The 72089-nt window shown below is 36.2% G+C and overlaps 1 long non-coding RNA gene and 1 pseudogene across 4 annotated transcripts; one reads left to right on the forward strand and one right to left on the reverse strand.

Annotated features, from left to right (window-relative positions):
• Nucleotides 1-14962: 14962 nt before the first annotated feature.
• On the forward strand, nucleotides 14963-15060 carry LOC132280352 (small nucleolar RNA R71; annotated as a pseudogene).
• A 9716-nt stretch (nucleotides 15061-24776) lies between these two features.
• Nucleotides 24777-56734, reverse strand: LOC132278632 (uncharacterized). 4 transcript variants are annotated; one of them, XR_009471096.1, is made up of 6 exons: nucleotides 56448-56733; nucleotides 56249-56363; nucleotides 55116-55246; nucleotides 54766-54893; nucleotides 54542-54659; nucleotides 48540-49683 (listed from the first exon to the last, which is right to left on the reverse strand). It is a non-coding gene; the product is annotated as an uncharacterized LOC132278632 (long non-coding RNA). The 4 variants fall into 4 exon arrangements; XR_009471094.1 differs by lacking the exon at nucleotides 48540-49683 and adding an exon at nucleotides 24777-24984 and having other exon boundaries at nucleotides 54542-54893; nucleotides 56448-56734; XR_009471093.1 differs by having other exon boundaries at nucleotides 54542-54893; nucleotides 56448-56734.
• Nucleotides 56735-72089: the final 15355 nt, after the last annotated feature.

The following is a 72089-nucleotide window of genomic DNA, read 5'->3' on the forward strand; positions in this document are numbered from 1 at the left end:
ATTGTCCACCTATCTAAGAAAGTAAGGCAATTACACTACAACTAAGCTAGTGACATGAAAATTAAACTAAGGAGGTGGCACAATCCATCAAGAAATAAGTATGGACCATCAAATAAACCACAAGAGTAATCCATTTAAGCACCATGCCTTGACCATCACTATATTCATAATATCAACACACATAGACATGCATCAATGTGACAAAATCTAGAGGTAAACACATGAATATTCATTCTAGCATACATAGACATATGGATAAAATTAAATGATCAATTAGAAGTATAAAACTACACAAATTATTATAGAAACAAGATTTATATATATAAGATGTCAAGACAAGAAATACAACACAAATCCCTATTAATTACAAAATATTAAAGTCTAGGAGGCATGCTTAGGGCTATCTCTTGCCCTAAGAAAATGGTTTAGCCACTCATTGATGTTGTCATCCAACCCTCAAGGGCTATCTTCATGGTAGAATTCATCCTCCTCTTCTTATGTTCTTGGTAGAAACCCTATATGAGTGGAAGAGCTTTCCCAAATTATATGTTACTCTCTCTAATCTCTAGCCAAGTCTCTTTTTCTAACACCCCTCTTTTACTCAAAATAGCCAAAATCCTTATATAGGTAGCTCAAATGTCACACCTAATGGTCAGACCTCATGTACTAGGACTTCTAAATGATTGCACCACGAGCACACCTTTAATTTGGGTTGAACTCTATTTTTCACCCAATTTGAGGTAGTTCGATCAATCACATGGTTGCTCAGATCGATCGAACCATGGCGGTTCACTTTTTAGATAAGGACAAGGCTGAGATATTTTTGGAAAAATGACAAAAGTGGTAGGTGAAGATAAGATCAAAAGGGTTTGATCAATCGGAGTAAAGGTTGGATCAATCAAATAGGAAATTTTTCTAAGGATAATGACAAAGGGCTCGATCCATCATGTCAGGGTTGGAATGATCACAGTGTGATCGATCGTAGAATGGTTTAATCGATCAGAGAAGGTTTTTTCAGCACTTTGTTTCCACTTTGCTCTTTTCTTCCACTAGGCTTGAGATTGCTTCTTTTAATGCTCTAATTCAGCTGAATTGACTTATTTTGAGGATAAGTACCTGAAAAAGGAAATAACATAAAATTAGACTAAAACAGAAAAATAAGATAGAATAAGGTCCTAGAACATTCAAGATTAAGGGGTTTAAATGCACATTTTTTAGCGCTTATCATACGCGACTTGACGAAATGTGAAAATGAATCTCGTACGAGGATCTAAGCCCAAAAGAGACACTTTGCAATTAACTTTCATTGATTACACAAAGGCCCCTACGCAAAAGGATAACAGCATAAGTTATCCAAATGAAAATATCCTTCAAAAGATACTTTCTTAAAAACCCCCAAAACAAAATATCTTCAAAAGATATTTAGGAAAAACACCCCAAGAAATGAAAATATTTCTGAAGAAACTTCGCATCCACACCCCTGCGGGAAAAAGAAACAATCAGCAAGTTTTTCTACAAAAGTAAAGCTACACATTTCGAGAAAACCAAATAGAATGAGAGCACGTGAGTCAGAAAACAAATCTGAACACGAAAAGTGAGGTTATATGAAAAAAAATATCAACGGAAATAGAAAATCCATAAAAATGGGAAAAATGAAAGGAATGAAAATGACCGGGTCATTACAACCTACCCTCTTTAAAGAGATTTTGTCGCCGAAATCAGGAACATCCCCAGAAGAACCGAACAAGGACCGAACACACGGTCACACCAAGGAATAGATCATAAATGTGATACCCCCAGATTTCTAGATGCGGGTTGGCCAGGCCCACGCCCGAATACCCGAGGATATCAAAAACAAATCGGTAATAATCAAACACAGAGTACAAAATAGATAAATAAGAATAAATAAATTTCTGAAAGAAAACTAAAATAATAATCCATTAATTGAAACCTCACAATAAAATTTCATTAAATAATAAATTATTCTGATACAATTAATCCTCCAATAATACAACTTAGGAATCCATACTATGTGGACCCCTAGAAAAACTCAAACCAAAAATCAATAGTAAACAACTATCTACAACTATATACTGAATCATAAAGGGAACTCCTATGTAGATAATCCAGAAGAATGGAGTAGACTGATCCCTGCTCAGTACGAACAACCTCTATTCCTGACGAACACCTGAAAAATAATAGTGGGTCAGGCCCACAAACAACTTCTACTCTACTACTACAATCCAAGTAGAGATCCGATACATGAATACATCCTAGTCAATCTAATAATAACCAATAGTCCATATATATATATAGATACACACTATAGGATGCTCACTGGACTATAGGTCTGTCTCAACCTGAATAGAAGACAATATGTAAATCACGCATAAAGTAGGCATGAGTACATAGACCTACCAAGGCACCCAGATGTCTACTATATCCAGTTATCCATCATAGGCAATATACGCACCCTAACTATGATCCTGAGACTCAAGCTCATATCATGGCTCATAACTATATATATATATAATCCATCCAAATCTGGAACAAAAAATAAACATCCAGTATGTCATCCAACTGATTCAGTTGACCTGATATGAATATATGTAGGATTTAACATTTTAGTTAATACATTCCATTATACATGAATAGGTAAGACTTAACATTTTTAGTTAATCCGTCCCTAATATGCCACCATCCTATACTGGTGCATATAATACATATGATCCATAAATGATGCAACAATTATAATATCCACATCAAATACATCAAGAAATAAACATAATAGATATCAGATATATACATGATCATATTATGCAGCCAATATATGATTAAAATTGTGATAACCCCTCGGATCCGAGACATGAGTTGATCAGGCCCAGGCCCAAACTCGAGGGAATATCAAACAATTAATATTTTAAAACGAACACGGAATACAAAGTGATTAAAAGAAATAATATAATGAGCTGAAAGAAATCTAAAATATAAAATCCTTTAAAAATTAAATTCTTAAAATCCAAATTAACAAAGATTTAATAATCCAACTCCAAAACCTCCAAGGGTACAACTCGGGAATCCACCTCTAGTGGAACCCTAATAGTAATCCAAACAGTAATAAAAATAACTAATAAGACATCCAGAAGTAAGCTACGAAGAGAAGTCCTACATTATCGATAGAGTGAATAGAAACCTTGGCTCAGCACGAACACGTCTAAGTCTGGAACTGTCGTGTACCTAAAAAGTAGAAGTGGGTCAAGCCCACGCGCAAGTTCTATACCACTACAATCCAAACAGAGGCCCGATATGCATGTACATCCTAACCAATCCAACAATAACTAAATAATCCGTAGATATATATATATATATATATAATCACACTAAAGGACTCTCACTAGCCTATAGGCCGGTCTCAACCTGAATAGAGGTAACATGCTAAAACGCACACGAAGTGGGCATATGTACCTAACCTAAACAGGGTACACCTCCAACCATCGTAGCCAGCTATGAATCCCCATGCATATACGCTCCCTAGCCAATGACTCTGAGACTCAGGCTCATGTCGTGGCACTATAAAAAGTGTCACTCAACCATTTAGTGGTCTGACACAATATACAGGTAGGACTTAACTTTTGTAGTTAATCCATCCTTTAATCCAGAGTAGGTAAGACTTAGCATTTTTTAGCTAATCCCCCTAGTATGTCACCATCCCATACCAGTGCATACAATCCATCCATCCAGTGTTAACAATATAAATTATAGTGAATATCAACATATCTAATATAAGCATTTCAAGATTGTATAAATAGCATTCTTATTCAATACATCCAGTATATAATTCTCTACAATTTAAAATGCAGAGAAATAAATATAATCATTCTGTAACTCATAATAAGCATAATTGTAACAATAACGGTATATACATGCTTACTTGTAATTACTCCACAACATTCTATAAGTTGATATAAACAGTTCTTGGTAAATATCAACTAGTTTCTTATTAAGCATTAACTGAATTTATATTAGTTAACAGGCTTAATCTCATACCACTGTTATATGACTTTGAAGTTAAAATCCTATTTCAATTGCTAATTTAAAATTAATCAACTTGAACCGTCTGCAAAATTTCAACCACGTAAACTTCCTTAAAAGTGTCTTACTGTCACTTATAAATATATAATCATTCTGTAATCTAATATGCTTAATTTAAATTACAGAAACATGATTAAACAATATTTTCATTACCAGATAAATTGCAACTCATAGGGTTATGCACTTAAAATCCTCCGCCTCCAAAAACAGTCCACAAGTTCACTTAAAACTATAACGGTTTAAATCTACTGATTTCTTTGTAATTTATTATGTATTATCACACCCTCAAAATTTTTAATAGGACTTAGATGCTACTGAAACATCCCTGCATAGCTCATAATAGCATCTGGAAACACCAAATTCTGAAACCCGTAGCCAAAACCATCACTGAAAAGGCGAAATACTGAAAACTGTTGAAGGAGCTGGCTCCCTAAACATTGGAGCCGCCTCCAATTGTGGTGGAGCCACCTCCACCCATGGTGGAGCTGCCTCCACTGATCCTTGAGCCGGCTCCACACATGGTGGAGCCTGCTCTGCGTTTTTGGTGAACCTGTTCCTCCCCTGTTCGTCGTCTCCTTCCACTCCGGCACTATTCGGCTACTTTGTTCCTCCAAACCAACTTCCCTACTAGTTAAAACTAAGTCCCAAGGTGCTCTAAATTTATTTAAATTCATTACTTGTCAATCAAATACATCCAGAACAAGAACAAGCAAAAACAGTTTCAAAACGAGCAGATTATACATACAGCAACACATGCAGTTTTAAAACTAAATAACGTGGAAACTAAATTAAACCAAATTAATTTAAGTCTATTTCATCCTGGGATTGAATTAAAGATGTAAAGAATACAAGCCAAAGAGATAGAGTTAGATATAAAACTTGCCTTACACCGACGGTTCTTCCCAAGTTCTCCGGTAAAACTCTTTGTTTCCTCTATGCCTCCACAGAAAAACCTACGGTTTTGTTTTTTTTTTCTTTTAAACTCTAAACCACCGTATAAACCTATTTATAACCTTAAACATTAAACCCTAATCCATGTATAATTCGGCCTATAGGCAAACCTAGGTTATACAATGTCGGCTGCTTATGAAAACTATAAACCCCATAAAACTAAAGTCACGTTGCAAACTAACTAAATTCAATTAAATTTAATTTAACTTAAAGCAATTAATTTATTAAATCACATTAATTCCTTATTAATTCAAATTAACATAATTAAAGAAGTAAATTAAAACAATAAAAAATGACCACTAAGTAAAACAATTAATTAAATAAAGTAAATCAATTAAAGTAAAACAAGTAAACAAATGCAACTAAAAACAATTAAAACAAGTAAATCAAACCAAATAAATAAACAAAAGCAATTTTAAACAATAAATTAAATACTAGGATTATCCTTTTGAAATTAGGGGTTATTACAAAAATCATATAACCTCCAATTAAATTGCTAGAATAGTTTTAAGCAATTAAATCCTCCACGCAATCCAATAATTGATAAAATAAGCAAAATAAAACATCAATTAACTCCAGAACCAAGCATAATAAAATCAGACAATAAACTGAACATATTATACTACTAATGCACAATAAAAATCATATAACGTCCATTTAACTTTGCTAAATTAACATTAAGAAATTAAATCATCTGTTTCCAATATGCAAATTATTTAAATTTCATATTGTTCAAGTCCATGGCATATTATTATAAATTATGCATCCTGAGAATTTAACATGTCCATCGTAGTCATCTATAACTCTTAAATTGACCTACACAGCCCTGAAATACCCCAAAACCAAATATAGTAGCCAAAACCCACGCATAGGTGAAGTCCCAGGAGTAGAGCTACCTCTACTTTGAGTAGAGCCGACTCTACTCAGAGTAGAGTTGCCTCTACTCCGAGTAGAGTGACGGTGGCCGTTCCTATACGCCAAAATAATGTAGTGAATGTGCAGTTGAAGAAAAGCCTTTTAGGTCAAGTTTAAATTTATAAAAACCACTACCAACACTACTACTAACATAGCAAGAGTGAGTAGGGATCGTCCCAACGGATTGAGGGTCGTACTAGGTTGATAAATCAAAATTTGGGTTAGTAGGTCGAGTGATCAAAATAGTGGTTGGTTGGTTGAATTACACTAGATGCAAATTAAACTAAAGTAAACAATAATGCAATAAGGAGAATAAAAGAGAGAGAGATCTTGAGGTTTAGAGATCACTACCAAGCTTAGCTTTTTTACACCTTTAATGAATGATTAATGAGGGAAAGAATATGTATTGCAACAAAGTGTGTGTGTGTGGTTGTTCCAACAAGTATGGATGACAAATTAAACATATATTGTCTAAACAACATGGTGGATAACACAATATATCAAATTAAGCCATTAATCATTTCTTTAAGCACACAATCCAAATACGTCACAAGGTTAGAGATATATGTTACTTGCTTTCATAAGTATGGAACATCAATAACAAGCATGGATTCTCCTCCCATTTAACAACTACACTACAACTAAGCTAATGACGTGAAATTAAACTAATTAAACTAAGGGAGAGGTACAATCCATCAAGAAATAAGTATGAACCATCAAATAAACCATAAGAACATGACATTAAGCACTATGTCTTGACAATCCCTAGATCTATAGCATCAATACACATAGACATGCATCAATAACATAAGAAATAGAGACAAACACATGAATATCTATTCTAACATACATAGACATATGGATAGAATGAAATGATCAATTGAAAGCATTAAACCACATAAATCATTGAATAAATAAGATCTATATACATAAAAGTGTCAAGATATGAATCACAATACAAATCCCCTCAAAAATACATAAATCAAGAAGTAGAAAGCATGCTTAGGGCTAACTCTAGCCCCAAGAGGATGTCTAGCCACTCATGGATGATGTCTACCAACCCTCAAGGGCAAGTTCCATGGAAGAAATCTGCTCCTTGGTTGATGAAGAGTCTCCAATGGTGTCTCTACCCTCCTCTTCTCCTTTGCTTCCTCACCAAGTATTATCTTTTCTAAGAATGTGTATATGTGTAAAAGTGGCTTATATTCCTTATATAGGTAGGTAAAAAATCACCCCAAATGAGCTGGGCTTGTACACTAATAATCCTCTAATGATTGGATATGAGACAACTTTTAATGAGTTGGAATTTAGATTTTTCTCGGGATTTGGGAAGTTTGATCGATCGAACTTGGCTGAGATCTATCGAATTGAAGTTGGATCGATCCTCAATGGCGGCACCTTTTTGGATAAAAACAAATCTGAGATATTTTGAAGATATTTTTGGGTAAAGGACAAAAGTGGTTGGTAGGGTGGTACAGCTGGATAAGATCTGACATATGGTTAAGGACAAGAAGGTTCGATCGATCAGAGAGTGATGTTGGATCGATTGAACTTTTGGGATCCCTGATGGTAAAATCATGGCCTGGATTTATCTTGGAGTGCTGAGATCGATGAAAGTTGGATCGATAGAAATTTTCTTGAGATCGATCGAAGTTACTGAAATTTCACCTTTTGCTTCCTTTTGCTCTACTTCACTCCTTTATTTGATTCATCCCAGAATTGCTTCATTTCTGCTTTTATTTGGCTGAGTTAGCTTATTTTGGGGATAAGTACCTGAAAATGGAAATAACACGAAATCAATACAAAACGGGAAAATAAGATAGATAAAGGTTCTAGAATACCTAAGCTTAAGGGGTTTAAATACGCACTTTTCAGCGCTCATCTTACCCCCAAACTTAAATATTGCTAATCCTTAGCAATGAACTAGAAATTAAAGGAATGAAACGAACAACTATACAACTATGAACTAGAAAGGAATAAATGGATAACGCCACTTCGTAGGGAACACGATTACATTTAGTATATGCAACAAGCCTTTTAAACCCCTAGGTTACCCTAGTGGATGAGTAAACTCTCGTGAGGGTTTCCAGAAATGATACCCATAAACATTAAGCTTAGTCTTTCAAAAGAGGTACCAATATTGCAAACCAGTATTGGGAGAAAACTACCTCAAGTATGCAATGTTTCAAACATTTCTAAGCAATTTCCTAAAATCTCAACATCAAGCAAGCAAGTATGGTCCTCCACACGTCAAGAAATTGGTCATGCAAATCAAAACAACTCTAGAATCCTTTTTGAGTGGACTGACATCAAATGTGTTGCTATCTAAGCCAACTAAAGAAATAATCACATCCTTACCCTCAAACTAGCACACAAATCTAGTACTAATCATCAAGACAAAAAGTGAACCTTTTATTAAAGCTTTATTGTTCTAGGTGCGCTTATTCTTTTAACTCGAATTTTTTTTATACATATATATATATATATATATATATATATATATATATATATATATATAGGATCAAAGATGGAAGCATGGTGCAATGTGTTGATCTATTAAGCTTTCTAGCGATCCATGAGGTCAAGCGTTAGGTCAATGACTCCTAAACCAGACGATTTTAGGGCACTAGGTGTTCAAACACCCATACGGACTTACAAGCTTAAATCAACTAAGTTATAAATCAAAACAACTTCCATCTAATCATTTACCACTTCTCACCTTTTGGGAGAAGTCTTCACTTTTTTTTATTACTTTTGCAACTTCTTTTTTTTTCTTTTTTCTTTTTTTCTTTTTTTTTTTTTTTTTTTTCCAATCATTAATCTAGAGTTTGGGCCCTCCACCTTTCGGCGCGAGAAGTTCAGTGCTTGATGAGGCTAGAATCCCAGCTATTTAGTGAAAAGGGGTTGTTATCCACCTTTATTAAGAATGAAAGCTTTCAATGCACTACTAGCCCAATTGGGATATAACCAATTCAATAATCAACAAAGCATGTACCCCACAAATGAGTGCTAGTGCGTGCCTGTGCTAGTGAAGAATCCTAGAGTGAATCTCAAAATAATCACAAAATCAAGATGATTTGGACCACAAATATAAGTAAGACATCAATCTTTCGAAAAATTTACTCCTAAATGGCATTCACAAGGCATACAAGGAGTATTGGACTCTCAAGTCAAGCAATTTTTAAATTTTAAGCAATATAGTCCTCAAAAGATCAAAATCATAGCTAGCATGGACCAATCATAGAAAATCTCTCAAATGCACAAGTCATGCTCAAAATTTTGAATTTAAAAACAAACATTGCAAAGCACCATTACCTCTAAACTTAAATGACACAATGTCCTCAATGTGCAAAGAGAACAAAAGGAAAGAGTATACCAGTGTAATTAAGGTAAAGAATGGCTGGGACAGAAGTATCCAAAGTGGGTGGCATAGCCCCTCCAAACTTGGGATTAACTGTGGTCCTAAAATTTGGCACTTAGATAAACTCATCAGATAACAAAAGGGATAATAATAGTGCACAGTGGACATGCAAGTGTAAATGGGATAGCAGCGGAAAAATAAAGAGAGGTATAAGGGTAGTCCTGAAAATTTTGGGCAGTACTCTCTCTCACTGAAGTCACTGGGATACACCTGATGGAGTCAAACAGATAGTTATAAGAATATAAAAATATGACATCCATACAGAAAACATATATAAATAAAAAAATAAAAAAAAATAAAGTACAGTACATCTAGTATCAAAGCCGACAGACACGGCTGCAAATATAACAGTATGAAAAATATGCAGATATGACAGATATATGGAAAGATCAAGTGGAGGAGGTAGGACGAGCAAATCGCACTCTGCGGATGTCTCTGGATAGATCTCTAAATGCGGTTATGACATCAGTGCGGAAAGGAAGCAATATCAGCTCTAATGGAGACAACATCCTCTCGGAGAGAGACCGTGTCGGCGCGAATAGATACTACAACATCCTCCAAAGCCTAGAGTCACTCTCTAAAGCCGGGTGTCTGTGCTGGAACCTCAGGTGTGGCTGGATCGGGAGAATGATAATCCTGAGCCTGCTCCTCATCATGAATGGGTGACCCAACTGGAGAGTGCTGCTCTGCGTCCTCTGCAGGCTGCTCCAAATTGATGTCCATATGTACAGCAGCCGGATCGACTGGTATATCGTCCGCTGTCGGGTCTGCTGCTGCTGTTGCCTGCTCCTCTACCTTTAAATCCTCAGTTGCCTCTACAGCATCGTCCCTCAGGCTTTTGATAAGAGCATTGTAGCTCTTATCCCAGTCCTTCTTCTTAAAGGAACAGGCCCCAGACTCAGTTTGCTCTCGTGGCTGGAAGGGATAGCACTGGTCTCGTAGAATCTGGGTAATAAGATGTCCCAATGGAAAATACTTAGCCTTTTTGGGCTTGGCCTTGCTGATGTGGTCGACATACAGCTTCATCATAACGCTCCAGATGAGCGCTGGAATAGATAGCTAATGCCCTGTATAGAATTCGTACAGAGCTGTCAAATAGTCACCGTGCCTCTGTGTCTTATGGCTAGCCATAAAGATGTTACAGAACAGGATAGAGTCGAAGAACCACAGGTCATTTGGAAGATAGGTTCGGGTGGCGTAGGTCTCGCCACCGGCATAGTGACCTGTGAGTAAAACAGCCATATCTGCATATGTGGGCTTGTAGAGAGTGGGATATGTGTCCTGTAGCTCTAGAGGGTAGGCGTGTGGACATTGGCAAGATTTGGACAATGTGTCCACAGTAATGCGGATCGAGTAGCCATCAATGGTGGTCCGTAGCTCCGCTAGGTTACTCGGGGCAAGCCGGAGGTTCTGGTAGAACATCCGGACCAACCTCGGGTACACTGGGTATGAGATAGGGGCTAGTATGGTTGAGATGCCCTGTCTGAAGATATCGTCATATGCTGACCGGGTAAGCAAAGATCGGGAAAAAAAGTCTGTGTCAAAGACTGACTTATGCGCCACTCGAAGGCGTGAGTATCTACGTAATGGCTGGTCTAACTCATGGGCTAGCTGAGCTGGCTGTGGTGGAGATGGTATATGCTTAGCCTCAGCGTCATCGTGTGAAGGAGATGCTCCGTCTAAAGACTGTAGGTGGCTGTCAACTGGAGACTAAAGTGGAATGGGCTCCTGGGTATGAGATGGACCCGCCTCGTCATCCAAACTCGGCCAGCCCCTGCGGTGATAGTGTCCGCAGGCTACAGTCTTGACCCTAGCCATGGTCTGCAAAATAAAAGCAAAACTTGCAAAGGAAGTCAGTGTCAATAAAGAATTAAAGCACAGTTCATAGAATCATATATGTTAAATAGGATAGACAAAATAGATAGGGAACATGAATCTATTTAAGTGATAAGGAATAAGTGACATGATGTGAAACATGCGAGACAATATAAGTATGGAATGCATCCAATGTGGAAAACACACGCATTGGGCATGTATAAGATGGCATGAAACATAAGAGATGGTGTGTGAAACAAATCTGTAAAGTTCGATCGATCACAAAAATGTGAGATCGATTCAAGTTTGATCGATCAAGAATGAGTGAGAACGATCTGTTACAGATCGATCAAATAAAAAGTTCGATCGATCGAACTGTAAAGTGAATTCGAAAAGTCACAGATCTGTGACGTGGATGGCACAAGGCCTTCACGAAAAAGGTCGTGGGCCCATCAAAGCATCAATCCTAATCACTTTATAAGGCCTATACTCCCAAAAATCGAAACAAATCTCAAAATATATACAACCATATATACATATACATATATATATACACATATATACAAAGAGCTTCAAACTTCATCAATGGAAGTTTTCAGCACCAAAATAACTTAGATCTAGCATTTAAAACATGTATTGAACAAATTGAAGCTTAAAATCACAAGATGGAGGTTCGGATCTTACCCAAAACTAGAGAAAAGATGAGGTACGAAGAGGTGTCGAGATCCGAGATCCAAGAGGAGAGAGAGAGATTCAGGATGCTCGCCGAAGTCTCGCCGGAGATGGGGAAGAGTTGGGATGCAGCGGCGAAGGGGAAATGAGGGTCTGAGATTGATTCAAGTTGAATCGATTGAATGACCCTGAATCGATTTTAAAAACATTTCCTTGCCAGCTTGATCGATCGAACTGAATCTCAGATCGATTGAACTGACATCGATCTCTCTTCTTAAGTAACAAAGTATTTTTATGATTTTTGTGATTGATTTTTTTTTTTAAATATATTTTTGGAAAATAAAAATAAAAATAAAATATATATATTTTTTGGAATTTAAAACAAAGTCAAAATAAAGTCAAAATTAAAAATTAAAGAACAAAGATCGATCTTTCCAAGATCCAAGATCGATCACAGAATACCTTCGATCGATCGATCGATGAGACAGAGAGGCTTTTGGATGTAGGTGGATGCAGGTTCAAAATTTTTCTAAGTGTTGGAACTGCAGAACGATCCAAGATGAAGTTGGATCGATCCAAGAAGTTTAGATTGATTTAGGAACAAGTTAGAATGATGGGATAGAGAGCTAAAATATGTAGGTTTTGTTCGAACCATTAGACAGAGAATGATTTGGATGCAGGTTTGATGCAGGTGGGAAGTTCGATCAATCGAACTCATTTTGTGATCGATCAAACTTATGCAAAATGCTCAATTTTAACATAAAAGTGCATACAATCCTAATCAAAGTTCCTAGCAATGCATATGAACCCAAAGCCAATATCTAGACTTCGTAAGAAATGAAATTAAAGATAGAAATGAGGGAGGAATAGGGTTTTGACACCCTATGAAATGTCTTGTTAGTCTTTAACGTCTCTAGCAAGACATTAAACTCTTTTAGCCCAGATCAAACATTTTGTAGTGCATCCCCTCCTCAATGGGGGTGGTAAGTGCTTTGAACTCCACCCAACAAATGGTTCTTTAAGGAACTTGTTGGATTAAGCTCAAAAGACATTTTCGGTCCTTGGTCAAGACAATCTTTAGGCTTCTATGCCCTTTCAAAACAAGATTTTGAGACAACTTTCTTTGGTTTCAAGGTTGAAGATGGACTTTTTGAAACTTTGGTCTCACACAAAAACTCAATTCCTTCATATTTGAGGTCATGACATTTCTCTACAACATTAATCTCTTCATACTTGTCAAATGAATTGGGGGTTGGATTAAAAATATTCAACTTTACCTTCATGTGGCCAAATGAGATTTTCATTATCCCCATCCTATAATTAATGTTGGCATTCACGGTTGCCAAGAAAGGACGGCCAAGGATAACGGGAATTTGGCTCTTAAGATTTGGGACCGGTTCCGTGTCAATGACAACGAAATCAACGGGAAAGAAGAATTTATCAATCTTAATCAAGACATCCTCAATGATACCCCTAGGCTTTTTGATTGATCGGTCGGTAAGTTGTAAAACTACTGACGTTAGTTTCAAGTCTCCTAAGCCTAATTTGACATATACCGAGTATGGAAGAAGATTAACACTTGCTCTATGTCAAGAAGAGCCCGATTAATGATATGATCACCAATAATACATGAAGTGGTAGGTGAACTAGGATCCTTAAACTTTGGAAGAGTGTTATGCTGCAAAATTGAGCTTACTTGCTTGGTTAAGACCACTTTTCTAGGTACTTGGCTTTCATTCTTCCTCTTTTGGGTGCACAAGTCTTTTAAGAACTTGGCATAAGCCGGAATTTGCTTGATTGTATCCAAAAGTGGAAGATTGACTTTCACTTGCCTAAACACGTCCATGATTTCATTTACTTTGGCCTTTTGCTTGTCATTTGAAATGAATCATTTTAAGGCATCCAGAAATGGAGCTTTTGGTTCAAAAACCTTTTGGGAAATTTCCTTTAAATTCTCTTCAACACAATAAGTTTTCAAATCATTTTGCAAATCTTTCTTTTCAAAATCACTTTTCAAATCACTTTTCAACACATCCTCGTTTATATGGTCATGCACATGCAATGAAGGAGGAATATGATATGAAACGGGACGGGTGTCAACTTGTGGTTGCACCGGTTCACTCTTTTCATTGGACATACCCACTTGGTTGTCCACAACCTTTCCACTTCTCAAGGTAGTCACCGCATTGACATGCTCTATTGTGTGACCTTCTAATGAGGAATGAGTCTCCACAACACATTGTTGCTTTTGTGGGGCATTCAAAGGCATTTTCCCTTTCTCTCTAGTATTCAAAGTACTAGCTATTTGCCCTACTTAGATTTCTAGCTTAGCAATAGATTGAGAGTGAGAATGAAGTAATTGTGTGTTTGCCTCTAAAGTGCTCAAAGCGGTCAAAAATTTCTCTTCAAAAGCGGGACTTCTAATATTTCTTTGGGAATATGATTGATTGGGAAAATGAGAATTTGAAAATTGGTTTCCTTGCTATTGGTATGATGATCTAAAACCTTAGGAACCTTGGCCTTGTAGTGGAGGTGGAATGTACTTTCCTTGAAAACCACCTTGGGAAGGGTTTGAGCCCTCCCCTTGGCTTTTACAAGAGAAATTCGGGTGATTCCTCCAACTAAGATTGTAATGATTGCCATAAGGATTGTTCCCTTGATTAGCAAAAACAACATTTGCTTGTTCATGATGCTCACTTTGCACATGTCCATGAGGATAGTTGGAAGTAGAATGTAAAACACTTGAACAAGTCATACATGTCTCATTAGATGCATGATGAGAATGGTTAGGGAAGGAAGATACTTGATTCGCCGAGTTTTGGTTGATCAAATCTTTGAGATAATAATTTCATTTCGGCGGCAATTTCATTGGAGTGGTCGACTTGATGTAAGCCAACACTCTTCCTACCACTAGAGTTTCTACCATTCTTTGAAGATAAAGTATGATGCAAAGAATTTTCACTCATGCTCTCATAAAGACACCACACGTCATCCTCATGTCTATCAATGTAAGAGCCACCCATGGAAGCATCAACCATACCCTTGTAATTATCCGATAAGCTCGCAAAGAAATATTGAACTAATTGCCATTTTGTCATGTCATGATGTGGACACTTCCTAAGTAATTCATTAAAGCGTTCCCATGCCTCATGAAATGTTTCTCCATCCCATGTGAAAATTCCCTAATTGAAGTTCTCATGGCATTGGTCTTAGAAACCGGATAGTACTTCTTCAAGAAATCTTGTTGCATTTTTGCGCAAGAAGTTATTGAAAAAGGCCTAAGATTGTTAAACCAATATTTTGCCTTATCTTTAAGGGTGAATAGAAAAAGTTTAAGCCTTAAGACCTTTTTTGGCATGTCCGTATATTTCACGGTGGAATATACTTCAAGAAACTCATCCAAATGCTTATAAGGTTCTTCACTTGGAAGTCCATGATAGTTAGGAAGCATTTGAATGGTTTGTGGTTTAATTTTATAGTGGTGTGCTCCAAATGGTGGCAATTGAATGCATGTGGGTGCATTATATTCATTAGGCACGTAGTGATCTCTTAAAGTAAGGGGAGGATTAGCAATTGGAGGTGCAACATGGGCACCTTGATTGCCTTGAATGATGGGAGGTGGTGGAGCATAGATTGGCCTTGGCATTCCCAATGGAACTTGGCCTTGTTGTTGTGGTGGATGAACATATGGCCTTGGCATGCCTAATGGGACTTGCATGTTATCATAATGCACATTGGGGTGGAGGATACCTTGTTGGTTTATGTGACCAAGGTCCTCTATATGGTCCTCATTGTGTCCTTCCATTGATGAAATGGATTGACTAGAACTACCTCTTCCTCTAGGGTTTCAAACAATGGATTCTAAATGAAAATTTAAAGGGACGAGAGTGGGTCTCAATGACCTATGACCATGCATGCACAATGCAACACAACAAGCAATAACAACAATCAACAACCTTCCTCCACATTTAATGTTCTTGTACTCCCATGCTTTAACAATATGTAAGAAAATAAATTGCCTCCACGCGGGCTCACGATTTATCTAAGAATTGAATTACAAGCCTCCACGCGGGACGACGATTTAACTAAGAGTTTGAGTAAGAAAAAGCTTACAAAGGTCCTTTAGCACTTCAACTCCAAATTTTTAGCTTAGCTTAGCTTATTTTTTTTATTATTTTAGCCTTTTTCCTTGCTTGTTTAGCTCCTTTGCTTGGAATACTCCTTTGCTCACCTTCTTAGCCCAATGTTCCTAGTCAAACAAGAACAAACACAATAAGTAACAAAAATTGAAAACAAAGTAAAGACACGATCAAAAGAGTACCAATTCCTAATTGATTCCACAAATACGACGTTGCCAATCAATCAATCAATCCCCGGCAAAGGTTCCAAAATTTGATGGTGGCCGTTCCTATACGCCAAAATAATGTAGTGAATGTGCAGTTCAAGAAAAGCCTTTTAGGTCAAGTTTAAATTTATAAAAACCTATCAACACTGCTATTAACGTAGCAAGAGTGAGTAGGGATCGTCCCAAGGGATTGAGGGTCGTACTAGGTTGAGGAATCAAAATTAGGGTTAGTAGGTCGAGTGATCAAAATAGTGGTTAGTTGGTTGAATTACACTAGATGCAAATTAAACTAAAGTAAACAATAATGCAATAAGGAGAATAAAAGAGAGAGAGATCTTGGGGTTTAGAGATCACCACCAAGTATAGCTTTTCTACACCTTTAATGAATGATTAATGAGGGGAAGAATATGTATTGCAACAAAGTGTGTGTGTGTGGTTGTTCCAACAAGTATGGATGACAAATTAAGCACATATTATTTAAACAACATAGTGGATAGCACAACCTATCAAATTAAGCCATTAATCATTTCTTTAAGCTCACAATCCAAACACATCACAAGGTTAGAGATATATGTTACTTGCTTTTATAAGTATGGAACATCAATAACAAGCATGGATTGTCCTCCCATTTAACAACTACACTACAACTAAGCTAATAACATGAAATTAAACTAATTAAACTAAGGGAGAGGTACAATCCATCAAGAAATGAGTATGAACCATCAAATAAACTACAAGAACATGACATTAAGCACTATGTCTTGACAATCTCTAGATCTATAGCATCAATACACATAGACATGCATCAATAACATAAGAAATAAAGACAAACATATGAACATCTATTCTAGCATACATAGACATATGGATAGAATGAAATGATCAATTGGAAGCATTAAACCACATAAATTATTGAATAAACAAGATCTATATACATAAAAGTATCAAGACATGAAACACAATACAAATCCCCTCAAAAATATATAAATCAAGAAGTAGAAAGCATGCTTAGGGCTAACTCTAGCCCCAAGAGGATGTCTAGCCACTCATGGATGATGTTTTCCAACCCTCAAGGGCAAGTTCCATGGAAGAAATCTGCTCCTTGGTTGATGAAGAGTCTCCAATGGTGTCTCTAGCCTCATCTTCCCCTTTACTTCCTCTCTAAGTATTATCTTTTCTAAGAATGTGTATATGTGTAAAAGTAGCTCATATTTCTTATATAGGTAGGTCAAAAATCACACTAAATGAGCTGGGCTCGTACACCAATAATCCTTTAATGATTATATATGAGACAACTTTTAATGAGCTGGAATTTGGATTTTTCTCAGGATTTGGGAAGTTCGATCGATCGAACTTGAGGTAAGATCGATCGAACATGGCTGAGATCTATCGAATTGAAGTTGGATCAATCCTCAATGGCGGCGCCTTTTTGGATAAAAACAAATCTGAGATATTTTGAAGATATTTTTGGGAAAAGGACAAAAGTGGTTGATAGGGTGGTACAGCTGGATAAGATCTGCCATGTGGATAAGGACAAGAAGGTTCGATCGATCAAAGAGTGATGTTGGATCGATCGAACTTTTGGGATCCCTGAAGGTGACATCATGGCCTGAATCTATCTTGGATTGCTAAGATCGATGAAAGTTGGATCGATCGAACTTTTCTTGAGATCCATCGAAGTTGCTGAAATTTCACCTTTTACTTCCTTTTGCTCACTTCGCTCCTTTCTTTGATTCATCCCAGAATTGCTTCATTTCTGCTCTTATTTGACTGAGTTAGCTTATTTTGGGGATAAGTACCTGAAAATAGAAATAACACGAAATCAATATAAAATGGGAAAATAAGATAGATAAAGGTTCTAGAATACCTAAGCTTAAGGGGTTTAAATACGCACTTTTCAGCGCTCATCATAGAGCCACCTCTACTCCTACTACCCTCCGTCTTCTTCGTCTCCAGCGACCTTCGTCCCTTCTGTTCTCCTCCATTAAGGGTTCTAAAGGTCTAAACTAAGTCCTAGACATCCCCAATTAATTATATGAAGGTAATATGCATCTTAAACACGAATTAAAACAAGGTTTCACACAACAATTATCAAGATCAAGCAAGAACATGTATGACACATACAAATCTGTTTTAATTCAATTCAAGCATGCATACAAAGTTAATTTATTATCTGATTACTCCTAGAATTAACCTAGGTATGCATAGAACACGAATTAAAACCCATATCCTTCTTCTCCGGCCAATTCATCAACTTCGGCAGCCTTTGGTTGCCGTCGTTCTCCTCTGTTGAACTGGATAACCGCCATGAACAACCTCCTTCCTTTCTTCCTAAGGTCAAACCAAATCGTTGGCCGAACTTCGCTCTTTCTCTCCTCACATTTTCCTTCTCTAAAGGTTCTCTGTAAAACTTCTCTATATGATATAACTCACGTAATATAATTTATAGCCTCCCACAGACCTATACTGTTGTATATATGCACAACATAAAACCCTAATCCTAGTTTAACCGTAAGTCTACTAAGGAAAAAAATAAGGAGAATGAAAATATATTAAAAAGTTTATAATATATACTAGCTATTTATGTGATATATATATATATATATATATATATATATATAATATAATATAATATAATATAACTTACAATTATATTCATAATACTGACTATATTTATTAATATTAAGTATTTAAAATACTAGTAAATATAATATCCAAATATACATATATACCTATATATATATGTATCACAATCCATGGGTAAATATTCGTACCCATTAACCTCCTATCCAAGTAATCCATGTGACCCATTGGGTTGGTCTATTACTATTATCCAAATCCATCCTTTAAAATTTAAATAAAATAAAAAATTTAATCTAACAAATAATTACACTTAAACAAACGCAACATTTAAGTAATCAAACCAATTAAACAAACACATCATAAATAATTTTATTCAAACAAAACATTTAAGCATACACAATTTAATTTAAACAACTAAGTCAATTAAACATATAACAAATAGCCAAATAATCAATTAATCAAATAAACATGCAATTAAAACAATTAAATAAATACTGAGACTATCCTTTTAAAATTAGGGGTATTACATTTTTCCCCCTAACAAAAGGAATTCCGTCCTCGGAATTCGCCCTTACTTTCTTCCATTATTTCTGGAAACTGTAAGCGAATGACATCCTCCTGTTCCTAAGTAGATTCAACCTCATTATAATGGCTCCACTTAACTCCTATGTATTAAATAGTATACATGGTTCCTATATTTAAGAAACACAATAATCGTACTACAAATTGATTGTATCTAATAACAACTCAATCTTACCCGATATTGATTCAAGGGTAATAATCCATATTCTCCAAGTTTCATAGAATATATGCATAAAACTCCTATGCACCCAGCGCTAACAATATGGTAATGCGAATTGATAGGCTACTGCCTCAGTTGATAAACACAATCCTCAAAAAGTTAAATTGAATAAATAAAACTGACTGTCCTCCAAATATTGACGTGCTTCTTATATAGAAGACATCACGAGCAATCTACTTCGTGATAAAAAAACTCTAGTAATAAGAGTTCAACTATTTACAAAAATTTGTTGCTACCTCCAAACCATGCACAAACCATTACAAAGGAGAGTATTTCTCTCTGATGTATTTTTAAATAAAGTCAAGGTTGGATTGTACAACTTTTGCTTCCATTTCAAACCAACAGGTGAGAGGTCTGCACTATATAAAAAACCTCAAACGTTGTTACACTAACCTCCTTGTGCCCATAATATGACAGACAAAAACTCTAAAAAGTGAAGTAAACACTTCTAATTATTCATAAAAAACCTAGGATATATATCCCAAGCATATCCTCCATGATCAAACATAATTTTTCTATCAAACCCCTTTTAGAGATATGAAGCAAAGTTGCTGCTCCAATATCTTCAGAAAATTCCCTCGAAATAGCACCTTTCATCCATGATAATGGATATCCACATGCTATAACATATTCCATTATCAGTGTAATGTAAAATTGATATTGAAGCTTAAAAGTAAACAGTACTCGAAGAATGTCCATAAGAGGACTTGTTCAATCCACCACTCTTAGTCCATATGGAATAAAAATTCCAAATCAATGTCGATAATTTCTACTCACCATTCACTCCAGATTAGTCTTACTCCCATTTTGATATAGGAAGTGGCAAAAATCTCCAATGATATCCGATTATCAATTTTACACCTTTCTAATAGGTGATACTCTTAGAGACAGTTACGTACATGTCCCTATCCGTACCTGTTCACCAAAACTGACATTTGATATTTTGATGTAACTTATACATATCTGAGTGCACCATGAAAAATTTACAAAATTTTTATCTTAGTCACTCTAACCTTCATAATATCATTTACAGAACCAACGAATCCTCCTCCAATACCTTAAGCTCTAACTGAGTAAGGTAACACCTCCACTAAGGTCGGTTCCGATATTTGAAGTTGACCTCTTTAACTTCTTTGATAATAGCAAGTGTCATTATTATACATGCTATAAGTTCAACTAATTTTTCAACAACTACCCAAAGGTTTAATTACCATATCGGTTGTTAAGAGCATCCACTTCCATATTTACTTCCACTAGACGAAACTGAATGCAAAGTGTGAATCACCACTTCTATCCATCTAAGCCGTCTCGTAATCTGTTCTATTTGTATGAACTGATATCCTACCAGTTCAAAATAGACAAAATTAAGCTAATTTAATTCATCAGTCAACCAATATCCCAACCAGAATCCTGACACTTGTGTAAAATCAGCAATCTCTCAACTAAATCCGTAGAAAATACTCTGTCATTTCCACTTCAGTATAGGAAATGGCTGGAAGGATCTAGTGATCTCTGATGGTCCATCTCGATTATCTAATAAATATTAGACTTGGAGACAAAATCACTATGTCCTTCCTCTTGCCTATCCTCCAAACATCTGTTTCATACCGTGAAGCATCATTTTTCCACCAGGATAAATAAAGAACTAAAAGTTGTAAACCTCAGTCCTTACATCCTCCTTCCAATTTGTCTACAAAAAGTACCGTTAGTCTGATACCACCAGCTTTCGTCTACACCCCTTGTTTAAATTGGAGCATTTTCAAAAGCTAACTCTGTAACTAAATCCATGCACCACTGATCTGTGCCAAACTTACCGATAATGAAAGTCAACCGGTAATCATATTCATTAAAAGTCAACTAGCTATAACCTTTCCACACACACCGCGCACCTCTTCATTATTATATAAGTGATCGATTTTTTCATCTTGTCTTTGACACATCCAGCTTCTTGTACACAAGTAAGTAAGTGTCAATCAGACTTCTTGTCAAACTTCAAAAGAATATGGGACCTTTCCATCCTCCAAATAAGTCATCAATTTCCTAGCAACAGCTAATTGTTGTGAATTTGTGACCTAAAAAAAAAAAAATTCATATTATTTATGCAAGTGAAAAGACTTGGTTTCCTCCTCCATGTGCAACATCGGCAACTCCTTTAAATGACACACCCTTGTGAATAAATTTTTGATTAAGAATAGACTGATGAAGATTTATTCAATTAGCTATCCTTACTTGGCATCATTCCAATAGGTACCTAAAGCAGTACTGTAACGACCCACTCCACCACATGGTATGATATTGTCCGCTTTGGGCTTGAACCCGCACGGTTTTTGTTTTTGGGCTTTTACCCCAAAAGGCCTTATACCAATTGGAGATGACACACTTACATATAAGCACTTCACCTTTCCTCTACCCAGGCGATGTGGGACTGTGCACCCGTAGCTTACCAGTGTGGTAGCCTGACAGTGTTTCTCGCACCCGCCCACAGCACACCCGCCCACAGGGTCATCACAATCCACCCCCCTTGGAGGCCCGACGTCCCCGTAGGCACACTTTCGGCTGGGTCAGGCTCTGATACCATTTGTAATGACCCACTCCACTACATGGTATGACATTGTCCGCTTTGGGCCTGAGCCCGCACGGTTTTGCTCTTGGGCTTCATCCCAAAAGGCCTCATACCAATTATTGTGATGACCCTGTGGGCGGGTGTGCTGTGAGCGGGTGCGAGAGACACTGTCAGGCTACCACACTAGTAAGCTATGGGTGCACAGTCCCACATCGCCTGGGTAGAGGAAAGGTGAAGTGCTTATATGTAAGTGTGTCATCTCCAATTGGTATGAGGCCTTTTGGGGTAAAAGCCCAAGAACAAAAACCGTGCAGGCTCAGGCCCAAAGTGGATAATATCATACCATGTGGTAGAGTGGGTCGTTACAAATGGTATCACAGCCTGACCCAGCCGGAAGTGTGCCGACGGGGACGTCGGGTCTCCAAGGGGGGTGGATTGTGATGACCCTGTGGGCGGGCGTGCTGTGGGCGGGTGCGAGAGACACTGTCAGGCTACCACACTGGTAAGCTACGGGTGTATAGTCCCACATTGCCTGGGTAGAGGAAAGGTGAAGTGCTTATATGTAAGTGTGTCATCTCCAATTGGTATGAGGCCTTTTGGGGTAAAAGCCTAAGAACAAAAACCGTGCGGGCTCAAGCCCAAAGCGGACAATATCATACCATGTGGTGGAGTGAGTCGTTACAAATGGTATCAGAGCCTGACCCAGCCGGAAGTGTGCCGACGAGGACGTCGGGCCTCCAAGGGGGGTGGATTGTGATGACCTTGTGGGCGGGTGTGCTGTGGGCAGGTGCGAGAGACACTGTCAGGCTACCACACTGGCGAGCTACAGGTGCACAAGTCCCACATCGCCTGGGTAGAGGAAATGTGAAGTACTTATATGTAAGTGTGTTATCTCCATTTGGTATGAGGCCTTTTGGGGTGAAGCCCAAGAGCAAAACCGTGCGGGCTCAGGCCCAAAGCTGACAATATCATACCATGTGGTGGAGTGGGTCGTTACAAGTACGAAATCTTTCTTTTGACTTGGTGACAACTTTTAGAATTTCCAAGAAGATATCCTGCAACTCAGACACCGTTGATAAACCATTGTGGTGTTATAGTAGTCTTTATTTACCACAACCTCACGAATACCGAAATATTAACAATCACCATTTTCATGGCATTGTAATAAGATACAAATCCAGACCTAGTGTAAAGTACATCAAACTAATCGTACTAAATTATTTTACTCGTAGTGATGGTTTAATCATCCCATCCCAAATAACATACCATAATGACACATGTTCAGGTCCAATAAATTGGCTAGAAAATGTATATCTACCAAATCCTATTACCACATGCTCACAATCCAAGCATAACTAGCGCTATTACTCCGTGTTATTAAAAACAGTAGTTGGCTGATCACACACTTGTGCCCCCAACTAAACCACATACCAAATCCTGAATAACTAATGAAAAAAAAAAAAAAAAAAAAAAAACAACTATGACATACACAATAAAAAAAAATATAATCATACTTAAGACATCATTCTTTCTAGAAAATAAAGTCTCTTTTGAAATCAACTTGCAAAATTATTTCACAAAATTTCCTTTTATAGGTTCATAGGTACTCATCCAACCTTGAAACACATCATTTTTAAACATAACTTAAAAGCAACATATGTTTACCTAAGCAAATACCAAGGGCTTAACCCTCATCCTCCCTACACACGGAATGTAAACTATTTAACTTGGCTTTATAAAGCGAATTAGAATGTCATAACATAGTACCAATACTTTCCTGAATGTGATATAAAATCATTGTTTTGTTCTGATAAGAACTCCATCCGATCCCCAAACTCCTAAAAGGTACTTCTTATATATCTCTTTTAGAGATGATAATAAAGTTTAATTATATATAGATTGATCAACACCAATTCTACTAATATCATTCGCTATTCCACTATCAAATATGATCACCCTTGTGCAATCATTCATTTTCAAGTACCCTCTTCCTTGGATATGTTAAAATCTCCTCCATTAGGATGCTCTTCGGGCTCCTCCTCTTAGCTTGTCTCATTTATGAGAACAACTGAAGTCGTGTTGGCCCCGATATGTAGTGACCTATCACGTACACCTAAATCCTTCCTTGGCTTATACCTTTAAAGTAATGCCAACCCGGAACTAAACCTTCAATCTTAAATTCTGCCTTCTGGAAAAGAAATCGATAATGTACTCCATTACTTCTTTGGGCTATGGACCCTATCCTCCTCCTAGTGTGAACCATTCTGTAACTATGGAATATAATTGACATCAGCTCCTCTTAACGAATCGTAAATAGTGTACAATGAATCCTAATATGGGCTCTAAGTTTTAAAAGACGCAACGCGGAATTCATATAACAAAAGACACTCCTAAGGACACTTGAACCTGGAGTGCTTTGATACCAACTATGATACTCCTAGATTTCCGAATGCGGGTTGGTAAGGCCCACGCCTGAATACCCAAGGATATCAAAAATAAATCGGTAATAATCGAACACAGAGTACAAAATAGATAAATAAGAATAAATAAATTTCTGAAAGAAAACTAAAATTATAATCCATTAATTGAAACCTTAGAATAAAATTCCATTAAATAATAAATTATTCTGATACAATTAATCCTCCAATAATACAACTTGGGAATCCATATTGTGTGGACCCCTAGAAAAACTCAAACCAATAAAATAGCAAACAACTATCTACAACCAGATACTGAATCATAAAGGAAACTCCTATGTAGATAATCCAGAAGAATGAAGTAGACTGATCCCTACTCAGCACGAACCACCAATTCCTGACGAACACCTGAAAAATAATGATGGGTCAGACCCACAAACAAGTTATACTCTACTACAATCTAAGCAGAGATCTGATATATATATACATCCTAGTCAATCCAACAATAACTAATAGTCTGTATATATATATATAGATACATACTATAGGACAATCACTAGACTATAAGACTGTCTCAACCTGAATGTAACTTTACATCCATGCCCCTATGGGCACCGGGAGCAACCAGAGTACTTTTTTACAAAAGTAAAGATGCGTATTTTGGTGTGTACTTGTTAAGGCCCAAATTGGATGCAAAAGTGTGTAGTGTGGCCAAGTTTAAATTTAGAAAATACCACTACCACTTCTAACTAAAATATAGCTAGAGTGAATAGGGATCGTCCCAAGGGAAAGGAAGTGTGTTTATGATGGAAATTAATGTTGAATTTGTAGGTCGAGAGATCAAAGATAGTTGGTTATTGTTTAATTAAACTACAATGCAATTAAAACTAATGCAAGTAAAAAACAATCTAGAAAATAAAGAAAAGATATAGGAGAGAGGTCTTGGAGCTTAGAGTCACCACTAAGTTTCATTTCATCAAACACTAATAATTGTATATTAATGAGAAAATTTAAATTGTAACTTGTGTGTGTGTGACATCAATTGAAACTAAGCATGGATGGCAAATAAGTATAGATTGTCTAGCCAATTTTGATGAAAAGCACAACCTATCAAATGAGACCAATATCTATTTAATTAAACCACAATTAATGCACACACAAATATCTAGAGACATGCACTATTTACATTCACAAGTATCGAACATCAAGAAATAAGAACGGATTGTTCACCTACCTAAAAAATTAAAGCAATTACACTACAACTAGGCTATAAAGATGAAATTAAACTAATTAAACTAGAGATGCGATACAATCCATCAAGAAACAAGTGTGAACCATCAAATAAATCACAAGAGTGTTCCATTAAGCACCATGCCTTAACCATCACTAGATTAACATCATTAACACACATAGACATGCATCAACTTCATTAAATCTAGAGACAAAAATATGAACATCAATTCTAGCATACATAGACATATGACTAGAGCCAAATGATCAATTGAAAGCATTAATCCATACAAATCAAGTAGAAATTACAAGATCTATATTTATTTATGGTCAAAACATCTATTACAACTAAAATTCCCAAAAATACACAAGAGCTAGGTTTGAGAAGCAAGCCTAGAGGCTATTTCTAGCCCTAATAGAAGGATTTAGCCATTCATTGTAGTGGACATGAAACCCTCAAGGGCTAACTTGGAGGTTGGTATCATCATCTTCATCCTTGCTTTCCTTTCCAAACCCTAGTTGTAGAGAGAGAAAAATTATTTCTATATTTGGTAATATCTCTATAATGGTCTCTTACAATTATTTTCAATAAATCAATTACACACTCCTTTGAGTAAGGACCTAGTCAGAATTATAGCCTCTGATTAGAGGAAATTCGCAGCTACACAAGCTAGGTAGAAATCAGCGCGCTCGGGAATTAGACAACTCATTGTCAGTCGGCATTTTGATCGATCAAAACTTTTCGATCGATTAGACACTTAGCTTCGATCGATCGAAGTTGACGTGGCTTGAAAATATCTTCTAGACTTTATCCAATTGGCTGAGCTGGCACCGCCTCATTTTGATTGATTTTAGACCTCTTCAATCGATCGGGACTCCCTTTTGATCGATTGAAGTTCCCCTGGTGTATGTTTCTTGGCTTCTTTCCAACTTTGTTCCTTAGCTCCAAAATTGACGTAATGGCTCTTGTTAGCCTGTTTGAACTTTATTAACCTGAAATAGGCAAAAACATAAATAAGTATCTAAAACATGAAAGTAAGATAGATGAATGGACTAAAATACCCTAGCTTAGGTGCTAAAATGCATCACATTTAAGCACTTATCGCACCCCCAAACTTAGATATTGCTAATCCTGATGAGCGCTGAAAAGTGTGCATTTAAACCCCTTAAGCTTGAGTATTCTAGGATTTTTATCTATCTTATTTTCCCGTCTTAGACTAATTTCATGTTATTGCCTTTTTCAGGCGCTTATCCCCAAAATAAGTCAATTCAGCCAAATTAGAGTATAAAAGAAGCAATCTCAAGCTGAATAGAAGAATGGAGCAAAGTGGAAACAAAGTGGTGGAAATCAGCAAGCTTCAATTGATCAGACATCTTTTCAATCGATCTCACAGTGATCGATCCAGCCCTGCTAAGATGGATCAAACCCCTTGTCCTTATCCTTAAGAAGTTCCATCTTCGATCGATCCAACTTTCTTCAGATCGATCGAACTTCCTTGATCTTATCCCCACCTACCACCTTTGTCTTTTTCCCAAAATATCCCAAAAATATCTCAGATTTGTCTTATTCTAAAAAGGCGCCACTAAAGATTGATCGATCTAGCCTTACTTCGATGGATCAAGCCACAGTTCGATCGATCTCATCTGAATTCAGTCGATCGAACCTCCTCAAGTCTGAAATAAAACAGAGTCTAGCTTATTAAAAGATGGCTTGTGGTGTAATCATTGGAAGGGACCCTAGCGCACGAGACTTGACCATTGGGTGTGACACTTGTGCTACCTATATAAAGATTTTGAGCCATTTTTACATATATCTCATCATTAACTCACATATCATATACTATCTCAGAGAGGAGGTTAGAGATTAGAAAGACATACACTATTTGGGAGTTCTTCCATTCTTCTAGGGTTTTCATCAAGAAAAAGATCATTCCTACCATGGAGATGGCCCTTGAAGGTTGGATAACTACATCAATGAGTGGCTAAACATCTTCTTGGGGCTAGAGTTAGCCCTAAGCCTACCTTCTAGACCTTGATGTTTTGTATTTTGAGGGGATTTGCGTTGTAATCTTGTCTTAACATTTGATTCATATATATGAATCTTGTTTTTACAATGATTTGTGTTGATTAATACTTCCAATTGATTATTTCATTCTAATCATATGTCTATGTATACTAGAGCAGATGTTCATGTTTTTATCTCTTGGTTTTATGATATTGATGGAGGTCTATATGCATTGATGCTATGAATCTAGAGATTTTCAAGGCATAGTGCTTAAATAGAATAGTCTTGTGGTTTGTTTGATGGTTCATACTCATTTTTTGATGGATTGTGCCTCTACCTTAGTTTAATTAGTTTAATTTTCATGTCCTTAGCTTAGAAGTAGTGCAGTTGCTTTACTTTCTTAGATGTGAGGACAATCCATGTTTATTGTTTGATGTTCCATACTTATGAATCCAAGTAGTATAATTCTCTAACTTGTTAGTGTGTTGATTATGAGCTTAAAGGAAGGGATAATGGCTTAGTTTGATATATTATGCTATTCACTAGGTTGTCTAGACATTATATGCTTAATTAGCCATCCATGCTTGTTGATTCAATCAATCACACCTCTTTGTATTGCAACACATGTTTCCCTTCATTCATTACACATTGAGTGTCTAGAATGGTGATGTTTAGTGGTGACCTTTAGATCCCAAGACCTCTCTCTTTTGTTTTCCACCCTTTATTTACTTTAGTTGTTTAGTATTCAATTTATTTACATTCTAGTTTAATTAACCAATTAAAACACCTTTTGATCACTCGACCTACTAATCCGACCTTGTTTCCATATTAACATTGCCCCTAATCCCTTGGGATGATCCCTACTCACCCTAGCTATATTAGTAGTTAAAGTTAGTAGTGACACTTTATAAATTTAAACTTGGCCACACTTTCAATACAATTTGGGGTGTTACGACCTTGAACCACACCAAGTTTTGGCGCCGTTGCCGGGGTTTGATTTGGCAACACCGTGTTTTGTAAACAATTAGGAATTAGTACTCTTTTGATCGTGTTTTTACTTTATTTTCTTTTTAATTACTTATTGTATTTGTTCTTAACTGGCTAGGTGAATTGAGCAAAGGAAGTCAAGTAAAGGAGAATTGAAAAGTAAGGAGCTAAGCTAAGCATAAAAAGGCTAAAATCTAAAAATTTGCAAAGCTAAGCGAAAAATTAAAAAATGAATTGAAGTTGCTTAAGGACCCTTTGTGAGCTTTTTCTTAACTCAATCTCTAGTTAAATCATCGGCCTGCGTGGTTGCAAGTTCTTAAATTCTTAGATAAATTGAGAGCCTGCGTGGAGACAATTTTACTTTTATTTGCATATTGTTCAAGTGGGAGTATGGGAGTATGGGATCAATGTATGTGGAGGATGTTCGTTGATTGATTTTTTGTAGGGGCGAAGTGATTGCTATTTGATTGACTACTTGTTATTTGTTTTGTCAGTACATGCATGGTCGAGGTCATTAAATCTTACCCTTGTCCCACTCGATCTCTATCTTGAATCGGTTGTTCATAATCCTATGGGAAGAGCAACATGACGAGCATGTGGAGGACCTTGGTCACATAGACCAACAAGGCATCCTCCACCCTAATGTGCATCATGACAACATCCAAGTACCATTAGGCATGCCTAGACCATTCATTCCACCATAACAATAAGGCCAAATTCCATTGGGAATGCTTCGGCCAATTTTTGCTCCATAACTTCCCATGGTTCAAGTTAATCACGGTGTTCGTTTAACACCACCGGTTGGGAATCCTCCCATTGCTTTGCGTGATCATTATGTCCAAATGAATACAAATCACTGATATGCATTCAATTGCCCCTATTTAGAGCACATCACTATGAGATTAAACCGCAAACCATTCAAATGCTTCCTAACTATCATGGACTTCCAAATGAAGAACCTTATAAGCATTTGGATGAGTTTCTTGAAGTATGTTTCACCGTGAAATACACGGACATGCTAGAAGAAGTGTTAAGACTCAAACTTTTTCTTTTTACCCTTAAGGACAAAGCAAAATATTGGTTCAACAATCTTAGGCCTTTTTCAATAACTTCTTGAGCAGAATTGCAACAAGAGTTCTTGAAGAAGTACTACCCGGTATCAAAAACCAATGCTATGAGAACTTCCATTCATGAATTTTCTCAAGGGGAAGGGGAACTATTTCATGAGGCATGGGAAAGATTTAATGATTTGCTTAGGAAGTGTCCACATCATAACATTCCTAAATGGCAATTAGTCCAATACTTCTTTGAAAGTTTGCCAAATAATTAAAAAGGAATGGTAGATGCATCAATGGGTGGTTCTTACCTTGATAAATATGAAAATGATGTTTGGCAATTGTATGAAAGTATGAGTGAAAATTCCATCCATAGATCTTTGTCTTCTAGAAATAGTAGAATTCTAGGTGGAAGGAAGAACGACGGCTTATATCAAGTTGACAATTCAAATGACATAGCCGCCGAAGTGAAATCCTTAACTCAAAGGTTTGATCAATTTTTAGTTAACCACAATTCGGCAAATCAAGTGTCTTCCTCCCCTAATCATGTTCATCATGCATCTAATGAATCTTGTATGACTTGTTCTAATGTCTTACATACTACTTCCAATTGTCCACATTGACATACGCAAAGTGAGCGTCATGAACAAGTTAATGTTGTATATGTTAACCAAAGGAATAATCCTTATGGCACACATTACAATCCTGGGTGGAGGAACCATCCAAACTTCTCTTGGAAAAGCCAAGGGGAAGGCTCAAACCCTCCCCAAGGTGGTTTTCAAGGCAAGTATGTTCTGCCTCCAATACAAAGCCAAGTTTCCCAAGGTTATAGATCTACGTTTCAATCATCACATGGAAACCAATTTTCTATCTCTCATTTCCCTAATCAATCATCTTATTCTCAAGGAAATTCTAGAAATCCCGCTTTTGAGGAGAAAGTGTTGACCACTTTGGGTACTCTAGAGGCAAACACTTAACTACTTCATTCCCATTCTCAATCCATTGCTAAGCTAGAAACCCAAGTCGGGCAAATAGCTAGTACCTTGAATGCTAGAGAGAAAGGGAAAACGCCTCTAAATGCCCCACCAAAGCAACAATTTGTTGTAGAAACCAATGAAGGTCACACAATTGAACATGTCAATGCAGTGACGACCTTGAGAAGTGGGAAAATTGTAGACAATTGAATTGGTGTTTCAATGAAGAGAGTGAACCAATGCAACCAAATGTTAAGACCTGCCCGTTTCACATTTTATTCTTCCTTCGTTGCATATACATGATCATCTTGTTGAGAAAGTGGTGAAAAATGATTTGAACAATGATTTGAAGAATTTTTGTGTTAAAAATGTTGTGACAAATGATTTTGAAAAAGTTTTTGAACCAAAGGCTCTATTTTCGAATGCCTTGAAAGGATCCATTTCTCTTGATAAACAAATGACCAAAGTGAATGAAATCATCGAAGTGTTTAGGCAAGTGAAGATCAATCTTCCGCTTTGGATGCAATCAAACAAATTTCGGCTTATGCCAAGTTCTGAAAAGACCTTTGCACCCAAAAGAGGAAGAACAAAAGCTAAGCACCAAAGAAAGTGATCTTGACCGAGCAAGTGAGCTCTATTTTGTAACACAACACTCTCCCAAAATTTAAGAACCCCAGTTCATCGACTACTTCTTGCTCATTGGTGACCATGTCATTAATCGGGCTCTTTTAGATTTAGGAGCAAGTGTTAACCTTCTTCCATACTCTGTATATGTTAAATTGGGCTTAGGAGACTTGAAACCGATGTCGGTAGTTTTGTCACTTGCCGACCGATCCATCAAAAAGCCCCGGGGTGTTATTGAGGATGTTTTGATTAAGATTGACAAGTTCTTCTTCCCCGTTGATTTTGTTGTCATTGACACGGAACCGGTTCTGAATCCCAATAGCCAAATTCCCATTAACCTTGGCCGTCCTTTCTTGGCAACCGCAAATGCCAATATTAATTGTAGGATGTAGATAATGAAAATCTCATTTGGCCACATGAAAGTGAAGTTGAACATTTTTAACCCGACCTCGAATTCAATGGATAAACATAAAGAAGTTTGTGTTGAAAATGAACTCGATAAAGTTGAGTCTTTGCCTGATGTTGAACATTCCCATGGTTTGCTTACCAAAAAGAGTTCAAAGAAAAATGTGTGCAAAGCTAGTGTTGAAAGGGCATGGAAGCCCAAGAATTGCATGGACAAAGGACCGTCAATCTCCTTTGATTCAAATCCTACAAGTTCTTTAGGGAGATTTGGGGGGTAGGATTCAAAATGCCATTCACCCCGTCAAGGAGGGGATGCACAATAAGATTTTTGATCTGGGCTAAAATAGCCCAACGTCTTGCTAGATACGTTAAACATTAGTGCTTCATAGGGTTTACAACCCTATTCCTCCCCCATTTCTATTTTACTTTTCGTTTCTTGCATCGTCTAGATATATTCTGGGTTCATACACATTGCTAGGGACTTTGGTTGAGAATGCATGCACTGTCATTTTCAAATCAAGCATTTTGTGTTTGTTCAATTGATCTGAGAAGAAGTTAGATCGATTGAACCTCATCTATGCATCCACTCCTCAATCTGTCCCATTGAGCGTAATTTTCCTGCATATTTCAGTTCTTTGTGTATCGTGCGAACTTCATTTCTGATCAATCTGAGTGTTCCAAGATCGATCGATATTTTCCTCAGATCGATCGATATTCCATACTTAGAAAAGTTTTTAAACCCATGAAAAATCACCTTTCTTTGCATCGATTGAACTTATCTACAAGTTTTCACCTGTTGGATCGATCAAGATTTGATCGATCTAAGTTCGATCGATTTTAGTATCTCCTGTTGACTTTGAATTTTTTTTTTTTTTTTTTGGAATTTTTTTTTTAATTTAATTATTTTTATATAAAAAAATCCAAAAACATTTTGTCTTAATTTCCAAAAACTCCAAAAATATTTTTAATTTTGAAATTTGTTTTATTTTCAAAAATTCAAAAATTTTCAAAAATACTATGTCGTTTTATGGATTCGATCGATCTGAGTTCCTTTATGATCGATCTGAGTTCGATCGATCTTATTTCTTAGTGATCGATTGAACATGTAGGAAACAGTTTTTAAAAATATAACCTAAAGGTCATTTGGATCGATTTTAAGATCGATCCAAGACCCCATCTCGCTCCCCTCACTATTCATCATCTCTCCCACCTTCGGCGAGTCTCCGGTGACCTTTTACAAGCTTTCAATCTCTTATTCGCTTCAGATTTCATCCTTCCCCTCGCGGTCTCCACTTCTCTCATTCGATTTGGTAAGTTTGGGTTTTATTTTCAATTTTGAGATTCAATCTCATGTTTTAGATGTTCCCATGTTAAATCTATGACCTTCCATAATTGATTGTATCCATTTTTGAGTTGATGAAGCTTGTATATATATATGTATATATGTTTGCATATATTTTTTGTTCCGATTTCAATCTCGGGGGTCACGTGCCATTGTGACCAATATCGATTTGCTGAAGTGTAGAGGGACCCACGAGCTTACTCAGGTGCCTTCGTGTTGTCCACGTCACAGATCTGTGACTTTTCGTATTTTTGCAGAGTTTGATCTATCACATTTTTCTCTGATTGATCAGAGAAAGATCGATCTCACATGTCCAGATCAATCCAACTTCGATCGATCTTATCTTTTTCCTGATCGATTGAATTTCATCACTTTATATTTTCATATCTATTCACCCTCTATAGTGTTCATGCTAGTTTATTTATGCCTAGTGGCTGTGTTTTCCACATTTGATGCATTTCATACTTATATTGCTCAACATGCTTCACTTATTTGAGCATTCACTGTCCATGCCTGGCTGCATTACCACTTGCATAGATTCATGTAACTTATTCTGAGTTGTCTATCTTACCTGAAAAACATGTTTCTACTTGTGTGCTTTAGATTCTATATTTCATATATTATTCTTGTTACTGACTACAGTTGCGAGTGTTTCTTTTCTTTTGCAGGCCATGGCTCGAGTCAAGACTATTGCTAACCGGCAGTATGCCGAATGTGACAGCGGGTAGATGAGCCAGAGGAGCATGAGGAGCCAGCTCCAGCTCAGTTTGAGCACTCTTCTTCTTCTGCTTCTGTATCTTCTTCTTCATCGGCCGATGAGGCTGATCATGTACCACCTCCTTCACCACCACCGGCACTGCCCGGCCAGGTCCGAGATAAACCTAGCAGGAGATATTCACGCATTCAGGTGGTGCACAAGTCTATCTTCGACATTGCTTTCTTTTTTTGGTCGATTCTAACCAAGGCAACCTTTGATGATATTGACCGCCGCGGCATTTCAGCCATTTTTGCTCCAGTTACCTACCCGGTTTACCAGAAGCTCGTCCGATTGTTCTACCAGAACCTCCTGCCGGCCCAGAGTAACCTGTCGGAGCTGCGGACTACTATTGATGGCCATCTCATCCGTATTACTGTTGAGTCGTTGGCCACATCTTCTCGATGCCCACATGTCTGCCCTCCCAGCCTTCATTATCCTATTCTCCGGAGGCCATCTGACGCAGATATGGCCATTGCTCTGACTGGCCATTTCAGTGATGGTGAGACATTCTCCATCCAGACTTATCTACCCGATAATTTATGGTTCTTCGATTCGGTTCTGTACTGAAACATATTTATGGCAGGCCATAAGATCTAGAGGCCCTCAGATTTTCTTGCAGCCCTCTACGCCTTCTACACTGGCCATTGGTTTTCTATTCCTGCACTCTATTGGAGTGTTATGATGAAGCTGTATGCGAGTTACATCAGCAATGCCAAGCCTAGGCGAGCTAATTTCCTCCCCTTCAGACTCTTATTACCCAAATCCTCCACGACCAGCATTATCCTTTTCATGCGGCGGAGCATACTGAGTTAGGGGCTTGCCACTATGGCAAGAAGGATTGGAACAAGAGCTACAATACTCTTATAAAGAGCTTAGAGCAGGAGGCTATCTTAGCAGTAGAGGAGGCTGCAGAGGCAGAGCTAGCAGAGATGGCGGAACAGGCAGCGACAGATGATCCAGCAGACCCATCGGTGGCTACGAACCCACATATGGATATCGACTTAGAGCGAGAGCCTCCAGCAGAGTCACCACATCACTCTCCAGCAGGGTCACCATTACACTCTCAGGAGCAGAGTCAAGATGTACACTCTAGTTCAGATGCCTAGCCTAGGAGAGCATATCCAGACCTTGAAGGATGCAGTTGTCTCTCTCCGAGCAGATGTGACTACTCTCCGCTCCGACATACTGACTACGCTATAGGGTGTTTCCAGAGATATCCGAGGATTACGCCCCGCTCACCCGACCTCATCTGCTTAATCTATATCTCTATCTCTCTACCCTTATTTTATATATATCTGTGATATTTGACTATTATTTTGACATTGATACTATTATTTTTACAGCTAGTCTGTTGGCTTAGACACTGTGTTGTACCATTACTGTTTATATTTTCTATATTGTATACATGATATTTTTGGACGTCAGGTTATTATATTGATATATTTATCTGTGATTGACTCTATTATCAGGTACCTTCCAGTGACTTCAGTGAGAGAGTGCTGCCCAAAATTTTTTAGGACCATCCTTATTCCTCTCTCCTTAGTTCATTTATTATCCCATTTACACTTACATGTCTACTGTGTACTATTATTATCCCCTTTGTTATCTGATCAGCTTTTCTCCCAGTGCCATCTTTTCAAGACCACAGTCAATCCTAAGTTTGGGGGGGTTGTACCACCCACTTTGGATACTTGTGTCTCGGCTATTCTTTATCTTAGTTGCATTGGTATACTCTTTTCTTTGTTCTCTTTGTATATTAAGGACACTATTCTGTTTAAGTTTGGAGGTAATGGGTGTTATTTGCAATGTTTGCTTTCAATTCAAAATTTTGAGCATGACTTGTGTGTTTGAGGGATTTTCTATGATTGGTCCATGACTAGCTATGATTTTGATCTTTTGAGGACTACATTGCTTAAAATTTAAAAATTGCTTGACTTGAGAGTCTAATACTCCTTGTATACCTTGTGGATGCCATTTAGGAGTAAATTTTTTGAAAGATTGATATCATGCTTGCACTTGTGGTCCACATCATCCTGATTTCATGATTGTTTTGAGATTCACTCTATGATTCTACACTAGCACAGTCGCACACTAGCATTCATTTGTGGGGTACATGCTTTGTTGATTATTGAATTGGTTATATCCCAATTGGGCTAGTAGTGCATTGAAAACTTTCATTTTGACAAAAGTGGATAATAATCCCTTTTCATTAAGTAGCCGGGATTCTAGCCTCATCAAGCATTGAATTTCTCGCGCCAAAAGGTGAAGGGTCCAAACTCTAGGTTAACAATTGAAAAAAAAAAAAAAAAAAAAAAAAAAAAAAAAAAAAAAAAGAAGAGAAAGTTGCAAAAGTAATAAAAAAGTGAGGACTTCTCCCAAAAGGTGAGAAGTAGGAAATGATTAGATGGAGGTTGTTTTGATTTGTAGCCTAGTTGATTTGAGCTTGTAAGTCCTTAGAGGTGTTTTAACACCTAATGCCCTAAAGCTGTCTGGTTTGGGAGTTATTGACCTAACGCTCGACCTCATAGATCGCTAGAAAGCTTAATAGATCACTACATTGCACGATGCTTCCATCTTTGATCCTTAGGGATAGATAAAAAATTAAAAATTAAAAAAAAAAATCGAGTGAAAAGAATAAGCGCACCTAGATCAAATAAGCTTTAATAAAAGGTCCACTCTTTGTCTTGATGATCGGTACTAGATTTGTGTGCTAGCTGGAGGGTAAGGATGTGATCATTTCTTTAGTTAGCTTAGATAGCAACATACTTGATGCCGGTCCACTCAAAAAGAATTCTAGAGTTGTTTTGATTTGCATGATCATTTTCTTGATGTGTGGAGGACCATATTTGTTCGCTTGGTGTTGAAATTTTAGGAGATTGCTTAGAAATGGTTAAAAAATTGCATACTTAAGGTAGTTTTCTCCCAATGCTTATTTGCAATATTGGTGCCTCTTTAGTGAGAAAGAGCTTAATGTTTGTGGGTATCATTTCTAGAAACCCTCACGAGACTTCACTCATCAACTAGGGGTAACCTAGGGGTTTAAAAGCGTTATTGCATGTGCTAAATGCAATCGTGTTCCTTACGAAAGTGGTGTTATCCATTTATTGCTTTCTAGTTCGTAGTTGTATAGTTGTTTATTTCATTCCTTTACTTTATAGTTCATTGCTAGGGACTAGCAATATTTAAGTTTAGGGGTGTGATAAGAGCTGAAAAGTGCCCTTTTAAACCCTTTAAGCTTGAGTATTCTAGGACCTTTATCTATCTTATTTTCCCGTCTTAGACTAATTTCATGTTATTGCCCTTTTTAAGCGCTTATCCCTAAAATAAGTCAATTCAGCCAAATTAGAGCATAAAAGAAGTAATCTCAAGCTGAATGGAAGAATGGAGCAAAGTGGAAGCAAAGTGGTGAAAATCAGCAAGTTTCGATCGATCAGATATCTTTTCGATCGATCTCACAATGATCGATGTAGCCCTACCAAGATGGATCAAACCCCTTGTCTTTATCCTCAAGAAATTCTATTTTCGATCGATCCAACTTTCTTCAGATCGATCGAACTTCCTTGATCTTATCCCCACCTACCACTTTTGTTTTTTTTCCCAAAATATCCTAAATATATCTTAGATTTGTCTTATCCCAAAAAGGCACCACCAAGGATTGATCGATCTGGCCTTACTTCAATGGATCTAGCCACAGTTCAATCGATCTCATCCGAATTCAATCGATCGAATCTCCTCAAGTCCGAAATAAAACATATCCCGCTCATTAAAAGATAGTTTGTGGTGTAATCATTGGAAGGGACCCTAGTGCATGAGACCTGACCATTGGGTGTGACACTTAAGCTACCTATATAAGGATTTTGAGCCATTTTTACATATATCTCATCATAACTAACATATCATATACTATCTTAGAGAGAAGGCTAGAGATTATAGAGACATACACTATTTGGGAGTTCTTCCATTCTTCTAGGGTTTCCATCAAGAAGAAGATCATTCCTACCATGGAGATGGCTCTTAAAGGTTGGATAACTATATCAATGAGTGGCTAAACATCTTCTTGGGGCTAGAGTTAGCCCTAAGCATGCCTTCTAGACCTTGATGTTTTGTATTTTGAGGGGATTTGTGTTGTAATCTTGTCTTGACATTTGATTTATATATATAAATCTTGTTTTTACAATGATTTGTGTTGATTAATACTTCCAATTGATCATTTCATTCTAATCATAAGTGTATGTATACTAGAGTAGATGTTCATATGTTTATCTTTTGGTTTTGTGATATTGATGCATTTCTATGTGCATTGATGCTATGAATCTAGAGATTGTCAAGACATAGTGCTTAAATAGAATACTCTTGTGGTTTGTTTGATGGTTCATATTCATTTCTTGATAGATTGTGCCTCTACCTTAGTTTAATTAGTTTAATTTTCATGTCCTTAACTTAGAAGTAGTGTAGTTGCTTTACTTTCTTAGATGTGAAGACAATCCATGCTTATTATTTGATGTTTCATACTTATGAATACAAGTAGCATAATTCTTTAACTTGCTAGTGTGTTGATAGTGAGCTTAAAGGAAGGGATAATGGCTTAGTTTGATATATTGTACTATTCACTAGGTTGTCTAGACATTATATGCATAATTAGCCATTCATGCTTGTTGATTTAATCAATCACACCTCTTTGTATTGCAACACATGTTTCCCTTCATTCATTACACATTAAGTGTCAAGAATGGTAATGCTTAGTGGTGACCTTTAGATCCCAAGACCTCTCTCACTTTTTCTCTACCCTTTATTTACTTTAGTTGTTTAGTATTGAATTTATTTACATTATAGTTTAATTAACCAATCAAAACACCTTTTGATCACTCGACCTACTAATCCGACCTTGTTTCCATATTAACATTGCCCCCAATCCTTTGGGACGATCCCTACTCACCCTAGCTATATTAGTAGTTAGAGTTAGTAGTGGCACGTTATAAATTTAAACTTAACCACCCTTTCATTACAATTTGGGGTGTTACGACCTTGAACCACACCAAATCCCTAGTAATAAACTACAAGGAAAGTAAAGAAATAAATAACTAAGCAACTATGAACTAGAAAGTAATAAAATGAAAGCGCCACTTTCGTAGGGAACACGATTGCATTTAGCATATGCAACAAGCCTTTTAAACCCCTAGGTTACCCCTAGTGGACTAGTGAAGTCTCGTAAGGGTTTCCAGAAATGATACCCACAAACATTGAGCTCTTTCTCACATGAAAGGTAGCAATATACAAAACAAGCATTGGAAGGAAACTACCTCAAGTATGAATTTTTCAACCCTTTCCAAGTAATCTCCCAAAATCTCAACATCAAACAAGCAAATATAGTCCTCCACACATCAAGAAAATGATCATGCAAATAAAAACAACTCTAGAATCATTTAAAGTGAACCGACATCAAATATGTTGCTATCTAAGCCAACTAAAGAAATGATCACATCCTTATCCTCAAAATAGCAAACAAATCTAGTCCCGGTCATCAAAACAAAGAATGAACCTTTTATTAAAGCCTAATTCATCTAGATAGGCTTATTCTTTTCACTTTTTTTTTTTCATTATCCTAGAGGATCAAAGATGGAAGAATGGTGCAATCTGTTAATCTATTAAGATTTCTAGCGATCCATAAGGTCGAGCGTTAGGTCAATGGCTCCCAAACCGGACAGCTTTAGGGCATTAGGTGTTTAAACACCCCTAAGGACTTACTAGCTCAAATCAACTATGTTACAAATCAAAATAACCTCCATCTAATCATTTACCACTTCTCACCTGTTAGGAGAAGTCCTCACTTTTTTATTTGCTTTTTGTAAACTTTTTTTTTTTTCTTTAATTCAATTATTAACCTAGAGTTTGGGCCCTTTACCTTTCGGCGTGAGAAATTAAATGCTTGATGAGGCTAGAATCCCGGCTACTCAATGAAAATGGATTGTTATCCACTTTAGTTAAAATGAAAGATTTCAATGCACTATTAGCTCAATTGGGATATAACCAATTTAATAATCAACAAAGCATGTACCCCACAAATGAATGCTAGTGTAGAATCCTAGAGTGAATCTCAAAAAAATCAGGATGATGTGGACCATAAATGCAAGCAATATATCAATTTTTAGAAAAATTTACTCCTAAATGGCATCCACAAGGCATACAAGGAGTATTGGACTCTTAAGTCAAACAATTTTTAAATTCTAAGTATCATGGTCCTCAAAAGATTAAAATCATAGCCCAGGACTCTCAAATCATATCACATGCATAAAAAGTAAGTGCGACATGTAAAGTATGCAAATACAACCCCAAACTTAATCTATGTATTGTCCTCAATGTGCAAAGAAGCAATAGATAATGGAAAGAGTATACCAAATGGGTGAAGCAAGAGGGACTCGGCAATGGAAGCTTAACTTTGGAAGGTGCACCCCCAAACTTAGATTCCGAAAACCTGTCTAAAAATAGTTACACTAGCAATTGTTAAAGCATATGCATTAATGATATAAATGAGAAGTGAAATTGAGAATTGGGCAAAAATCATGGCATCTAGCAATGTAAAGCTTATAACATCTAAAACTGATATCAAGGATCCAAAAATCCATATGTAAAATATAAGTGCAAGATCAAATATCAGTGCAATAGAATCAATAATATCCAAAAATATCCAAAACATCCAAATAATATCAAAATAAATATCCAAATAATATCCAAAACAAATATCCAAACAATATCCAAAACCACTGCAAGTGTTTAAATGGTGCAGAAATATCACAGTCATAGCAGTGCAGATATGAGATAGGTAATGAGTAGGAGAGAGAAAAAATGGAATCAGATGGTTGGATCTGGAGTAATCATGGCCGCAATATGCTGCAGCATGGCAGATATCTCGGTGCTGTGGCGAGTGAGAGAATCTGTAAGGTCAGTGCGCAGTGCGCCTAGCTGGCGTCTCACCTCAGCTACATCTGCTCGCAGCTCATTTGATTGGCGAACTAGATTATCCTGTCTCCCCACCAGGTCGTCATATTTCCTCACAAGGTCATCATGCCTCTTCGTGACATCGTCGTGCCGCCCAGTCATATCAACTCTGAAAGATATGAAATCTGTGTGCAGCTAAGCTACCTCTGATTTGTAGCTAGAATCAGTGCTGGTATGGGTTGTCGACTCAGTAGGAGGGGTATGTGAAGGGCTAGTTTGCTGAGATGCACCAGGTAAATCTGGCTGGGAGGTAGAACCTGAAGTGGTAATGCGACATCTATGTTTGGGGGGGAGATCTGTTTGCTGTATCATCATCTGGAGCATTGCCTACTACGGCTACCTCTGCTGCTGTACCTGAAGTCTCTTCATATCCCTGTTGGCTCTATTCTTGCGGCATGAATTGAAGGTCTTATTCCACCAGGCAAGATCATAGGCTTTCTTGGATCATTTTGCATCATGCTCTAGAATCTCCTCAAGGTCAAACTGATACCTTTGGTCTAGAAGCAGCTGTGTAATCAAATGGCCAAAAGGTAAAGGTCAGGTCTCTGCTCTATTGCTGTGCGTGTGATGTAAGTTCTTCCAAAACTTCTGTATGAGCTCCCATATATGCGTAGGAATAGAGATCCAATACCCTTGATCTAAATAGTATAAAGCCTGAAATATCCCCTATCGCCTCTAAATGCCATGACCAGTAAGGAATGTATTGAGGTGCAACACTGAATCAAATAACCAATACCGGGGATCAATCTCAACCCGGTTTGCAAAGGTGCACCCCTCATATGCTACCTGTGGTGATAATGTAGCTACCATGGTCAGCTCATTGGGAAATGGTGGATGTGTAGGGTACAGAGGCTCCTGAGTATCATCAGCCAATGGAGAAGTGTGGGGGCATCGACTGGCAGTAGCTATGGCCAGGATAGAAATATCAATCTCCTAGCCATAAATGGTAGTGTGTAAGAGAAGTCTGTCATCCTCATAAATCTGGAGGTACTGGTAGAACAGAGTAACCAAACGGGGGTAGACGACTGTGTTTGTTGGAGTCATAATAGCATCAATGCCCCGCCTCACTAGCTCAACATAAGGCCACTTGGTCTGATCCAAGGTTGAGAATAGGTCTCTATCAAATCTGTACATGGTTTCCCATGCCTTACTGGCGTAAGACTAAGCGGGGATGTAATGACCTGGTAATTTTCCTTCCTTTCCTTTTCCTCAAATTTCACGGATATTTTTTTCTCGTTGATCTTTTCTTTTATGAGTTCAGTTTCTTGTCACTTAGTGTCATCTTGAGTGATTGAGAATGATTTCTGAGACTCTTTCCTTTAGACCAATAACTTCCTTAAAGGACCGTGTCATTTCTGCATTTTCATTTTTTTGATACTATTCACTTTTCGTCCTTTTCCCTATTTTGTCTTTTCCCCGTTTGTCACTTTTTGGCACAACCTTAATTTTTGTGTTCGGAGTTGGTTTATGACTTCACGTATCTTCCTTCTAAGTGGTTTCCACAAAATACGTATCTTTACTTTTGTAGAAAAGTATTCTGGTTGCTTCCGGTGTCCACAAGGGCATGGATGCATAGTTCTTCAGAAACATTTTCTTTTCTTGGGGTGTTTTTCATAAATATCTTTTGAAGATTTTTTATTTTAGGGGTTTCTAAGAAAATATTTTTGGAAGATATTTTCAAACTGGGTCATTAGTGTAGTTATCACTTTTTGTAGGGGCCATTGTGCAATTAATGAAAGTTACTGCAAAAGTGCCTCATTTTGAGCCTGGATCCTCGTACGGGATTCATTTTCACATTTCATTAAGTCACGTACTCTTAGAATTGTTTTCTGGTCATTTAACCAATTTTAGGGTTTTTGACCTCGGTTGCCGCCAAACTTGTTTGGGGCATATCTTTCTGCTCGGGACTCAGTTTTTTACACTGTTTCTTTTGTTGTTCATTTTATCTCATTTTAGTTCTTTTTCATTCACGGTGTTTCGTCGTTTGAGCGCGTCTGCTCAAATTTCACTTTTCCGGACCCGGGAGGGCCCTTTCAAGGCACTTTTAGGGTTTTACTATAAATAGAATGTCTTAAAGTGAAAAATTACTTTTTCATCATCTTTATCCCTCTCTTGGCCTACTACCATAGCATCCAAGGGGCTGCCACCCTTCTCTCTTCTTTTCCAGCCACTTCCCTTTAGTAAAAAGTTATAGTGCCTTAGTGTTTATCGAAGGCCTTGGTGAGGCGCACCTTTTCCCCTTATTAGAATCCATTTTTGGCAATTTTTCGAGTACGGGTTTGAAGCCAAGTTTGAATTTTCATGATACCTTCTTAGTGTTTAATGATCACATTGTTGTCCCCGATATAACCTAGGAGTATCGTCGGATTCGGGGCACTTTTCTTTCGGTAGGGATTTAAGATTTCATCTCAAATGGAGGTAGGGGATATTATTGGTTTATATTTTTATTATCTTACATGCTATTGATGCTTACACAACTTGCCTGTATTTTTTATTCATTATCTAGAATTTAATTTAATTATTTTCTTTGTGTAAGATTTAATTCTCATGATGGTACACAACTTGGAATTAAATTGTGGCATGCTAGTAATTTAGGCCTTCGTATGCTTGTTGACATATATTAAATTGGGAGGGTTTGAATAAGAATTACAACGTTTAATTAATAATTTTCCTTTGTGAAAGTTTAGTTCTCATGACCATACCTTGCATGGAAGTAACTTGTAATATGGTATTAAATTAAGTCTTGGCATGTTCTTTAACATACTTTAATTTGAGAGCATTTGGATGAGTTTGAAAATTTAGAGATTTTAATTAAAAGAATTGATTAAAATCTATTTAAAAGGTTCCATTGGCTTAATTAAGTTTTTAACATGACATTTGTAATGACTAGAATTTGTTTACTAGCATATATTAAATTGGGACCATTTGAAGTTGCGTTAGAAGTTAGAGATTTAATTATCATGATTTAATTAAATTCTACCTTGTTATTTCATTGGCCTAATTAAGATTTTGAATGAATATATGTAATGATCAAGTTATGTTCTTTAACATGTTTAGGGATCATTTGAATGAAATTTGAAACCTAGAGAAATTAATTAGTTTATTTAATTAATTTCTGTTTCTATTACGTTAATGATTTGATCCTATGTTTGACATTGGTTGTATGTTTAAATGATGATTTTAGACTTGTATTAGATTCTTCAGTTTATGTTTTCAATATTAAATGATATTGTTATAGCGTGTAACGAATCGCACACTGAAGATTCAACATGTGATGTTATTATAGTGTGTAACGAATCACACTCTGAAGATTTGACATTTGTCATCCTATTGTAGTTATGAATTTAGAGCATGTATTGTGTAGTTCCAACTTACTTGTGCATGGAATGTAGTTTCGTGCTTTATATATTTCGTATATAAGTTGTCAACTTTTTTATTTTGGAGTCATTTGGGACATTGTTCAGAGACATAGCTAGAGTTTGGCTCTAGTACGGGAGGTATGAGTTCTCCCTATTTCATAATGCGCACTAGGGTGGTATTCCCAGTGGGTTAGTGCCCAGAATAATCGTTTAGGTCTTGGCTTTATCCAAGATTTGATGCCCAAGTCTTCCACTATTTGATTTCGCATTCAATTCCAAGTTGACAACGAATGTTTAATTGTGACTTGTGCTTTTGGTTATTGGCGATTTAATATTGTTAAGTACATTTACGCATTATTATTTTTAATGAATCATCATAGGCTTTAATGTTGTTAAGTATATTTAGGCTTTATGGTTTTAATGAATCATCGTAGGTTTTATTATTGTTAAGTACGTTTGGGCATTGTGATTTCTAATGAATTATTACAAATTTTGATGTTGTTAAGTACATCTATGCTATATTGTTCAAATGTAACTTATCAATTATCCTATAGATTCATTTGGAACATAAACGTTAGGTGGCATGACCCACTTTAGTTATTTTTGCATTTTATATTTCAAGTTGATAACTTTGAGAATCTATATCTTGTTGCCTTGTATAACTTGCTTCTATCTTATTTAAATTGCATAAATAATGTGATTTATGCTAGAAATGATCTAGGGTAGCTTAGGATGCTCCCTAGGTCTCACCTTTGACATAGACGCTAGGTGGCATGACCCTTTTGAATTTTTTCACATTAATGAGATAATCTTGTAAAACGTTAGGTCTTTGCATGCTCAATTCCCACGAGTAGCTTTATGTTACTCACCCCAAAGTTACCGGGGATATTTTTCAGGTACAGGATTCTAGATTTAGGGATTTGCATTTGCCTTGGGTGATTTGTAGATTTAAAGTTTCTTTAAATGCGTTCTTATTCACATGTAACTGTTAGCATGTTTAAGTTTTACCTTTAAAGTTGTAATACTTAGCTAGGTTTAATATGTCATTTTTGCCTTATAATATGTAAAGTGTACTTAGATACACTATTTGGAGCCTATTTAATATGTATGACTTGAGGCCAAGGCCACAAACTTTAAAGTTCAAAAGTATGTATTTAAACTTCAATTTTACCTTTGAAATGTAATTTTGCTAACTTTGGAGGTTTGACAGGTGATTTGGAGTAAATGATATATAATGAGGCTATGTGCCATTTTAACACATTTCAATATGTAAAGTGCAGTTCTTGGCATGCTTGCACAGCTTTAAACTTTGTTTTTGGACCATTTCATGATGAGAGTTGAGGCTTGGGGTAAAGCCTCATCAATTTTGTTGTTTAATAGATCCTTAGCAACTTTTAGAATTATTTCGGCCGACCAAAATGTCATTTCGGTCGACCGATGGCTTTTGGGATTCATTTGAACAGTAAAAAGTCATTTTCCAGTAGCTTTCGCACAGTTTAGGTCCATTTCGGTCGACTTAAATGATTTTCCTTCATTTTTAGGATTTTGGGCCATTTTAAGTTCATTTTGGTCAACCGATGGCTTATTTCGGTCAACCTAAAGACCTTTTACTCAATTGTTCTTCAGCTTTGGGACAACACTATTGTTCCGACTTCAAATGGTCATAACTTCTTCATTTGTAATCTAAATGGGGTTATTCTTGAGCCTAAATTCAAGGATTTTGAGTCAGATTTCCAATGGTACTAATTCTATTCTCAGATTCAAATCACAATGAGAGTTATTCATATTTTAGTAAGACAGTGTTAGCTTTTGTTTAAATAGGGAATGGGAATCTTGTGGGATTCTTGGCCAAAGTTCTTAGAACCTCTTGGAATGTTGTGAAATGATTAGTTTAGGCTGTATATACCTCATTTGAATTATTTAGAGTCAAATCTCTTTTTATTTGTGAATTGACCATTTTGCCCCTTGGTTAATGGTTTTTGCCCATTTTGACCTTTGCTCCCGTTTTCATTCTCTTTGAGTTTCATGACTTCATAGAAAGTCACTTGGGCGTCTTAGAGATGATTGATATCTCTTTAAACCTTGTTTTTGGTTTCGCTTCCGCATTTTTGACCCATTACCGGGTCAACTTTCGGTTCATCATTGAAGCACCGGGTTGAAAAACTTAGGTCGTTACAAGTGGTATCAAAGCTCCTAGGTTTGAATACCTTGGATAATGGGCTTTGGGTGGATATCATGCTTTTGTTGATGTACTTTGATATTTTCACATGCCTTTGGTAACATGTTTTGGCATTATAACATGTTTACGTGTTTCTTAGTAACACACTTGGTATTATGACATGTCTCTATGCTTATATGCTTATGTGTTTAAAAGCATCCTTGTTTGACATACTTATTTGCTAAAGTGTTTAACTGTTTAAACAACTTTCTTTGATTGATTTAGCATGACCGTATATTGCATACATTGACGTACTATTTATTTGAGGTATTCACTAAGTGAGTTGCATTTGACCATAATAACTCGTGTTATTATTGATCTCGTTTCCTTTTCAAGCATATAGCGTCACAGTCCTGACTCACGGAGAGTCTTCTCGTTAGGGCTTAGGTGAGCGTAGTGTTGTAATCTCCGTCTGGCGAGATGAGACATAGGCCACGGAGGAACCGTTTTGTCTCATTTTCTTTTGTCTCTTCGTAAAGTAGTCATGGTAGTGTTAGAGGTGTCGGAGTCATCTCTTAGGACTTGTAGTGGTCTTGACATCATGATGTCATTGATGTCTTTGATTCTAGCGTCATAGGACGAAGAGTCAGGGTTGACTCGAACCATTCCTTGGGGAGTCGGGGGTTACCTTGTGAGCCTCAGGCTGAGGTTCTCGTGTCTTGTCTTCTTAGGGCAATGGTTTCGGGATTGGATAGGTGTGGTGACCTAGGATCACTACAAGAAAATTCGGCTTTAGTGACAGTCAAATCCATCACTAAAAGCCCTTAAACAGTCACTAAAAATCAAAATCGGCCGTCACTAGTTAGAGCATCGCAAAAGATCTTTAATGACAGTAAAAAATGATTGTCACCAAAAATAAGGGTCTTTAGTGACGGTATTTATTATCCCAAATAATCCCGTCACTAAAAGTTATTAGGGACGGAATGTACCGTCACTAATAAGTTATATAGTAGGGACAATTTTTGGACTGTCACTAATACATAAACTATTCGTGACAGTATTTACCCTCCCTAATAACTTATTTTTTACTATTTTTTTTTTTTCACAATTGTGACAACTAAAAACCGTCCCTATTACACCCCCCCCCCCCCCCCCCCCCTTTTTTTTTTAGCCCCAGCTATGTTTGTACGTTTGTATGTTTTTTTCTTCTTTATAAGAAAAACTTAAACCCTAAACTGAAAATAAGAGAGTATAGTAACATACCACATGCACTATAGATGATATCAAAAGCATATGACATGTATAATATAAAAATAAACTTTAAACCTCTTCTAACATGTTCAAAATTAGAGTATCATTAGTTTTAAATGCCCAATAGAATCTGTAGTTCAAAGACAAAAAATAAAATCTGAAGCATCTTCTCAATTCTTTGTATATATTCCCACAAACCTTTTACTTCCTCCTTCAGTTGTGCATTATTTTCCTCGGCAATTTTTGCTCTTTTATGAGAAGCCTCTTTATAAGATGAGAATGCACGTTGACGACTTAGAATCATGAAACCATGTCTGAACCCACGGGGATATACTTTCTTGATACCTAGTTGGTTTTGCACTATCTTAACATCATTTGTGGCGACCTTGGTTTTTAGGCCAGCGTGTCTTGTGATGAACCAAAGATTGATTCGATAACGGATCCGATATGCGGAAGCGAAAACAGAAAATAAGACTCTAAGAAGTCAAAGTGACCTTTTATGAGGTCGTGGAACTCAACAAGAATTGATGCGGAAGCAAAAGATCAAAAATATGACAAATAAGCCCCTAGGGGCAAAATAGTCATTTCTGAAAACTGTAGATTCAGGTACCACCGAGCACACCGCTGGAAGGACAACGAAAAACTAATCAAGATGGACTCAAGAATCGCATGATTCGGAGTTCGGACGAAGGAGAAATGGCATAACAACGAAAAACAGACACTTAAAGCTTTAAGGGAAAATTGGTAATTATTCAGAAATATTCGGGTGTAACTGAGCACACTGTTGGATAGACGACGAAAAATTAATCAAGTTCAAAAAAAAATTCACTTGAATTGGAGTCTGAACGAAGGAGAAAAGCCCAAAAGAAGAATTGACGTCGCGGCGGCCTGATGAGGGGCCATGACAGCCCCATGCGCACGCCAATGCGCGCAACCATGCACGTCGCGCGCGCGCTGGGTGCACCATGGCTCGCAGCAGCCCATAAAGCTGCTGTGTGGTTTTTTTTTTAGAAAATTCCAGAACAGAGGCTGAATTTGGAGGCCTAGATGAATTTTTTTTGCAAAAACACAAAGAAGAAACCCCCCTCAAAATTGAGTTTTCTACGTGACTTATAAAACAATTAAAAAAAACTCACTGCAAAATGGCCAAAATGCCCTCCCAAGAAATCTGGTCAAAAGAGCTAAACAGCTGCTAAAATGAAACTGGAAGCTGAAACTTCACGAGAGATTTCCGGTACCAAGACGATGTTTTCTGGAAAAACACGAAGAAGAAAACCCCTCTAAAATCACGTTTTTTAAGTGACAATGCCGAAAGAAGAAAATAAAACTGATGTAAAAAGTCTATAATACCCCTAGAACAGATTATGCAATAAAATTGAAAAATGGTTCCATAGGAGGCTCAAATCACAAACGAAAGGGTTTTTCCGGAAACGATCATGCACATAGACGTAAATGGTGATTTTGAACACGTGGGAATGGTCCACCGCTCCCAGAAATGGCCGAGTCAAAATCCGACCCCCCAACGGCCAAAAAGGCAAAAATGAACTTGAAATTGAAAATATGAAAACCAAAATTGACAAATGATTTTAAATTACCATTTGACCCTTGGCCACACTTTAAACATGATTAATGAGACCCTACGAAAGAATAAAAATGAAATTCCCACACCCGGCAAAAGTTATGACACAATGTCTAAACATTTTTCAACATTTTCATATTAAGCCTTGAAAACGAAAGTGCATAGAAAGCAAGATACATGTCATTGGCTTCCGGCCTCATCTCATACATGTCAAATACATTGTAAAGAGTGTACTTATGTACACATTATAAAAATAGAATCAAATTTACACATTTTGACATATAAGCTATAAATGACATTTCAAGCCAACATTTACAAGAAATGAAAACTTCAAGTCTACAAATCATCCAAGCATGATGTGAATCCCGAATCTTGATCTCGGTACCTAAAAAATGCCCCCACTACATGGGTGAGTAACATAAAGCTACTCGTAGGAGATGAACATGCATCGACCTAGCATTTTACAATTCTATCACCTTAAGGTGAAATATGTTAGAGGGGCTCATACCATCTAACGTTTATGTCAAAGTGAGACTCAGGGATCATCCTAAGCTACTCATGCAATTGAAATGAATTACGGCATACAAGTATACATGCTCAAGTACACTAAACCGTATTAAAACATGATACACGACATTCAAGTACACATGCTCACAAGTATACTAAGCTAGACACATACACACAAGACAAGTATACATTGCACAAGTATACAAAAATGAAATCCGCACACACAAGGCAAGCATACTAAGCATAAATACACTAGATAGAGTTTAGATACACCAACAAGGATACAAGTTCAAGTATACAGTTTCAAGTATACTAAATGAGATCAAAATACATAGGCAAGCACCAATTCTCAAGTTACAAGTAATCTATCATTAACAACTTGAAATTGAATGCGAAATCAAAGTAGAAAGACTAGGACATGTGGTCACAAAACCAAGCAAGTGTTTCCGAGTAATTACGACCCACAAGGCACTACCTAGTGCGCACATGCATAAGTTATTCCAGGCAATTACGACCCACAAGGTACTACCTAGTGCGCACTTATGACTTAGAAGACTCTTGTCTCCGCACTAGAGCCAAACCCTAGCCATCACGTGAAATATGTCCTTACAAGCTTTCCAAAATCAATAAGTCCAAAACTTATACAAAAATCAATAAGTTAGACCAAACTTATACCAAATCCACTAATGCATAAAACCATCTTCCATGCACAAATAAGGTTGAATCCACATAAACCATGTCCTTTAATTCAAGTCTAGATAGCATATGACATGTCAAGCCTCCAATATGCAATTTAAGTGACCAACACACTTAAAATAAAATTAATAAAGCTCATTAATTAATTTTTCTCTAGATTTTCTAACATATCCAAATGTCCTCAATTTAATATATATTAAAGAACTCACCAAGGCCTACTTTAATATCACATTACAAGTTGGTTTCATGCTTAATACAACTATGTGAATTAATCTTTCACAAAAGATAAATATTAAATAAGTTTTGCAATTCTTACTCAAATGCCCCAAATTTAATATATGTTACACAACTCACCAAGGCCTAATTTACTAGCATGCCACAATTTAATTCTAAACTATATATCATGATTAGAATTAAATCCTAAACAAAGAAAATAAATAAATTAAATTCTAAAAACTTAAACAAGACATGCTCACAAGTTGTATATGCTTATGAAACAATTAATACAACAATAATATAAACCTAAGACATCCCCTACCTCAATTTGAGATGAAAATATCAAAAGCCCACCGAAAAAAAAGTACTCCGAATCCGACGATACCGAAGGGTTTTGTCGGGGACAACACGATCTACATGAAACCATAAGAAGCCCCATCAAAATCACAACTGGACTTCAAATCCAACTTAAAATTTGGCCAAAAATGGGTTCTAATAAGGGTGAAAGAAAGAAGCGCGTAGCCAACACGAATACAAAACGCAAAGGCCCTACTATGTTCTGACAAAGAAATGAAGTTCAAATGAGGAGAGAGAAGGTGGGAGCCTCCCCTGGGCTGCCATGGAAGTTTCAGGTCGTGCAAGAGAGTGGGGAAGATGAAAAAATAAAATATCTCATCCCCTTTTATAGAAATCTCAAAAAGTGCCCCGGGCCCTGCCGGGTTCGAAAAAGTAAAATTTGAGTAGACGCGCTCAAATGATGAAACTCTGTGAACGAAAAAGATTCAAAATGAGAAAATAAGAATAACAAAAGAAATGGTTTCAAAAACTGAGTCCCGAGCAGAAAGTTATGCCCCAAACAAGTTTGGCGCAAACGGGGGCCAGAAACCCTGAAACTGGAAAACATCGACCAGAAGTCTAAGAGTTTCCAACTCGACGAAAAAAGTGAAAATGAATCCTGTACAAGGATCCAGACTCAAAACAAGATAATTTGCAACAACTTTCATTAATTGCTCAATGGCCCCCACAAAAAGGGTTAACTGCAAAACTGCCCCGGAATGAAAATATCTTCTAAAAGATATTTTCTTAGATACTCCTGAAATAAAATATCTTCGAAAGATATTTACGAAAATCACCCCAAGAAAAGAAATTAATTTCAAAGAATTATGCATTAATGCCCCTATGGACACCGGGAGCAACCATAGTACTTTCCTACAAAAGTAAAGATACGTATTTTGTGAAAACCACTCACGATTAAGATACGTGAAGTCAAAAACCAACTCCGAGCACAAGAAGTGAGGTTTTGCCAACAAAGTGACAAATGGGGAAAAGACAAAATAGGGAAAAAGACGAAATAGGTATAAGGACAAAAAAGTGAATAGTGTCGAAAAACGAAAATTGTGGAAATGACTCGGTTCTCAAAAAAAGTTGTCAATCCACGGAAAAGAGTCTCAGAAACGATTTCCGAGCACTCAAGACAACACTAAGTGACGAAAAACCATCCACAAAAAAGAAAGGATAATGGAAAAAATTTATCCGTAAAATTTGAGGAAAAAGGAAAAGGAAGAAAATGACCGGGTCATTACATCATTTCTCACTGGAATGGTACTATTAGAATTTTGACAAATCTAGGAAGACTTATCCATCATTTCATCCTACAATTGACATATAAGTCTTCGAATTGAGAACTGAGATACAAATTAAGGAGAAAAAGACTTGTAACAGAAAAATAGTAAAGGTTAAACTGATCACATTAATAAAATCAAGGCTAAAAGGACTATAACAAAAGTCCTGTAACGAATCATTCAAAAATATAACAAGTTCCATACAAATTCATAGTTTCCAGCAACATAACAACACTACATGTCATCTATAACAACACTACATGTCATCTATCTATAGACATAACAGGCACAAAATAAAAATGAGGAAAATTGTTTTTATGAATATATAGTGTTTGCGAATCAGAATGTGCCATAACAAATTGTATGATTAGAAAGCATATAGGTAGGGACAGTTAATTATTTGATCTAACAATGAATGCAAAATATTAATGTGGACTATGAAAATGACTAATTAAACGTTAATTAATTCTACGATTTCAACTTAATTTAAAGAAGACAAATAAAATATGCACCAAACAGAAGCTATAATCCTGAAGTTAAAACAATGTATCGTAATAAAACATTGCTCAAACTTAGTTAATTCTGAAGCTATAGTCAGTTCACGATGGACCAAAATGAATTTGTTCATTGGCTTACTCTAACATTTATATTTATAATAAGGACAAATTAAATATAAATACCAAACAACAAATAAATAAGTGAAAGAGATGTAATTGGCCTGATTGAAGCACCTTTCAGAAATGAGCTTACTAAAATGTTTAGAGTTTTTCAATACTTCTAACTGGCTGGAAACAGAAAATAGAGAACATAAATAATCTCTAGAGCAACCACTTTCTAAATATAATGCCAAAGGTTAGGTTCGTATCAAATCTTCCCCTCCCAGCACTTGGAATATTTAAGAAGAGTCAAATCTTCAGCCTACCCATCTCTCTTTTATTTTATTTTTTATTCTTCTCACAAAATATCTTTCTTGTGATTTTATAGTCGAAACAATTTGGACTTTTATTATATCCACAAGAAGAACTTATGACAGCAAGAAAAAAAGAGGGGTTAACAAAAAAAAAAAATTATAGATATTACACATTGTGTGTGCATGTTATTTAACATACTTTTATATATATATATATATATATATATATATTCACTTTTTGGTACAATTTGATTTTGAATCAAAATTTATAATTGGAAAACCTTTGTATATTCTATTACAGAATTAATATCCGTTTTATATTCATTATTTTAGCCCTTGCATTTTAATATTATTGAAAGACCCTACAACTCTATAAAATGCATAGGAATATTAAAAGCCTCTCTCTATTCCTATCTTGTTTGGCACACTATTTTGTACATCATCCTCTATTACTCTTAGTCTCAGCTAATATTTTAATTAGCACACACAATATTATGTTTATGGAAAGACCTGTATACCAGTATCACACACCAATATATATCCATGGAGAAAAGTCCAATAAATGCACCAGCAGTTGGTGACAAAGTGAACAATAGTCTTAAAGAAAGCCATATGTAGTTAAATAGATCACACAAATGGTCCTCCATATGTATATTGTAATGTCAGTATAAACTGTGCATAGTAAATTTAACCTCGAAGTTGGTGACAAGATCAACATATGTTGTGATTGAACTTTTTGTGTGATCATTGAATATTTATACATAGAAGCAAAAACAGGTGAATTTTTTTTAGCAAATAGCAACCAGTCAATGCGACTTATGTGCTTGTTAAATATGGAACTCAGTACAACATAGGTAGGGGCTAGCCTATGCCTCATAACTTCATATCTCGTTCTTAGTTCAAAGGTCAGAATCTAACATACTTTAGATAAAAGCGAATCTATTTCATCAACGAATATAACAGCCGAATGACGATAACAGGCAACTCCAAAAAGTGCTCTCACTAGGTTTTCACTCCCACCGATCTAAAATCACCAATTAACATTTAATTACCTGAATATATTGGGCTTACTTGTGTAAAATTTAAGTTTTTTTCATAAAATGAGCTACCAAGATGCAAATACAACAGGCAAACTTTGTCTACATTCCCATATACAATATTAGACTTATATTTCTAGTACAAGAATTGACCATAATGAGAAGAAACATTCCCTAAGACATGAGAAAAAAATGAATGAAGAAGAAAATGGAAATGCTTTTTATCTTTCATTTGTAGGGGCAACATATACTTACTGGGGACTAAACAGAAGAAGACCTCTTCCCGGAGAATGGCAACCTTTAAAAATGTTAGGACATAATAAAGGCTATATAACCATCTCGGTCACACTTTTTTTAGCATGCTCCAAACCAGCTAGAGAATGGACAGGCAAAAAAATATGATTAGAACAAAATGTCCAAATACATAAACTTTCTACAAGAATATGAAAATGGGAAAAGTCTACAACATCTTATGTTACCAATATCATCCCAGCGAACATTGGGATCCCGCTCCATTATCTCATTACAGACATGTTCAATATGATGAGGTTATAAATTCTGTAATTCCTCAGGAATCTCACCATCGGGACCACATAACATTTCCAAACTAAAACAAAAAATATTGAATGTATTAGAATAAGTTTGCATAACACTCACGGTTAACCATCATTATCCATAGAGAGAGATTCTTAAATGGTTGGAGCCACTTTCAGATACCAATTATTAGAGAAATCACAAAGCTTATGAGAAAAAAGAACTCTTGAGGAAAAACAACAATGCATTTAAACTAAATTTCTAATACAATGAAAACAAGTTTATATAAACTAACCATCTCTTTGTTGAGTCATCTAATGTATTATAATCCTTCCCTCCAATACGAGAAGTCTTATTACCACGGATGCCACGGTGTTGGCCCATTTGATCTTTAAACCATATCCTCTGTTCCTTGCAACCATTTTCCTATAACGTGGAAGAGATATGCGAATCAACATTTCTAAGAATATAGAAATGTAATTTTCTTAAAAACTTCAAATAAAAAAGGTTGTTATAGTTAATATAACAACGGGGGAAGGAGGGGCACTTTGTAATCCCTTTTTTTATTTTTTATTTTATTTTTTGGTGTGTTGTTAAATACTCAAAGCCATCTTCCAGAAACATTAAAAGGAACAAAAAAAAATACCTGTCACTGTCTAATTTGACTATTCTTGATTTGAGGTGAGGGGAAACATGTCCACAAAACTTTACAAACTTATTTCAAATCCAAATTATAGAAAAAATCTAGGGAAGGTTCAGGACAACATTCTTTTGTAATATCAAGTTAGAAAACTAAAAGATTATTTAGGTATCTAACTATTTCGGCAAGCAAAATACTTTTTCTAAAAAAAAAAAAAGAGGTAGATATTTCATCCATCTCAGTTCTTTTGATTAGTCATGATAATTAACTTACAATGTTTCTAGACTCTAGGTAATCCCAATAAAAGAATAAAAGGAAGTATGTTTTGTGATATTTTGATACTTTGAAGTTTGGCTCAAAACTTGTCAGATATTTTGGTACAATGTTTCTAGACTCTAGGTAATCCCAATAAAAGAATAAAAGGAAGTATGTCTTTCCATAAGTCGCAAAAAGCATTTAGAAGTCAAGTCCCTACATGTTTTGATGACTTAAAGGAAAAGGGGTTTGGGGAAGAAGTTACTCCATCAACACAGAATATGAGATTGCAATCACAGATTATTTTCAAATGAAATATAAATACATATAATCTATTCCCTACCAATTTTAGATTCTTAGTTACTTGAGAATTGCGAAATCAAAAAATCTCCTAACACAATCTTCATTCATATAAAAATAAAAAAATAAAAATTATTTTTGACAACAAAACATAGTATAAAAGCTCTAATTTATTTTCCAGCTTTTTTCGATGAATTTTTTTATTTTTTATTTTTTTTATTTTTTATTATTACCTCCACTATTGCTGACCAGATATGGAAGCTGCTTGTTGAGTTTTATTTTCTCTTGATTCTCCTTTATCTTTTCCTTGAAGGAATCCAACTCAAGATTTAATCTTTGCAACTCCTCCTTCAAACCAAAATAGATTCACAAAGATTGTCAAATTTAAATAAACTTTGAAAAAATAGATGAAATCCACAGAATATGATTTACCTTGAGCACTTGAATCTTAGTATCTAGAAGTCGAGAAGCCCTACTAACATCATCTGTTGACATAGAATAGAACCAAGCTGATTCTCGCTGTCCTCAACCATGGCAGTCGTGAGAGCCTGATGTGAAGAACTCCTGTGTATGAAAGGTCGTGAAGAGCGAAAAGAGAAAGATAGGGCTTTGACGAGAGAGAGAGAGCAGAGAGAGAAAGGTAGGGCTTAGATGCAAGAGAGAGAGAGCAGAGTTGTGTAGAGGAACCTATGGCTTGGAAGAGAGAGAGAGAGAAGAGTTGTGTAGAGGGTTCTGCGTGAGCAATGATATATATACCTAAGGACAAAAACTACGTTGTTTTTTAAGGTCACATTAGTCACAGTGCACTTACCGTCCCTAAAGACTAATTTTTAATTATGTTTTGTATTAAAAAAATTCATTAATGTGGCGCTAAGTTTCCCGCTAGCACCACAGAAGGCAGGGAAAATTATTTGGGCCTTTAGAGACGGTAATTAAAGACCGTGCCCAAAAATAGTATCTTTCGGGACAGTCAAATTATCATTCCAGAACCTTATTTTGATAATTTTTTATTAAAAAAAATTATAATTTCACTAAATAGCCTTTTGGGGACGGTAACTTTACCGTCCCAAAAGGCTATTTCGATAATTAATAAAAAAAAATTATAATTTCATTAAAAATGGCGCTAAGTTTTGCCGCCACTAGATTGGAGGGATTTTTATTTTTTTATTTTTTTGGTCTTTTAGGGACAGACAAGTATGGAATGTCACTAAAAAGTGTGTCTTTAGTGACAGTAATTAAAGTCCGTCCTTAAAAATAGGGTTTTTAGGGACAGTTTTTTGAACTGTCCCTAAAGGTCTGTCACTAATAACCATTTTTCTTGTAGTGGATCCTTCTTGTGTTGCCTCGGACAGCTTTTACGAGCTACGGTTGGGATGTGAGTGGTTTTGTGTAATTAATTGCATTAGTGCAATTAATTACTCTCCTTTGTCTTTAGAGACTTGGGGCATTGTGTATGTGACGGCCTTGGTTTTTAGGCCAGTGCATCCTGTGATGAACCAAACGTAGATTCGATAACGAATCTGGAATGCAGAAGCAAAAATTGAACCCAAGTCTCTAGATATACAATACGTCTCTAAGAAACCAAAGTGACCTTCCAAGAAGCCACGAAACCTAACAAAAACTAACGCAGAAGAAAAAGATCAAAAATAGACCAAGTATGCCTCCAAGAGCAAAATAGTCTTTTCACACAAAATAAAAGTCTAAAGAGATGTACATCATCCCTAAGACACGAAAGTAGCTTCCCGAGGAGTCCCGAGACTCAAAGGAAGCAAGAAGGGAACAAGGTTTTCAAAAACCTACAAGAAATGGACCAAGGGTAAAATGGTCATTTTACCTAGGAATGGGTGCTACCGTGTACACCATTGGAAAGACAATGAAAAATTAATTAAGATGGACTCAAGAATCGCATGATTCGGAGTCCGGAAGAAGGAGAAATGGCAAGACGAAGAAAACAAGCACTTAAGGCTAAAAGGGGTAAACTCGTAATTATCCATAAATATCTGGGTGTAATTAAGTACACTGTTGGATAGACGACAAAAAATTAGTCAAGTTCAAAAAAAAGTTCACTCAATTTGGAGTCCGGATGACAAAGTTATGATCAAATGAAGAAAAAGGGTCAAAAGATGCAACTCAGGACCATCTAATCGATTAGATGTCAAAACAGAATGCTAGAAATCACACGGAAGACCAGCTAATCGATTAGATGGTTCATCTAATTGATTAGACGAGGCTGACAGTGATCGAAAATTTTCTTACCAGAAAATTGAATTTGAAATGAGAGTTTTCGTGTCCGAAACGATGTTTTTTGGAAAAACACAAAGAAGAAACCCCCCCTAAAATCATGTTTTCTGCATGACCATGCCAAGAGAAGTTTTTTATTTTTCAAGTGAAATACCCAAAATTCCCTTAAACTGGATTATGCAAAAAAAAAAAGAAAAAAAAAAAAAAAACAAAATGAGTCCATAGAAAGCTCAAATCACCAAGGATGAGATTTTTCTTGAAAACGATCATGCATGCGAACATAACTTACCTATTAGGACATGTTACAATGGTCCATGGCTTAAAAATACTACTAATACAAAATCCGACCCCCCAACGGCCAAAAGGGCAAAAATTCACATGAAATGGTAAATTTGAAAACCAAAATTGACAAATGATTTCAAATTACCGTTTGGCCCTCGGCCACACTTCAAACATGATTAATGAGACCCTATGAAAGAATAAAAATAGAATTCCTACACCCGATGCAACCATGACGAAACAATAACTTGGTATTTTTCAATATTTTTATAATATTTCATGAAGTCAAAAATTACATAGAATACAAAATACATATCATTGGCCTCCGGCCTCATCTCATACATGTCTACATTGTAAAGAGTGTACTCATGTACACATTACATACATGGAATCAAATATACACATTTTGACATATAAGGCTACAAGTGGCATTTCAAGCTAACCTTTACAAGAATTAAAACCTTCAAGTCTACAATCATCTAAGCAATAATGAGCATCACGAACCAAGTCTTCATACCTGAACAAAACCCCCAGTAACTTCGGGGTGAGTAAACAAGTTTACTCGTAGGGAATAAGCATGCATAGGCTCGATTTCTTCACAGATTTTTACATTAACTTTGAAACAATTCAAAAAGATCATGCCACCTAACGTCTATGTCAAGGTGAGACTCAGGGATCATCCTAAGCTACTCATGCAATTAAAACGAACAACGGCATACAAGTATACATACTCAGGTATACAAAACGATGCTAAAACACGATATACAACATATAAGCATACATTTCCAAGTATACTCAACTGTATTAAGACAGGTCATGCAATGTCTAAGTATATTCACCCAAGTATACATTTAATGTGGAATCTCGTATATCAAGTACACAACACAAGTATACTAAGCTAATAGGATTACGCATAAGACAAGTATACATGGCACAAGTACACTAAATGCAATCTAACTCATGGAGCAAGTATACAAGTTCAAGTATACTAAATAGGATTCGAATACCCAAAGTAAACATCAATTCTCAAGCTACAAGTAATCCATGATTAACAACTTGAAATTAAATGCGAAATCAAATAGTGGAAAGACTAGGACATGCGGTCGCTAGACCAAGCAAGTATTTTCGGGTAATTATAACCCACAAGGTACCACCTAGTGCGCACTTATGACTTAGAAGACTCTTGTCTCTGTACTGGAGCCAAACCTTAGCCATCAAATAAATTATGTCCTCACAAGCTTTCCAAAATTAATATGTTCAAAACTTATACAAACTCAAATGCAAGTTACCACATTCTATGCACAAGTAAGGTTGAATCCACACAAACCATGCTAAGTCAATAATATTCTATATCATGCTAAGTCTAATTACCATTTTAAGGAGCCTTAAGTACTAATTCTACATCAAGTTAGTAGCATGCTCACAAGGTAATTAAATATACTACATTTTAAGAGATTTTCAACCTAATCATGGAAAGTCTCTAGATTTCAAATCATTCCAAATAACCTCAAATTAATAAATGTTAAACAATATAGCATACTCATTGCATATATCAAATCAAAAGAGCAAAATGAGTAAGACTCTATCATGTAGATTTTAATTAATTTAAATTAATTAATTCTCTAATTTTTCAAAAGTTGTTCAAATGATCCCAAATAAATATATAATAAGGACTAAGTCATGGCCATGCCATATATTAAGTCAAAAAATGGAATACAAGTAAGGTACAATTTAGTAAAATTTAAATCAATTTAAATTCATTAAATCTCTAGATTTGAAAACTCATTTAAATCACCCCAAATTAATATACAATAAAGATCAAGTCATGGCCATGCCATAAATTAAGTCTAAAGTGAGTTATATTGTAATGACCCGGTCATTTTCTTTCCTTTCCTTTTCTCAGATTTTCACGGATATTTTTTTTTTTTTCCGTTGATCTTTTCCTTTCTGAGTTCGATTTCTCGTCACTTACTATCATCTTGAGTGCTCGGGGATGGTTTCCGAGACTCTTTTTCATGGATTGATGACTTCCTTTGAGGACCGAGTAATTTTCACATTTTCACTTTTGTGACACTATTCACTTTTCGTCTTTTTCTCGGTTGTCACTTTGTTGGCATAACCTCACTTTTCGTGTTCGGATTTGATTCCGGTTTTGCATGCATCCACGATATTTAAATTTTATGCTATGTGTATTTTTACTTTTGTAGAAAAGCATGCTAGTTGTGTACTTTCTTCCTTAGGGGTGCGCATGCACACTTCTTTGGAATTTTCCTTTCTTTTGTGGTTTTTGTGTAATTACTGTAAAGTAATTATTTTTCGTTTTAGAGACCATTTTACAAATTTTTTTGGAAGATATTTTCAAAAAGGACCTTTTTGCAATTTTCAGAAAGTGTGACAAGTGTCACACTCTCATTGGTCCATTTGTTGACATTTGTGTGGAGACATTTTGATGCCTTAGATGATGACATGTGGAGGGTGGAGATTCACCCACTTGTTGGCTAAGGATTGGTGCACTTATTGGCTTGGATAGTTGACAAGTGTGGGTTTGAGATTAAGCCTATGATAGAGCCTTAGATTTGTGACAAGTGTAGGCTCACAATTTAGTCTTGCAATTATTTTTGGGCCACTTTAGAATTATGTTGCTAAAGAGGGTTTTTGTGCAATTGACCAAGACTTGTGTTTGTTGACCTTGGTGTAAGACCACATAGTGAGTGGAGGATTTCTATTTCCTCTACTCACATTCTTTCACACTTAATTTCTATCTCTTCCCTCTCTTGTAAAGAAAACCCTAGCCTCCATGGATGGAGCTTGAAATGTAATGACCCGGATTTTTCGGATAAATTTTTTCCGTTGTCTTTTCCCTTCTGAGTTTGGTTTCTTGTCGATTAGTGTCGTCTCGAGTACTCTGGAGTGATTTCTGAGACTATTTTCTATGGATTGACAACTTCCTTTGAGGACCGAGTCAATTCCATACTTTTCGTTTTTCGACACTATTCACTTTTTGTCTTTTCCCTATTTTGTCTTTTTTCCTATTTCGTCGTTTCCTCGTTTGTCACTCTGTTTGCGTAACCACACTTCTTGTGTTCGGAGTTGGTTTCTGACTTCGCGTATCTTCATTCTCAATGATTTTTATGAGATACGTATTTTTACTTTCGTGAGAAAATACTCTGGTTGCTCCTGTGTCCATAGGGGCATAAATGCAAAGTTCTTTCGAAACTTTTTCTTTTCTTGGGTGTTTTTCATAAATATCTTTTGAAGATATTTTATTTCAGGGGTATCTAAGAAAATATCTTTTGGAAGATATTTTCATTCTGGGGCAGTTTAGCAGTTTTCACTTTTTGGAGGGGTCATTGTGCAATTAATGAAAGTTATTGCTCAATGCCTTATTTTGAGCCTGGATCCTCGTACAGGATTCATTTTCACATTTCGTCGAGTTATGGACTCTTAGAATTTCCTCTTAGACGATGTTTTCCAGTTTCAGGGTTTCTGACTCTAGTTTGCGCCAAACTTATTTTGAGCATAACTCTTTGTTCAGGACTCAGTTTTTGACGCCGTTTCTTCTGTTGTTTATATTTTCTCATTTGGAATCTTTTTCGTTCACAGAGTTTTGCCATTTGAGCACATCTGTGTGAATTCCACTTTTCCGGACCTAGCGTGGCCCATTTGGGGCACGTTTTTGAGTTTTTCTATAAATAGGAGGTCTTAGAAAGAAAAATGAGATTTTTCTCTCTCTCTTTCCTCTCTCATGGCTGGTCTAAGCTCCATCCATGGCTACCATCTTCTCTCTCCTCTTTTGGACTTCTTCCCTTCATTAAAAAGTGGTGATGCCTTTGTGTTTATTGTTCCCCTCAGTGAGGCCTTCGATTCCAACCGATTGGAATCTTATTTTGGCCATTTCTTGAGTTCGGGTTTGAAGTCAAGTTGTGTTTTTGATGGGGCTTCCTTGGGATTCATGTTCGTGGTGTTGTCCTCAACAAAACTTAGGAGTTTCGTCAGATTCGGAGTCGATTTATTTTTGTGGGGATTTGAGATTTCATCTTAAATGGAGGTAGGGAATGTTTTAAGATTTTATATGTGTTGTATTGTGTGTTTTCCATATTTATACAACCTATATGCATGCCTTGTATCAAATCTAGGAAATTTGAAACATTTAATTCTTTATATAAGATTTAATTTTCATGATGATGAGAAACTTGGTTTTGAATTATGGCATGGTAGAAACTCTTGCTTTTATATGTTGGTTAACATATATTAAATTGAAATTAATTAAATAAGAATTGCTCTTTTTAATTAATATTTATCTTTTGTGAAAGATTTAAGTTCATGGCCATACCTTGCATGGAATTGAGTTGTGTTATGCTTCTAAATTAAGTTTTGGCATATTTGTTAACATACTTTAATTTGAGAGCATTTAGTTGAGTTTGGAAATCTAGAGACTTTAATTAAGAAAATTAATTAAAATCTATTTTGGTGGTTTCATGGGCCTAATTAAGCTTGTGTGTGAATATATGTAATGACCATGATATGTCTATTAACATATATTAAATTGGGCCCAATTGGAAATGATTTGAAATCTAGAGAGTTTAATTATTTTGATGTAATTAAATTCTATCTTGTGTATCCATGGATCTAATCATGTTTTAGAAGTTGTTTCTATTTTAAGAGCATGGATTTAGACTTGTGATGTATTCACTAGATTGTGTTATATGCATTGAAGAGCATTGTTGTTAAGTTTATATTCATGAGAGTATGTTTCTAATATGAATATATTATTGGCTTGTGATTTCGTAGCATTATGGATATGAAATGCTTATTATGCACAATTAAGAGTTATATTGCTAACTTGTTACTATGTAGTAGTAATATATATAAGTTATGAACTTATTTGGCTTATTTTGGAATCTTGGAACATTGTTGAGTTGAGATGGCTAGGGTTTGGCTCTAGTACGGGGACGTGAGTCCTCTAAGTCATTGAGATAGTGCGCACTTAGGGTGGTCTTTCCTGCGGGTTAGTGCCCCGAATAACCATTGAGGTCTCGGTAGAATTCCGAGCGTGATGTCCAAGTATTCCACTGTTTGTTTTCGTATTCAATTCCAAGTTGACAATCATGTTTACCTTGTTAACTTGTGGTTTTGGCTATTGGCCATTTTGATGTTGTTAAGTACATCCATACTAAATTGATATATTTAGTTGATTTCACACTTTTAGATTTCTAGTTGATAACCTAGAGAATCTATGTCTTGATGTGTGGTATTAGATATTCTAATTATGCTAAATTGTTATATTTAGTTGATGTTACATTTTAGACTTCAAGTTGATAACCATGAGAATCTATATGTTGTTGCTTTGTGTAAGCATGCTCCTATGTTGTTGCTTTGTGTAAGTATGAACCTATGTTGCTAAAATTGCATGAATGAGGTGATTGATGCTAAAAATGATCTTAAATAGCTAGGATGCTCCTTGAGTCTCACCTTTGACATAGACGTTAGGTGGAATGAACCACAATGATTAAATCATGCAAACTTGTAAAATGTAGGTCGATGCATGCTCATTTCCTACGAGTAGCTTTATGTTACTCACCCCTACGATACTGGGGTATATTTCAGGTACAAAAATCAAAGTTGAGGTCTTCATTATGCTTGGATGACTTGTGGACTTGAAGACTTCCATTTTTGTGAAGGTTGGCTCGGAATGCCAATTGTAGTCTTAATTGTCAAATGTGTATATTTGATTCGAAACTTGTAATGTGTGCCTAAGCACACTTTTGATTCTCATTTTATGTATATGACATGAGGCCAAGGGCCAAACTTCTTTTAGAATTACATTTATGTCATGGATGTTGATTTTTGCCCTTAATGAGATTATATGAAATTTATGCGTTTTAGTATGCTATTTTGCACCGGAGCGTGCATTGTGTATCAAACTCATTCATTAGCATTCATTCATCATGTATGAGGTGTGGCCAAAGGCTAAATGGCATTTTGAAACCATTTCATAGTTTTGAATTCCAAGTTTTCATTCCAATTTACATTTTTGGCATTTTGGCCGTTAGGGGGTCATATTTTGTATCGGCCATATTTTTGGGCCATGGACCATTATAACACATCTTACTAGGTAATTTACGTTTGTGTGCATGGTCATGTCTGGGCAAAGCTTCTTCTTTGATGAAATGAGCCTCCTACGGACTCATTTTTCACTTTTGTTGCATATTCTGACCTAAGGGTATTTTGGGAATTTTATTTTAGAAATAAATTCCATTCTTTACAAGTCACTTAGAAAATGTGATTTTAGGGGGGGTTTCTTCTTCGTGTTTTTCTAGAAAATGCCATCTTGGCATCGAAAATCTCATCCGAAGTTCAGCTCTCAGTTTTTAAATTTAACAGCTTTTTGGATCCTCTGGACCAGTTTTCTTAGGAGGGAATTTTGGGTATTTCAAATTGTGTATTTTTCAATTTTCCACATGATTCATGTAGAAAACTCGATTTTGAGGGGGGTTTCTTCTTTGAGTTTTTCCAGAAAATATCATTGAGGCCCTCAAATTTCCATTTTTCCCGGAAAAACCCCTGCTACCAGGTTTTTGGGTTGCACTTTACTGCCCTCTTCACATGTAAACGGTTACGAGGGGTTTCTTAACCGGTTACATGTGCATAGGCAGTATTTTTGGTGAGATTTTTGTTTTCCTAACCGATTAGGAAGGTCTCCTAACCGGTTAGATGTTCTTGGTTGCCCCCTTTTTGACCGTTTTGCTCCTTCTTCTTCCGTAAGCCATATCTTCTTCATTCGGACTCCGAATCAAGCGATTTTTGAGTCTAAGTTCATTGATTTTTCGTTGTCTTTCCAATGGTGTGCTCATTGGCACCAACCTTTAGGCTGGAAATGACAATTTTGGCCCTAGGTTCATTCTTGTCCGTTTTTGAAATGTTGTTTCCGCATTTGATTGCTTTGTGTCCCGTGTCCTCGTTCAGGGTCACAATGGTATCTTAGAGTCATGTTGTATCTTAGAGTCATTTCGGATCCATTATCGAGTCATCTTTCGGTTCATCACAGATGCACCGGGTTGAAAAACTTGGGCTGTCACATAAAACCTTAGGCCTTGACCTTGATTTTTGATGGCCTTCCACTCACCTTAGACCATGAAGTTTGGTACACTTTTTGTTCCACTCATCCTCCTCTACATAACCCTTGAAGGGTTTGCCATTTTGTATTGATTTGCCTTGGATTCTAGAGAGGCACTTCTCTAGTGAGGTAGGGGGTGTTATAATTTATTTTCCAAGTTGTTTTACTTGCTCTTGTATGAAATATAAGTTGTATGCATGACTTTTGTTAATTTGAAAAATTAGAGATTTATCATAACTTGCATATAACTCATTTTAGACTTGGTAAATGGCATGGCCATGAGTTGATCTTTGATATATATTAATTTGGGATGATTTAAATGAGGTTTCAAATCTAGAGATTAAAAGGATTTAATTTGATTTAAATTCTAGTAAATTGTGTTTGGCTTGTATTCCATTTTAGACTTGATATATGGTGTGACCATGACTTAGTACTTGATATATATTAATTTGAGACTATTTGAACAACTTTTGAAATCCAGAGATTTAATTGATTTAAATTAATTAAATTCTATTTGATGATATCTTGCTCATCTTACACTTTTGATTTGATATATGTAAAGACCATGATATGTTACTTAACATATATTAATTTGAGGTTATTTGAAATTGATTCGAAATCTAGAGAATTTAATCATTTTGTTTAATTAAATTCTATCTAATGGCTCCATGGATCTATTTGTGTTTAGAAGTTGTTTCTATATTCAAATCATGGACTTGGACTTGATGTGTATTCACTTGGTTGTGTTTTGAGCATTTAATAACATTGTTGTTATATTTATATTTATGAGAACATGTCTTCTTTATGGAATATATTGTTGCCTTGTGTAATGAATTGCACACTTTGTAATTGACATTATGTATGCCATTATGGAATTTAAACTCTAAGGCATGAATTGTGTGGTTTTGACCTACTTATGTATGGAAGGTGTTTTCGTGTATTATATAAATGATGTATAAGTTGTGAACTTATTTGGTTTATTTTGGAGTCTTAGGACATGGTTGTTACAAATGGCATGGCTAGAGTTTGGCTCTAGTGCAGGAGGTATGAGTTCTCCCCAACTGAGATAGTGCGCACTTAGGGTGGTCTTCCTTGCGGGTTCATGCCCGAAATAACCGTTGAGGTCTCGGCAGAATTCTGAGCTTAGATATCCAAGTCTTCTACTATTTGATTTCGTATTAAATTCTAAGTTGACAATCATGTTTAATTGTGACTTGTGGTTTTGGCTATTGGCGATTTTGATGTTGTTAAGTACATCCGAACTTTATGATTTTAATGAATCATTGTAAATTTTGATGTTGTTAAGTACATTTATTGTTTATAATTTTTAATGAATCATTGCGAGTTTTGATGTTGTTAAGTACATCTATGATAAATGTTCAAATGTAGCTTAGGAATGATCCTATAGGTTTATTTAGAACATAGACGTTAGGTTGCATGACCTATTTTAGTTCTTTTCGTATTTTAGATTTCAAGTTGATAACCTTGAGAATCTATATTTTGTTGTTCTATATAGCATGTCCTTATGTTGTTCGGAATTGTATGAAGGGTGTGAATTATGCGAGAAATGAGCTATGGTAGCTTAGGATGCTCCCTGAGTCTCACATTCGACATAGACGTTAGGTGGCATGATCCTTTTGAATTGTTTCGTGTTAGTCTAAAAATATTTAAGAAATCGAGTCGATACATGCTCATTCTCTATGAGTAAACTTGTTTACTCACCCCAAAGTTACTGGGGGACTATTTCAGGTATGAAGACTTGGTGCATGATGTTCATCATTGCTTGGATGATAGTTGACTTGAAGGCTTTAGTTCTTGTAAAGGTTGGCTTGAAATGTCATTTGTAGCCTTAATTGTCAAAATGTGTATTTTTGATTCGATATATGTAATGTGTACATAACTACACTCTTTACAATGTATTTGACATGTGTGAGATGAGGCTGGAGGCCAATGACATGTATTTTGTATCCTATGTAATTTATGACTTCATGGAATATTATGAAAATATTAAAAAATATTAAGTTTTTGTTTCACCATGTTTGCATTGGGTGTGGGAATTCTATTTTGATTCTTCCGTAGGGTCTCATTAACCATGTATGAAGTCTGGCCAAGGGCCAAATGGTATTTTGAAACCATTTCATAATTTTGAATTCCGAGTTTTCATTCCAAGTTCCATTTCTATCGTTTTGGCCGTTGGGGGGTCAGATTTTGCATCGGCGGTATTTTTAAGCCGTGGATCATTGTAACGCGTCCAAATGGATAAGTTACGTCTACGTGCATGATCGTTTCTGGGAAAAACCCTTTTGTTTGTGTTTTGAACCTCCTATGGACTCATTTCACCCATTTGTTGAAAAATCTTGCTTAAGGGCATTTTGGGGATTTCCTTTGGGAAATAAATTCTATTCTTGATTCCATCACATAGAAAATGTGATTTCGAAGGGAGTTTCTTCACGACATTTTTCTGAAAAATGTTGTCTTGGTGTTGGAAATCGCGTTTGCAAACCCATTTTCTGTAATTCTACCATTTTTTGCATTTTTGGAGGTTCCAGTCCACCCCACTGCTGCATTTGGTGGGCTCCTGCAGTGTTCGGGCGGGCGCCGGTGGGTTTCTTCCGCAATTGGCCGGCCCCCGCAGCTTTGGGCAGGCGCCCGCGGGTACTGTTCCTACTCCAGACACTTTTTTTCAACGGGCCATATCTCACTCGTTTTAACTCCGAATTGGTCCATTCTTGAGTCTAAACTGACCGCGTCAAAATAAGCTTTCCAATGGTACCAATTAGAGCTTTAGATTCCATTTTAAACTTAAGTTATTCATGTTTTAGTAAGGTAGTGTCAGAATTTGGTTCTAACGGGATAGGGTTTTCCTTCCTTTGACTTCGGGACTTGATATGTTTTCCGTCCGGACTCCGAATCAGGTGATTCTTGAGTCTAACTTCATTATTTTTTTGTTGTCTTTCCAATGGTACTAGTTTTAGTTTTAATTGTTTCTCCTAGCTTAGGATATCGATATTTTAGTGAGAGGGTGTCGGATTTGGTTTGAACCGGGATAGGGTCATCTGGGATTTCTTTTAGCTGAGGATATCCTTGTTTTAGTAAATTGTGTTTGGCTTGTATTCCATTTTAGACTTGAAATATGGTGTGACCATGACTTAGTACTTGATATATATTAATTTGAGACCATTTGAACAACTTTTGAAATTGATGGTGGTTCACCGCACTACACCATATGCTTAAGAGTGTGCATTAAGGCGAGGGCCAAGTTTTACATTTATAAAAGCCACTACTACCTTCACTAAAAATATAGTTAGGGTAAGTAGGGATAGTCCCAAGGGATTGGAGTCGAATTTGGTTTTGGAATCACTATTAGGGTTAGTAGGTCGAGTGATTAAACAAATAGTTGGTTGGTTGATTAACTAGAGAGCAAATTAAACTAAATAATTGAATGTAATAAAGAGTAAGTAAGAGAGAGAGATCTTGGGGTTTAGAGGTCACCACCAAACAATACTTTTCTACACCCTTAACAAGTGACTAATGAGGGAAATGTGTGTTGTAATATTGATATGTGTGTGCGTTTGGGTGATTTAATTAGCAAGGATGACCAATTAAGTATATATTGTCTAATCAACATGTGAAAAGTACAATATATCTAACAATTAAGTATATATTGTCTAAGTAGCATGTGAAAAGCACAATATATATAGCAAGTCAGTAATCTTTTCATTAAGCTCACAAGCCAAATACACCACAAGGTTAGAGACATATGCTACTTGCATTCAAAAGTATGGAACATCAAACAACAAGTATGGATTGTCCTCCAATCTAACAAATATGCTACGACTACACTACAATTAAGCTAATGACATGAAATTAAACTAATTAAGCTAAGGGAGAGGCACAATCCATCAAGAAATGAGCATGAACCATTAAGAAAATTATAAGAGCATTTCATTAAGCACTATGTTTTGACAATCTCTAGATCTATGGCATTAATACACATAGACATACATCAATAATACAAGAAATAAAGACAAACACTTAAACATCTATTCTAGCATACATAGATATATGGATAGAATGAAATGATCAATTGGAAGCATTAAACCACATAAATCATTGAATAAACAAGATCTATATATATAAAAGTGCCAAAACATGTATTACAACACTAATCCTTCAATAATACACAAAATCAAGATGTAGAAAGCATGCTTGGGGCTAACTCTAGCCCCAAGAGGATGTCTAGCCACTCATGGTAATGCTTTTCCAACCTTCAAGGGCAAACTCCATGGAAGAAATCTACTCGTTGGTTGATGAAGAGCTCCCAAGCTTGTGTTTCTAGCCTTCTCCTCCTTTCTTCCTCCCTAAGAATAGTCTCTATTGTGATAGATGAATTCTTTCTCAAAAAGTGTATCATATTCTATATATAGGTAGGTAAAGTGACACACAAAATGAGCTGGGGTCATGCACAAAATATTCCCCAATGATTGGATAAGGACAGCTTTCAATGAGCTAGAAATTTAACTTTTTCGCACTGGAGGAAGTTCGATCGATCGAACCTTGGACTTGGATCGATCGAACATGGCTGAGATCTATCGAACTGAAGTTGGATCGATCCTCAATGGCGGTGCCTTTTTGGATAAAAACAAATCTGAGATATTTCGAAGATATTTTTGGGAAAAAGACAAAAGTGGTTGGTAGGGTGGTATAACTAGATAAGATCAATCATTTGGATAAGGACAAGGTAGTTCGATCGATCGAAGAATGATGTTAGATCGATTAAACTTTTGAGATCTCTGAAAATGTCATCATGTCTCTGATCCATCTTGAAGTGCTGAGATTGATCATGTTAGATCGATCGAACTTTGATCTGAGATCGATCGAAGATGTTGAATTCCACCTTTTTCTTCCTTTTGCTTCCACGTGGCTCTTTTCTTTGATTCATCCCAGAATTGCTTTATTTCTGCTCTTATTTGGCTGAGTTAGCTTATTTTCGGGATAAGTGCCTGAAAATGGAAATAACACGAAATCAATCTAAAACGGTAAAGTAAGATAGATAAAGGTATTAGAATACCTAAGCTTAAGGGGTTTAAATACGCACTTTTCAGCTCTCATCACACCCCCAAACTTAAATATTGCTAGTCCCTAGCAATGAACTAGAAAGTAAAGGAATGAAATGAACAACTATACAACTATGTACTAGAAAGCAATAAATGGATAACGCCACTTTCATAGGGAACATGATTGCACTTAGCAAATACAACAAGCCTTTTAAACCCCTAGGTTACCCCTAGTGGAAGAGTGAAGTCTCATGAGGGTTTCCAGAAATGATACCCACAAACATTAAGCTCATTCTTTCAAAAGAGGTACCAATATTGCAAACAAGCTTTGGGAGAAAACTACCTTAAGTATGCAATTTTTCAAACATTTCCAAGTAATCTCCCAAAATCTCAACATCAAGTAAGCAAGTATGGTCTTCCACACATCAAGAAAATGATCATACAAATCAAAACAACTCTAGAATCCTCTTTGAGTGGACCGGCATCAAGTGTGTTGCTATCTAAGCCAACTAAAGAATTAATCACATCCTTACCCTCAAACTAGCACACAAATCTAGTACCGATCATCAAGACAAAAAGTGGACTTTTTATTAAAGCTTTATTGTTCTAGGTGCACTTATTCTTTTCACTCGATTTTTTTTTTTTTTAGGATCAAAGATGGAAGCATAGTGCAATGTGTTGATCTATTAATCTTTCTAGCGATTTATGAGGTCGAGCGTTAAGTCAATGACTCCCAAACCAGACGGCTTTAGGGCATTAGGCGTTCAAACACCCCTACGGACTTACAAGCTCAAATCAACTAGGCAACAAATGAAGACAACCTTCATCTAATCATTTCCCACTTCTCACCTTTTTGGGAGAAGTCCTCACTTTCTATTGCTTTTTTTTTCTTTTTTTTTTTTTTTTTTTTTTTTTTTTTGCATAAACAAGTTTAATTATTAACATAGAGTTTGGGCCCTCCACCTTTTGGTGCGAGAAGTTCAGTGCTTGATGAGGCTAGAATCCCGACTACTTAGGGAAAATGGGTTGTTATCCACCTTTTGTTGAAAAATTATGTATCATATACTATAGTTTAATTTATTTAAATATTATTTGTAAATATAATATTTATTATAATAATCTATATATATATTTATATAGTTTAATATCAAGAAAATAAAACTATAAAAGAACCTGATAAAGTCGAGGCTAGAATTTAATTCTATAGCCTTAAGACAGATACGCCCCGCTACGGTGCTAACGGACTCTTCGGCGTCTATCTCCCAAGATACAACGACTTTTCTTCCTTTGGTAGTAGCACTTCAAACCAATGGAATAGGCGAACCGGCTCGGTGTAGTACTCTCTGTTGAACTCAGACTCGGAGACCAGGATTGAACCCT

Source organism: Cornus florida, unplaced genomic scaffold (assembly GCF_030987335.1).
Source record: "Cornus florida cultivar Cherokee Brave unplaced genomic scaffold, ASM3098733v1 CherokeeBrave_3.0.0_Hap2_Chr10, whole genome shotgun sequence".
In the NCBI taxonomy this organism is placed as follows: Eukaryota; Viridiplantae; Streptophyta; class Magnoliopsida; order Cornales; family Cornaceae; genus Cornus; species Cornus florida.